Source organism: Podarcis melisellensis (assembly GCF_964234715.1).
Source record: "Podarcis melisellensis genome assembly, chromosome: 3".
Classification (NCBI taxonomy): Eukaryota; Metazoa; Chordata; class Lepidosauria; order Squamata; family Lacertidae; genus Podarcis; species Podarcis melisellensis.
This window is the reverse complement of record NC_138530.1, coordinates 80,251,946-80,324,034: the sequence shown is the minus strand read 5'-3', so window position 1 is coordinate 80,324,034 and position 72,089 is coordinate 80,251,946. Positions and strand designations below refer to the sequence as shown.

General features: G+C 42.3%; 1 protein-coding gene and 1 long non-coding RNA gene across 2 annotated transcripts; one reads left to right on the top strand and one right to left on the bottom strand.

Annotated features, from left to right (window-relative positions):
- Positions 1 to 19,707: 19,707 nt before the first annotated feature.
- On the top strand, positions 19,708 to 27,209 carry LOC309366451. Its single transcript, XR_014166711.1, has 3 exons — positions 19,708 to 19,882; positions 23,732 to 23,898; positions 26,010 to 27,209. It is a non-coding gene; the product is annotated as an uncharacterized lncRNA (long non-coding RNA).
- Positions 27,210 to 30,770: 3,561 nt separating this feature from the next.
- Positions 30,771 to 66,152, bottom strand: TBX18 (T-box transcription factor 18). The gene is made up of 8 exons (XM_081905021.1): positions 65,424 to 66,152; positions 62,780 to 62,975; positions 59,510 to 59,611; positions 54,791 to 54,962; positions 43,680 to 43,847; positions 42,973 to 43,037; positions 40,831 to 40,925; positions 30,771 to 34,882 (listed from the first exon to the last, which is right to left on the bottom strand). The coding sequence occupies exons 1-8, from the start codon at positions 65,710 to 65,712 to the stop codon at positions 34,158 to 34,160; spliced, it is 1,812 nt and encodes a 603-aa protein (XP_081761147.1). The 5' UTR covers positions 65,713 to 66,152; the 3' UTR covers positions 30,771 to 34,157.
- Between the last annotated feature and the right edge of the window lie 5,937 nt (positions 66,153 to 72,089).

The following is a 72,089-nucleotide window of genomic DNA, read 5'->3' as shown; positions in this document are numbered from 1 at the left end:
CTAAGTGGCAACTTTGCTTCTAAAGGGAGGTTGGTTCCCCCTCTCTACCACCAATTAAAATATATAAAGCCAAATCACTGCGCTTAGCGTGGAAAAACTGTAGTCTTTCATGACATACTTTTTCAATTCCCTGAGCAGAGGAAATGATAGCATGCTTTTCATTTTCTTAATTTCATTTTAATACGTTGTTACATTAAATCCCAAAGAGATAGACAAGCTTACCCACTAAAGCCATAAATTACCTTTGTGAGAGCCCTTATCGTTTGAAGTTATAGTTTATGTAAGAATTTCAGCTGTAAATAGGGATTTGTAATCTAAGCAGAGAGTGTGAGGTGCCCTTCCAATATTTTTTTTAAAAATAATTAAAAAAACACCCTGCAGCATTTGTTCGCAACTGCACAGCTGAGTGAATAGTCAAGAGTGGTGTAAAATATCTTTGCTCTGTTTACTAATTACTACACAGCTGCCAAAGAGACAAGCTCAGAGAGATATGACTTCAAGGGATGTGCTAGTGGTAGACTGCAGAGTCCTCTTTTGAAATAAGTGAACATGAAAGGAATGTGTTGTTGTGAGCACCTATCTCCTGTTTATCTCTAAGAACCAAGCAGATAGTGAGCTTGACAGTGAGATTCGAGCCCCCAAACTGACGAAAAGCCAATGTTTCCTTAGCCCCTGGGACCACACGGTGTATCTTCCCTTGCTTCAGAAGGGAGTGACTGGTATTTGAATGCTGATAAGAACAATCTTTCTGGTGGTGCCAAGTTAGGAAAAGACATTCCACAAAAACAAACAGCCTGCATAAAATGGGAGAGGGAGACCGCAACCTATGAATGGCATTCTCTCTCTCTCTCTCTCTCTCTCTCTCTCTCTCTCTCTCTCTCTCTCTCTCTTTCTCCCTCCCTCCCTCCCTGGAGCTTAATAAAATGTGTCAGTCTTTCGAAACAGAATGCATCAAATTGACATCTCCAAGCAAGCTGCTAAAGGGAAGTCAGTCAAGCAAGCCCATCTTTCACTGTCAGGACATTCTTTGGATGCAACATATGAACTGCTGTACCCATGCAGCGTCATAAGCCATGATGCTACGTTGACACTGCAGGCATATGCAGTGGTTCGAATGCTTAGGGTCAGGGTGTTTATGTGCTTGAAGCCTGAACTGCTTATATTGAAGAAACAGCTCAATAAGCAGCAGGGAGACTATGAGACTACCAACATCAAGCTGCTAGCTTGCCATTCATTCATAAATACTGGAGAGCAGGGTAACCAGTGACGTTTCTGGACTTCACATCAGCCCCTGCCAGCATGGTCAATGGCCAGGGATGATGGGTGTTATAGTCTAGCAACAACTGAAGCATATTGCCCATTACTGAAGATCAGCTGCCTCAGATGTTTTTGTATTCATTGAGATTTGGTAACCTTCAGAGTAAGGTTTTGCCTTTTATATATTATGCATTTATTGTCTTCTTTATATGGTGCCTTTTAGGGTACAAAAAGCCTCCAAGGTAGTGTATAAAATACAACATCAGCACCCTCATCATTATCATTGCAGTGAAAGCACGTTACACCCCTGAAACCTGAACAGTTAAAGCATCAGAAGCAATTACTAAAAAGCTCACAGAAATAAACATGTTTTAATAATAATAATAATAATAATAATAATAATAATAATAATAATAATTTATTATTTGTACCCCGCCCATCTGGCTGGGTTTCCCCAGCCACTCTGGGTGGCTTCCATAGAAACCAAAAATACACTAAAATATCACACATTAAAAACTTCCCTGAACAGGGCTGCCTTAAGATGTCTTCTGAATGTCAGGTAGCTATTTATTGCTTTGACATCTGATGGGAGCACGTTCCACAGGGCGGGCGCCACTACAGAGAAGGCCCTCTGCCTGGTTCCCTGTAGCTTTGCTTCCCGCAATGAGGGAACTGCCAGAAGGCCCTCGGTGCTGGACCTCAGCGTCCGGGCAGAACAATGGGGGTGGAGACGCTCCTTCAGGTATACTGGGCCGAGGTCGTTTAGGGCTTTAATGGTCAACACCAGCACTTTGAATTGTGCTCGGAAACGTACTGGGAGCCAATGTAGGTCTTTCAAGACCGGTGTTATGTGGTCTTGGCGGCCGCCCCCAGTCACCAGTCTAGCTGCCACATTCTGGATTAGTTGTAGTTTCCGAGTCACCTTCAAAGGTAGCCCCACGTAGAGCTCATTGCAGTAGTCCAAGCGGGAGATAACTAGAGCATGCACCACTCTGGCGAGACAGTCTGCAGGCGGGTAGGGTCTCAGCCTGCATACCAGGTGGAGTTGGTACACAGCTGCCCTGGATACAGAATTGACTTGCGCCTCCATGGACAGCTATGTGTCCAAAATGACTCCCAGGCTGCGCACCTGGTCCTTCAGGGGCACAGTTACCCTATTCAGGACCAGGGAGTCCTCCACACCAGCCCGCCCCCTGTACCCCAAAAACAGTACTTCTGTCTTGTCAGGATTCATCTTCAACTTTACTATTGTTACTTACAATTCCAAAGATTTTTTCCTAGGGGAGGGGGGTGTTCCATAGCTGTGGGGACACCACTGAAAAAACCCTGTCCCTGGAGTCTTTCAGTTCAATGGGCTGAAAGTTCTACAAGGGCCAGAGATCAGGGTGTCAGTAGCTGACTATAAAACTGAGGCAGGCTCTAATGAGAGCAGGCAGTCCCTCCGATAACCTGGTCCCAAACATGTTAAGGGCTATTGAGGTCAAATCCAGCACTTCAAATTGGGCCTGGAAACTAACCCACAGCCAGCCTAACTATTAGAGGAATGATGTGAAATGTTCTGTTCTGAATGTTTGGCCTCTACCAGCATTTTTGCTGCCATATGCTGTACAAACTGTAATTTTCAAAATATATTTATAGGCAGTCCTGCATGAAATACATTACAGTAATCCAGCCTGGATGCAACCAGAGCATGTATAATGGAAGTGAGGCCAGTAGCAATGTGTGTGTGTGTGTGTGTGTGTGTGTGTGTGTGTGTCAGTCTAGCAGAATTACCCTCCCGCCACTGGTGTTACTACTACATACCAATATACCAGGCTTAAAAGGACTCCAGAGTAAGTGCATGGATGCCTCTAAGAGTCAGAGTAAAAATGTTCTTTGCTGCAGCATGGTAATTAATGCCTGATATCAGAAGAACAAAAGAACCTAAGAGAAGCCAAAAACTGAGAAGAAGTTAGTCAAAGGCCCTTCCAATCTCCTAGCCCCAGTGCATTCGGCGATGTGCTCTGTTCCATTTGGAACAGTTTCATGTGTTTCATCATTGTGATGATTTTATCTGTGTTTCTTTTGTTGTTGTAACCCACCCTGGGAACTTATGGTGAAAGGCGACAGAGAAATATTGTAAATAAATAAATAAATAAATAAATAAATAAATAAATAAATAAATAAGTTTAATACTGATTTCCTACACAGTCTTGAAAGTGGAGTTGCAGAATGACTGCAGCAGAAAATGTGAAGCTTATAACCTAGGAACTGACCCAAAGCCCAGTTCATTCCTTCATTTTAACATCATTAAACAGAGAATGCTAGTTGGTGCAGGACATCAGGAAGGAGGTGGGTGTCTGCAGTAAATTTCACTTAACCATCAATCAGTCCTTTAAAAGCTAAGTCTCAATGGGCAACAAGGGAAGCGTTTTACAGCATCAGGCGTGATATGTGAGGTAACACAGGAAAAGTAGTCAATATCTACAGAATAAAACAATCCGGCTATAGTGTCTTGTACACAACTAAGAGGCGAGATATAACTTAAAAAACCAAGAAGGGAAGGTGTTGGGTTTTTTGCCCTGGTGTCTTTAATTTCTGCCAACTAAAATTCATTTGAACTCATTAAAATGGATCTCAGAAGTCAGAAGTGCTTGAATAATTAGGGGACAGCCGTTGAAAGCTTAGACACTGTTCTGCAGTCTGTCAGTGTCCGACACTGGTCTCTTAATGAGAAAACTCCCAGGAGCTTGGCAATTATGGCATAAGGAAGGAAGTGTTCAAACTGCCAGCCATAATAAAGAATTTGCAGAGCAGGTATGGGAAACCACAGCTGAGTGGTATTCATTGGTAATAATATAAACAAAAACTGATAAGCAGGGTATTGATTAACGCTCCTGTCTCCTGGCCATTTTGTTTTGTTTTGTGGAACACCTTCATGGTTTCTTTTAAAATGTGCACGTTTCCCCTTGCATACCAACCTGATCACCGTAATCTGCAGAGAATGCCTTGTTAACTGTATGTACCATAGCCCACAAATGTCCACCTCTACATTGTTCAGAGAAGGGCTTTTTCTACCTTGTAGAAAGATCTCCCCACCAAGATCATGTGGGCACTGACAATTAAAAATTGACCTCTTTATTCAAGCTTTTCTTGATGGTTAATACCAGTTCCTTGCATTTCTGACTACTGGTGTTTTATTATTATGCCTTTTATTGCTATATTTTGTTGTATGCTGTTTGTTCTGTACACCTCCTCAGTGTTTCTTTGAAACAAAATATACAGCCCTTGCATTCATTCACTAATTTCCTATAGGATGTTTGTACAGCTCTGATCTTTTTGGAAATGTCTCTTGACCAGACCAATCCTAGCTCTATTTACTACTGCAGCTGCCAATATTTGTCAGATCCTTGAATATACACATGCATTACTGAAAGGTAAAATTAACTGGGTTAAAGCATCTTTAACAAAGAAAAATTAAATAAACCAAAAAATAAATCACTCATTTTCCTTTTCTTTCTTTTAGTTTGGAAACATCAGTATGTAAGTCATATGGGCTTCTTAGTGGAAAAGGGCTCTTGTATTGAAAAGTTAAGGAAAGCAATCTCCCTGGATCCTGTCCAATGTTTCATTCTGAATCAGACACAAACTATCACATCTGGCGCAATAGAAAAGCTTTAGAGATTCTCTGCCTCATAAAACTGTGTAGCCCCTTAAGAAATTGAAGGGTGTGTGTTCTCCTCTATGCCCTCAGTGTGTCCAGAATAATTTTTTCCATTTTGTTCGAAACACAGTTGCTGCTTTCTTACCACATGCACCTCTGTGGAAATAGGAACGTTCAACCCTTTTGCACTTCTGAGACCAACTGTCCATGTACAGTTTCCAGAAATTTGCTAAGGGCTACATAGCAGTGGGTGGAATCTGTGGTCCATTAAAATGTCTGTGATTCCTGAAGCACTCTAAAGGCCCCCAATGCACCTTGATTTATGTATATTACATATGTATATTACATGCATAGTCTCCTAAACCTGTAGTGTCAGTGTAACAGCCCTGAAGGAGCTACCAAACTCAGTCTGCCCTCCTCTGGGTAGTATTAACAGTCACAGCACATAAAGTACACCAAAAATAGATGTTGACAACCTGTGTCTTTGTGTTCTCTGAGGGTTATTTCTCAGGTCTTTTCTAAGGTCCTACTCAAAGGGAATTCTACTCCTGCTTCTCGATAAAAACAGGTTCCTCGATTTCCTTATTACACTCTTGTTAAAGTGTACAGGTGCAAAACACAAACGGCAACATCGAGCAACAGTTAATCAGGACCTTCTGAACTGAAAGCATTTGAATGGCTGCAATTAAAATCCAATGGATTTCAGTGGGATTTCGCTTCACTGTGGCTAGCCTCTGCTGGATGGTGGCCAATAGATGGGGGAGGGGGGACAACAACACCAGTGTAAGATGTGCTCACAGGCAGGCAAATACCCTTAACTGCCTGGAAATACAACAGAACAGCCAAAGTTCCATAGCAAAGCACACACTTGGAATGCAAGATGTTCCTGGTTCAGTCCCTGCCTAGGGGTGGAGTGTTCTGAAAACAAACACTTTAAGGTACATTAATACTGAGAGATTATAACCAGCCCAAGATCACTCAGAGCACATTGTGTCTGAGCAGGGATTTGACCAGCTCCATTAGGTTCCTCCCTCAACTAGCACCAGGTAGCAGCCATTCCATCAGGCTGCAGCAGATTTGGGAAGCAGGACTTCATAGATCTTCTGAGACATTGGGCTTCTCATCTCCCTGAACTCTTTCCATTCAGTATGGTTGCTATAATAATTTTGTATTTTTAGGAAGTGGTGTCTGAGTTTGCTTTCTTCCTCCTCCTTCCACATCACTTTTTTCTGTCGTGTCATGTCTTTTAAATGGTAAACTTGTTGACAGAGGTGGTCTTCTTTCTATAGATAATATGTAGGCTCTTCTGAGAGCCTTTTCAGCTAAACAATTCATTAAAAGGATTGGTTACATTCTACTGATTACAACTCCGTGACTTCTGAAGTCTTCCCCAGTGAATCTAGGAATGACCATGGATTCAAACCCGTTTTCCACTGGCTCTGATATGGTGATGGTATAATATTGCTACTATTGTTCTTCTCTTCATTACATCTCACTGCTGTTCTCTTTCACACACTTGCCCTGACTCGATAACTCCCAAATACTTACATGTCACATCCCTAGATAAACGAGCTTCACTTTTAACATAATTGTTCTTCATGTCAAAAACAGACTTCCAATAATGATGAATTTTGACTGCTGTCACCCAGCTATCTCAGTGGTTGGGTTGAAATCAGTCCTTGGATAAGAAAATGCTACTTCTCGATAAGCTTATTTCAGTCTGGATTTGCAAGGATTAGCATACGGAAGGTGTCGAATATGCTACCAACTACCTTTGGCAAAAGTGAGTTGTGAAAGGAAGCAAATTTATTATTTTTAAAGGTGTAAACAGGCATAAACAAAAAAAAATCTTTAATTTTTGAAGAGGTTTTTCTATGCACTGTAACTTAGCCTCCACCTTGCATCTTTCTGCTATTTGCTGCATTCACATGAACATAAGCAAGCAATGTTAGACAATCTGTGTGGGTTATTTCTGCACTTTTCGCACACATTTTAAAATCGGGATCACATTGTGATTTGAGGACCCGATCCCCGCTTGGGGAATGAAGACACGTGGACACAGTGTATTAGGTTAATGGGCAAGAAAAGGCCACAACTTTATTGATTACAGCATGTGAGAAGGCATTGGCTTAGGCATTGGACCACAGCAAGTTTGACTCCACCCACTCAGAGAGGGGTGAGCCTAAAGGGGGTTTATTCACCAGTAGGTGGAGCCTGTTGATGCTAATACAACTATAAGCTCTTCCCTGATGTCACTGAGGGTCGTCCCATGGCCCTCCGCCACACAGGGCATCAGACAGGATACAAGACCGCCGGATTCCTTTAACGGAATACCCATAAGTGAAGGGGTAGGCGATGGCCGCATCTTGCCCTTCCGTACACCAACAACACATTCCAATGCCTAACCGCCAAATACCAAGAAAGCTGTGACGATTGCTACGAGGTAGGCGAAAAAAACCAAGAGGCCGGTGCCAATTTGCCTACTGGAAAAAACTCCTACCAAGCCCCCTGGGCAACCAGGGCGACCAACCATGGGTCCATAGCAAGGCTGGGCAAGAAGGTACGCCCTAAAGGGCGTGGTGGGTGGGTGACTCATGGAAAATCTGAAGCGCAATGGCGGGGACAGCTGGCGCGGCCGTATTTGAGCGGCTAAACCACACCCCCATGGTGGCACCCAATTGGGTGCCCAACTGGGAGGCGTGGCACGCCAGCGATGATGAGAGGGCAGGGGGCAAAATGCCCCCTGCATGACGCAGGAATCATCTCCCGCTCACAATCCCTCTCCTCCATAAGGAGGAGAGGCTTTGGCACACAAACTTCCATTGGGTGGGTGGGTGTCATACTGAGCAAAGATTTTATGAACAGAAGTATACTTCTCTCTTAAGCAAGTTATATTCAGAGAAGGAACTGGGGAATATCTGCTTCATACAATGCAATTATATTTTCAATGGCAGGTGGAACCACTTGGAAAAGGACAGACTTCCTGCTTGAAACCCCAGAGAGCCACTGCGGCTAGACAACACTGAATCTGATGGACCAATGGTCTGACTTGGCCTAAGGTAGCTTCCTGTGTTCTTATTAGACAGGATGTGTTACAGAATGAGGCAGCCATTGCAGGAGGGGAAGCAGTGTTGGGAGAAGTGGCCATGAGGAAAGTGTTGTGTGTGTCACACAGCCTGCTCTTCACCCCTAAGCTAGTCTGTGACCCTTAGTTGCTGTCAAGAAAGTCATATTGGCCCCAATGAGGGAGTGGGATCCAACTGCCAGTTGTGCCAGCTTCTGTACATACTGTAAGAGGATGCCACCTTGTCCTTTGCCTCAGACAGCCAAGTGCCTTAGGCCTCCCCGTTCCAGCTAAAACAGCACCTAAGTACATACATCATGATTGGTTCATATCCATCCCTATTTGCCTTCCTTTGCTATCTTCCTCATTGCCAAAAGTGAAAGCTCACTGGGGCTGACAGCTGTCATTTTAGAAATGTCCTTACTTGTAAAATGACTGAACAAACAGAAACAATTATAATTGTTCCTGCTCTTATGATTACAGCCCCATTCCCTGAGCAATCTCTCCCCCCCCATGCAATATAGCTATAATTTAAACATGGTACAAAGAAAATCAGGGTTTGAAATATGCAGCATTTTGTGCTATGGGAAAAGCATGCATTTCAAAGTGCAAAGTATGCAACAATTGTTAGCACACTAGAAGAGGAACTTTTTTCCAGCACATCTACAAGAGACTGTTTTTGTTTCCATTAAAGGAAAGAAAATGGGATGCTTGTTTTTCCACCTTCTATTACTGACTTGTTAATTGCTAAGATAGCCTCAAAGGTGCCATCAATTAATTGAACCCCTGGCCTTCCACCATTTGATTGATAGGCAGGTGACTGAAATACTGGCTTACTTTCATTACTCTTTACCCTGCCTGAAATGCTGTCATTTACTCAGCAACTCAGAAGAATAACCAGAGACGATAAAAGAGTGAGTCTGCTGTTTGGTAGTGTTTGTGTGAACCTCTTTTATCTTTGAGACTATGGTTTTAAGAAGAAGTAGGGTGGTCATAAATCCACTTCTTCGGGGGGGGCGGGGAATGCATTTCTTTCCTCTCAACATGGATTTCTACAGCATTAGTTTTGCTGGAAACAAATCTTGGGTCCTCTTATAGCTCTCTGAACATCTATGAATGCTCAAGATGTGACAGGTAAAATTCATCCTGTACATTTCCCCATCTCTGCTAGTGGCTGCCATCCGAGTGGACCAGGGATGGCAAAACTCATGTTGCGCACTAATTATCTCCACTTAAGAGGAGAAAGAGAACTGCAGATAGATAGTGCTTCAGATTAAGAACTTTGCTTCAGGATGAGAACAGAAATCGTGCTCTGGCGGTGCGGCGGCAGCAGGAGGCCCCATTAGCTAAAGTTGTGCTTCAGGTTAAGAACGGTTTCAGGTTAAGTACGGACCTCCGGAACGAATTAAGTACTTAACCTGAGGTACCACTGTACACAGTTAACTCTGCCCCCTTGGGTTCCCATTGGTTAGTCATTTTACAATAAGTTAACCCTTTCCTTATGAACCCAGTATGATGTTACACACCTAAGAAGGCAAACGCCACAGCTACCAAGGGCTTTTCGGTATGGAGCTAGATTGTCTAATAAGCAAACCAGTTGCACTGGGCCTTGTACCTCATACATCTCCACCAAAGGATTTTTGAAGTACCAAGCATAGGTTGTATTCTGCAAGCACACATACATTCCTGGCTGCTACTGTCAGCAGATGAATGTATTATAGCTGTGGAAATGGAGAAATAATGGGGATCAGTGATGTGGTCATTGCTACACAGGAAATATTCAGTAGAACAAAGCCATAACATTTAAAGCCAAGCAGTAATTTAACTCGCATTCTTCTACAAAATGTGTCTTCCCTTTCCTAAGCTGTAATTTCACTTCTATATATAACTTAAATGAATGTGTTATTTATTAATCATATCTCTAGTATTTATTATGTCTGTCCTCACAGTAATTCTGCCAGATAGGTCACTAGGATTCCCATTTCACGGATGGGAAACATGGAGGAAGAATCTTGCCAAACGTAACCGATAGTCTACATCTACAGGGGTACTTGAAATCATAATTTCCAACTGTATATTTGATAGGCCAGTGTGCTAGCCAGAGATCTTAGGAAAGTTTTGGCTGTAACTATAGATGATACCATCCAAGGTTTTGCTAGCGGTGGGGTGTGGGAAGAGTCATGGAATACATAATTCCAATAAGCAAAGACCCCCTGAGACACTGTGCAGAAATCAGGAGCAACTGAGCCACTGTAAAAAATCATCGGATGCAGTGGCAGAACTGAGCTGTGCACACAAGGAGCCACCACCGATTCCTTTTGCAAGATCCTAAGTGTTCACTTTAGCCCCCAAACATATGAGCAAATTTTGCCAGCTATGCAAGACTAATCAGGTCCAGGGTCTTCCCTCTGCAAATGAATGTGCAGCCAAACCTTATGCATGCTCACTTGGAAAAATACTTCAGGAAGGTGTGCATATGATTGCCACCTTAATTTATTTAATTTATCAAACCCTTTGTATACAACTTTTACATCCAAATAAATGTTTATTTTGGAATTGATGCTTCTCATGCATGCAGTGAGGTTTTCACAACATCCACACAATGTCATTGCCATCAAAATGCCTGTCCACCATTTCCCCCCATTTAACCCTGATGTACCTTTGCTGAAGGAGAGCCTGTAAGTTAAAAACAAAACCTGTTGCCAATGACTCATTTGCAATTTCTCAATTAACGGTTCCCATTTATAATATTAAGCCTCTGACTGGAAACATCCTAAGTTTTCCCAGAGTAGATCCAGGAACTTAGTGGATTCCCAACTAATATAGCTCTCTTACATTTTCTCAAATGCTTTAGAAAGTATTTAGGGATGAAACACCCAATGCACGCATCCCATAACCTCCATACTGTGTATTTATTACCCGGGTCAAAGGTGAAATCATAAACCTCTCCAAAGGCCTTGTATGCAGCAAAAATGGTGAGTGAGAGATGACTGCTGACCTCTCATTCACATTAAACACACACTCCCTCATCTCATCAAATGTTGGCAGGAGAACATAACTCAAAATGGCGGCACAAACTGAATGGAGCCCCCTGTGCTAAGAATGTAAAGGGGCTCAGCACAAGCAAGCACAGCTTCTGGAAAGCCTCTGTTTCATTTAATGAAAGGGAGAAGCAACCACAGCAGAGAGTTCTTGGTAGTTTGTACTGTACAGCTGTTGTGGCCAGTCATAAAGATCTGCTTTAGCTGTAGGGTAGAAAATGGCTTATACTGCAGTTGTTGAAGAAGTGTCCTATTTCTGGCAAGTAGGGCAGTCCTATGCAGTGATGCCCTGTTTTCTGTTTTAAAGTCACTCGTGTCATGATCCAAAGTTCCACACAAAAAACCTGATGTATAACTGGACCTACGTAAGAACCATCTCCTTTCTCATGGGTGTTTTGGGAAGCTATGTCACTATGGTGGACATGAAGCATATCTTCCTTCTTCCTTCCATTTGGAGATGGGTTTCCTGCCCACCTCAAACCATTCCCACTGGCTCTCTTCACACCCCCACAGCTCTTTCTGACTCTGAAAATATAACCAATTGGGGAATTGGGAATGGGGGTCAGGCTACATCAAAGAGTTGCAGGGGGGCGGCAGTGGAATGACAGGTAGGGGAAGTTTTCATTGCCATCCCTCACTGGTAATACTCTCCCACAAATATCCCTTGGTCCACATTACTGTTACCTTTTTGTGAAACAGATATTTGCCAGTCTAATGCATAATTCCAGCCTTGAAGCATCAAACCTTCCAAATTTTGCCTTTTAATGAATTTTTCAACCTAAATTTCCTTCGGGATATTCTCAGTGCTAATGAAAGAAGATGGTGGATTTTTACATACATAGAAGTGACCCTTCCTTCAACGACTGTAAGCAATGAAAAGCCAAAAGCCAGATCTATCTAAACACTTCTTTCCAGAGGACAAAAGCAAGATTATTACAAATATGAAAAGGTGCATTGTTTAGCTTAGGTGGCTCTTTAAAGGAGGATTAGATAAATTCATGGAGGATGGTGCTATCAGTGGCAACCAAGCTTGATGGATAAGCTTCTGGAGACTGTATGCTTCTGACTACTGGTTGCTGGAAACTGCAGGAGGGAAGAGTGTTTTTATGCCCAGATCCTGCTTTTGGGCTTTCCATAGGCATCTGGCTATTTTTTGGATCCTCATACAGCAGGCTCTATTTGTTGTCTTATGATATTTCCAGTGGCTCAACAGCAATTTATTCTCAACCTGAGGATTTGGTTCTGGACATATTTTTCTCATCTTTGAAGAGTTCTGAAACCAGTTTTGATGCACACTAAAAAGGCACTTTGATATTTGCTAAGTGTTCACTCCTAGGCCTGTCAGCATGCTCATTGGAAGTACATTCCCTTTCCCCCATCGGGTTACTGTTTCACGCTACAGAGAGACAAACATATTGCTGTGGTCATGCGCAGCTTGCAAAAGATCATGGGAACTGTGACTGTCAAACATATTTAAGATACCAGCCCGTGCAAAGGCTGTTTAAGTGTAGCCTCCTGTCCTGAAGTTGATGGTTTGCATTAGATTGATTACATGCAGACCAAGAAATGTATCATATGTATCCACTATGCACTGTGCTGAAAGATTAAAAAATCCCATTTGCTGGCTTTGTATTGGTGGACTTTGACACTGGTAATGCAGATCTGTATGTTCCTTGTAAATCACAGATATAATGACTGCCAGAGAGCATCTTTCTTATCTATGGAAAAATGTGGTTCTTTGGTGCTCAAAATTTGCAACCTTACCATATATGCTATCAAAGATCAAGGATGTAGCAAGCACAACATTAGGAGCAATGCCTGGATTTCCAAAGCACTATCTATGCTCCAACCTAAAAATAAAGCCTGGGTGGCATTTTCTCCCCCACTTTGGGCCAGGACTCCATGGCCTACCAGCGAGCGGCCATTTTTTTCTCAGGGATCTCTGTGAGTGCAGAGCCTGAGCATTTCCATTATATTCTGTGATGGAAACATGGGATGCCCAGGATCAGACTGCAGCTCATTGCCAGAAGGGCATAAACAGTCCCCAAATCTGATCTTTAAATGTACTGTATGTGCTCCCATGGACTGGCCCCACTCAACAGTGGGTGGAGCCAGAGCTAATGACAGGCAGAATCAGAGCTAATGATGGGCAGTATCACTCTCTGGACTGGTCATAAGGGGAAAGGTACGCAGGTGAAGTAAAGATGAATTTGGTGGGGCAATACCTCTTTCACCCTAAAGGACCAGCCTCTGCTGGCCTCCAGCAGACATCTTCATGTTCTCCTTTACACTCTGATTTGCTTTTTACAGCAATGAAAGCCAAGCTAGTTTCTGTGCTCTGTGAGGAGTACCCATGCATTGTGTGATATCTCAAATGTGCCTTTTAGGGGTCTGTAATGGAACCGTCTGAGGGACGCGGGTGGCGCTGTGGGTTAAACCACAGAGCCTAGGACTTGCTGATCAGAAGGTCGGCAGTTCGAATCCCTGCGACAGGGTGAGCTCCCATTGCTCAGTCCCTGTTCCTGCCAACCTAGCAGTTCAAAAGCCCATCAAAGTGCAAGTAGAAGTGCAAGTCCGGCGGGAAGGTAAATGGCGTTTCCGTGCGCTGCTCTGGTTTCGCCAGAAGTGGCTTAGTCATGCTGGCCACATGGCCTGGAAGCTGTATGCTGGCTCCCTCGGCCAATAAAGTGACATGAGCGCCGCAACCCCAGAGTCGGCCACAACTGGACCTAATGGTCAGGGGTCCCTTTACCTTTAATGGAACTGTCTAGTTACGCATCTTAGTCCGACTGAGTGAGTGTGGCTTTTATTTGGCCTTCCTTTGTGTGCATATGAGAGTGAAGGGATCGCCGTATGTGTTGCTCTGTTCCTGCAGCAAGACTCTGGATTGTTTCTAATGCAAAGGAAAGTATTTTATGAACCTACCGATCTCTGCTGAGTGCAGACCTGGGAGCAGACCTATGAGCACATGGAAGCCTGAGTCAGCGCTTCATCCCTGGGACCCAGCCACAGACAAAGAGGAAATATGTGCAGGGTATAGGCTCTGCCCAGCATAATTTTAAGAGTGCTCTTTCTTTACCTCCAGAGGGCTGCCTGTTGAAAACGGTAATACATTTTTGTTCCACTTTGCTATAATCACACTCAAGAGCTTACTCTTTCCCAGTCACAGATTGAACCCAGGTTTCCTGCTGTGCAGGGAATTGACGCACACTATTTCTAGCACACCCAGAAGCCTTTTTGGAATGATTCCCTTGGATGATAGAAATTACAGCCCCTTTCTGTTTGCAACTCTTTTCACTCCTTCCCTCACCATATCACAAATTTTTCTCGTGACCTTTTTCATTGGGGTTCTTGTATGTCTCAAAACTACAACATCTCCACCCCAAACAGATGAACTGCTTAGATTTATATACCAGGTGAACTTGGGGAATTCTTGAATTTAAAGAACATTTTTTTGGCCCCTTGAGGCAAGCTTAAACTGATACCAATAGAATCAGTTGGACGTGCCTGCAATAGATGAAGTAACATAGTCATTCAGTTGCTAGTTTCTAAATTAACAGCTTTGCGTCAAATGTCAATGAGCTGTGAGCAAGCTGGAATTCTGGTCACTAAGATCCAAGACAGTACTTAGGGATCACAGAGCAGGGATACATCTTGTTTCTTCCTTCTTTCCTTAGGCTTCTGGACTATAACAGTGAGTTGGGAAGAGATCCAAATAACCAGAGCAAGTAAGCTGAAATTGATTTCTTTGTATGTCTCCATCTGCTGCCAGTATTGCATGAAATGAAAGCAAGCACTTAAACCTGTAATCTTTCATAAAGGAATTGTCAAACAAAAACATCCATTGTGCTGATTTTAGGCCCACTTCCCAAATTTCATGCATGTCAAATATGACTGACAAGTAGAAAGGCGGGGAGCCTGTTGAGAGCTCTAAATAATTGTTGGATTCCATACTTTTTCTGCCCAGCACATGAACCGAAGTAACAAAAGTTTATCAGGATTAGATCTTGTACAAGCAAGACAGTGATGCGTGAATCAGCTGTTATTCTATCTTGACTGGTGTGTAGGGGAACTGGCAGCGCAAGGAGTTAAGCACAGCAGGCTTCCTGACCCACATCAGGGGGCATGTGGACACTTGGCTTATGGAGACAGGCTGCCATGTTTCGATGACAGCCCAGGAGAATGATGGCATTCCTTTCACCACCCTTGTGAGTGACACATAAATTGCCTCAGTATTTGGGTGCTTTAATATATCTCATGAAACCACCCTTCCTTGACCTTGGTTGGTTAGTATTTGGCCAGTATACTCAGCCCAGACTTTTTCATTTTGGGGGGGAGGGAGTTATCAATTGCCTCAGTATTCGGGTGTTTTGATACAGCTCATGAAACCATCCTCCACCTTGGCTGGTCATCCAGGATTTTTCATTCCTTTTCAGGTGTGAGGGGGGAAGTGCTTGAGTATTTGAAAACTTTAATATATCCCATGAAACCACTCTCCATGCCATTGGTCATTAAGCATTGAGGATTGGACCAAAGCATTTAACCCAGACTTGTCATTTCTTTTCAGTGTTGAATGAAAATATCCTCCAAGGTTGAATTCATTTTGGGAGGTAGACTTATCTTGAAGACAACACAGCTTTCTTAACAAAATGCTTTGTTACTTGCTGAGCCTCAGGAGCTGCACAGTGGAATGACCCGTGGGAACGATGCTGAAGTAGACTCTGCTTCTGCCTAGTTTCAAATCTGCCATTTAAGAGCAGAGTGCTGGAGCAGGTGGTAGCTTCCCTCAGCTTTGGGTGGTTTGGGGTGATGGAAATTGTTTGAATTCATTACAGTTGAGATTTCTACTCTACGTCTCATTTTCATTCTCTGAGCTAAGGTAGGGTGGTTCTGGAGTGGATGAGGGTGAAAAAACTGAATTCAGAGTGCTGTGAGTTGGGAAAGCAAATGGTGATTTACTTGTGGTCTTATACAGAACTGCACCCCCACTTGAAAGATGAAGTCCACAGTTCAGCAGTTCTTCTGTACTCTGCCTTACCACATTGGTAAACAGAGATGGATAGATATCAACCTACAACAGCTGTATGTGACAGCCCAGGGATCTTGTTCCTCTGGGTCACTAGGTTTGCTGTGTCTTAATTCTAAGAATGGGATGCCTTATTTAAACTGGATATCTGTTCCAAAATACAGAGAAGTTTCTTCCTTGGGTGCTTTAATGCCTTATCCTTAAACCTTTAAGAGGGCAGATATAATGAAGTTCCTGTAAACAATAGGTACCGTGCTTGGAATAATGAAGAGGTAGAGTCCATTTTAGTGCTATTTTAAAATGCAGTTTTTACTAAGGACTGGAGAACCTTGAACATGACCCATTAATTGCCATCTTGATCTTCAGCAGTGCTATTTTTCTAGGGGGAAATGGTGCTGGAGCTCACAATGCACTTCTCCCTTGTTTTCTTTGAATGGCAATTGTGCCCACCTGAGAGGTGCCAGAGTTGAGCTCCAATGAGCTCTGGCAAAAAATAAAAATAAAGCCTTGATCTTCAGAGTCTCGGTTGATTATTTTATAGGAAGGCTCTAATTTTTTAATCGCAGAGCAATTTGCAATATTTCCAAATGTAGCCATTTCACTTGGAAAATAAGAACATAAAAAGGGCTTGCTGGATCAGGCATGTCCCATCTAGTGCAGGATCCAGCACTAGCTGCATTGAACATATTTTACTAAAATAATAGTAACCCTGCAAAAAGTAACGGCCATATCCTCTTCATGTTGATGCTGAAAAAGAGGTGCTTGTAAAAATCACTCCAGACATGGAAGCAACCGACAGTAAGCACCACATTTCAATAGTCTTAGACCAAAGAGCTGGAAAAATAAAGAGAGAGAGAGGAGGTAACGTCTTGCTTCAGATAATTTGTGGTAACTCTTCCCACAGCCGTGGCCCATCTCATATTTATGCAGTTGTTGGTCATCATGCTGCCACAACCCTTGCTGTGCTTTGGACAAGTGCCTGGCCCAATCATTCTTCATATCATCCCAAGGCTAAAATTAGTTGTCTCTACACAACCTGCAAAGGATTTCTATCCTGTTCTGGCTCAGATTTTATGTCTCTGATTGACAGCCAAACATGGTAGCTGCCTACATGGGTGGCCCTTTGGATATTTAAAAAGGATATGGGGGGAGGTAGAGGGGGGGGATTGATTATTCTTTTCCAAAAGGAGAAGGTGGTGCTGCAGCAGCTCTGGAATCGCTGCTGCTGCATAGCTTGACAAGACAAAGTCATCCAGAGCTCTGACATCTATGAGTGTAAAATACCCACAATCTACTGTATTCAGGTTTTTTAATGTCAATTTTTTCCCATAAGAAAAGAGTAAGCTAAGAATAAGAAAGAAAGAAAGAAAGAAAGAAAGAAAGAAAGAAAGAAAGAAAGAAAGAAAGAAAGAAAGAAAGAAAGAGTTGATTCAAAAAAGAAACTCCACTGGCTTGTAGACCGCCCCCACCCTGTTCTGCTAACCTAATTAAGAGTTTTATCACCTTAACTGGCAACTCTTTCTTTCTGACAGAGCTCTTGTGTGTTCTGCAACCCTTAAAAGGAAATGGCATTCACAAGTGTAAAAGGCTTAGACTCTACCATTTTGGTCTTTAGGGTTTTCTTAGCTTATGCACCATTTTATCATACAATCCTAGCTCCACTTCTCTGGGAGCAAGGCTCACTGATCTCTTAATTTCAGAATAGTAGGCATTGTGCTGTCAGTAATTCATTAGGCAACCAGAACTAACTTCAGGGCCACTTCAATATGCCATCTGGGATTTCATGTATCTTGCGTGGACACTTTGCCAAAGCTGCAATGGAAAAAGCAGGAGTGATGTGCTGCTTCTGGAGCTCCTTCAAGGAAGCACAGCCCTGCAGGAAAATGCCTATCTGTCCATGCTTTGGATAATCTCCCCATATAATGCTACATAGTGTGCTACATTATACCAAGTCAGGCTAATGGTCCATCTAAGGTCAGCCTTGTCCACAAACACTGAGTGGCAGTGGTTCTCTAGGGTTTTCTCCCAGCTCTGTGCTGGGACCTGGATGCAGGTGGCGCTGTGGTCTAAACCACTGAGCCTCTTGAGCTTGCCAATCAGAAGGTCGGCAGTTCAAACTCCCGCAACGGGGTGAGCTCCTGTTGCTCAGTCCCAGCTCCTGCCAACCTAGTAATGCGAAAGCATGCCAGTGCAAGCAGATAAATAGGTAAGGTAAATGGCGTTTCCATGCGCTCTGGCTTCCATCACGGTGTTCCATTGCGCCAGAAGCGGTTTAGTCAGGCTGGCCACATGTCCTGGAAAGCTGTCTGTGGACAAACACCAGCTCCCTTGGCCTGACAGTGAGATAGTGCCACAACCCCATAGTAGCCTTTGACTGGACTTAACTGTCCGGGGTCCTTTATCTTTTACCTTATGCTAGGACTTTTGCATGCCAACACAGGCTTCAGGATTGAGCTAAAAGCTCTTTTCCAGAGCTACAACCACCCTCTCCGGACACCTTTTTATTGTGGGTTCATGATTGCAGTGGTACCTTGGGTTAAGAACTTAATTCGTTCTGGAGGTCCGTTCTTAACCTGAAACTGTTCTTAACCTGAGTTACGACTTTAGCTAATGGGGCCTCCCACTGCCACCACGCGATTTCTGTTCTCATCCTGAAGCGATGTTCTTAACCCGAGGTACTATTTCTCGGATAGCGGAGTCTGTAACCTGAAGCATCTGTAACCTGAGGTACCACTGTATTTGTACTCATAATGGTAGTTATATCTTTAGAAAGGTTAAACACTACCCTACTTTCAATAGTTTGTGCTTGCAAAAGTTGGAGGGTGGATATGCTACATTCCCTATGTTCCTGCTGAAATCCTGTAACTGTTTATACCACAAGCATTCTGGATTTTTAGTTTCTCTCTCTGCGTTTGTTGACCGTCCTGGTTCCAATAATGTGGCAAAGCTGGGGGAGCATCGCTAATGCAACTAATAAAGCATAATGACATTTGAATGATCCAGTATAAATCCACCACAATTGCACTGTTGTATCTGTGCCCTGTTGCAGAATGCACCCACCAAAACACCAGTCTGCAGGGGTCCCTAGATGCTCCAAAAAACTCAAAAGTTGTTTGAGCAAGGAAATGGACACCTCTCTTGAGATATGCTTCTTAACAATACATGCTGTTAACAAGCAATACTGGGTGTCACTCTGAAACAAATTGCCGAAAGATAGTGTCAAAATGGAATCTTTTAACTGAATCATGAAATCTTCACTGTATCTTTACACATTCGTCTTACACCAAGTGAGTTGTGCTGAAGTCAAAAGGCAAGGGAACTGCAGCAAGATGAGTGGGCTGTCTGCAGAAGTTTCTATTTCTGGTGGCGACAAATCTCTCCACATTAGTGTATTCTGCTGCTCAGCTTGCTAAGAAGCACATCGCAAATCATGCCAGTTATCCACAGAGTCATCAGCAAATGTCGAAGTGCTTGAAGCAGGGCAGGGAAGAGCATTGCTGGAACCTATCAAGTGACATTCCAGGCAGGGACAGCGCATCCTAATCTCAGTATGAACATGATCTCTCTCCAAATGTTGATGAGATGTTGTCAAATACATATGCAGACACAAGTTATATGAGAGAGACAGAGACATTATCTGCACAGGAACATTTAGAGTTCTGAAATGAACCAATGTACCAGGAAGCCAGAGCCACTTTCAGTGCCTCTTGTTCCATGTAGATGTGTTAAGCATAATTGGCTTAGATTGTAAGAAAGCATGCTCCTAAGAATCTACTGTGGCTCCTAGAAGTTGTTAGCATGCAACAGCGGCTGCACCCTGGGAGATGACTCCGACTGGCCAACTGTACCAGGTGAGGGAGCCAATGGGTCTCAAACGCTTGCATTTCCCTGCATGCAAAGATAGGCTCTGGCAGATTGAGCAGATGAGACCAATAGTGAGTCCAATGGTCATTAAGGCAGTTTCTCTACATGCTGTAGAGGGAAGTGAGGGGCAGATGGGGTTCATCAACCTGGAAAGGTAGCCCATCTAGGAGAAGGAAAATCCTGACCTTAACCTTCACTGCCTTGTGGGCTATCTTTGGTAGAAGAAAAGGCTAAGGAATAAACCCTACACAAATCCATAGTGGAGTTTCTAAGGCGGTTGGATGGCACCTTGTACTCCTATCCAGCAGCTCCTGCAAGCCAAGCTTGTGCCAGACATATTTTTCTACTGTCCTTTGTACCATATCAGCAAGGCCGAAAGAGGAGTCTTGTTTGGGTAGCCAGGACCTCCATACACATTACCCAGGCTTGCACCGCAGAGAGGTCACTTTGGCGCTGCCAACGCAACAGTTTGGCTTCACCCCCAGAGGCACACTCCATTGTCTTTCAATACAGACAGATGCCAGCAGCAGCAATCTTTCTCCCACATCTTTTGATGGTTAAAATGTCTGACAGTTTTTGAAAGACTGTGGCCTTAAGAATTCGCCCATTCATGAAATAAATGTGCTCTCAATGAAGGCAAACAAACCCCTTGTGATACTTGTGGAGATCTTTGGATTCCTGTGACTGCATCGGTGTAATAAGGTAGCAAGAAGGATGGTGCAAATGTGCACACCTTTTGCACATCCTATGCACACAGCCATCATCTTATGTGTATCTATGAAGCCACACATAACATTTACTTCAGTATAACCAAGATACAGAAGAACATGCAGCTATAGCAAACATGCTTTGTACTATGACGTGAACTGTATTTATGGGGGGAAACATTCATGTCCCTTCTGTGTTGTATTTTAAATTGCTGTAATCCACCCTAGGCCCTTAAGGTGAAGGGTGGGCAATAAATTAAAATAAGAAAACAGGTTCTCCTTAGGTTTTCTTTATTTTCTATTCATGTAATGTGGCATTGATTGCTGACTGGTGCCTGGATTCTGTCTAATTATCCGCCTGCTGAGAAATTCTTTATCACAGCCAAAGATCCTTTTGTGTCTAACAGCTGCTCTGGGTTTCTTTCTTTTCTCTCTCTCTCTCCTCACCCTCCTTCTCATGTGGAAGTGTTGTTATCTCTTTAGCAGACTTTAGCAATCATGTCTGTCATTTCAACAGCTCTGCTTTCTTACTTCTGTCAGACAGCATAGCGTGTTGCTGTTCACTTTTGTTGCAAACTCTGGAGCACGGCCAGGCTATTCTTACTTAAGTGTCAGTCTCTCCAAAACCCCAAGTCTTTCAGGCACTCCACTTTCACAAGCAGCTCATAGGACTGGGTGGGAGAATCCCCCTTGTGTCGTAAGTGGAATCCAATTCAGCTCTAGTTAGTAACCCAGGAACAGCCAGAGGCACATGCCTTTCACCCTCTGTTCATCACATCTATGACATATGAGGTCTTTTGCCACTCTGAAGTGGGACATAGTCAATTCTGTGCTTCATATGTAATACTCAAGGCTCATATGTGCTTCATATGTAATACTCATATGCTCAACTCAAGGTTGAGCAAGGGTGTCCATTGCTGCAGACTATGGCCCTTAATTTTTAACAATAAATGGTATGAGGTGGTGTTCTGGCATACGGCATATAACTATACAACTCTGTCCAGCCCTTCCCAACTCATTAAAGGTTCAAATTTAGCCTCAGTGTCTCAAATTTAGAGCAACTCTTGCTGTTCCATTATTACTAGAACCATTTATAAGTCTGCACATCTATTTTATACCACAACCACATGGACAATCAAGTTGCGTTATTGTAAACAGTGGAACAATTGCCAGCAAGCTAACACCAAAAAGTAGCTTTGTGCTTATTCTCCAGCATGGAACTCTGCCATGAAGTGTTGCGGTCATTGAGTGTGAGTGACTTCCATGTACATAGTAAATTTCAATGATTTTGCAGTGCTATCAAAGTGCACCGTTTTCAGTTTGGTGGCTTGCTTAGAACACATACAGGCTGAGTACACATTCCTATTTACTCCAGTGTGCTCCTGATACTGATTTAGGAAGTGGTGTACATACACAATGTTAGTCACAATTCATTTCTTCACTTTATCTGTCCAGGTGTTTTATATGAAATACCATGTTTTGATGCACTCCCTCTCGAACCTGTTCTGATCCAAGTTGATAGAAAGAATGCCCTAGCTGAATTTTAAGTCAGTAATATGTACACAATCATTGGTAGGTGAGCTGTGTAGACATTTTCAGGATTGTCCTGCCGAAGCTTAATTAACAAAAAGGTCAACTCTGATATTTCCTTTCAGTGAAGTATGTTAAGGGTGTAACTAGATAAGACAGTGGGAGTTCACACATTTTTTTTCAAAAGGGCAAGGTGCGATTTGGATCAGGGTTGTGCTGCTGGGGGAAGGTTAATATGTTTCTCCTTCTAGTTGTCCAGATCCAAATCAACCCCCACACCCTGTGAGTACTATCTGCCCTAGTGGGAGGCATGATAATAGATCTCCTGTCATTTTCTCTCTTTTGGCCCTAAGATGTAAATTGCCCTTTACATGCATGCATGTATTAAAGTCCCATCAGTTTGGGTTGTTTTTTTTTACATCAAAAAGCACACTCAGAAGACTATGGATTTCAGTTGAAGTGCAGTAGTGGGAAAGTGTCTTAACCTTTTTCCTGCTGGTAATCCCCCCCAATCCCCCCCCCGAAAATCGCACCTGACACTGCAAACAAACATCTGGAACCCTTGCAGGATGATTTTGAGAAGAAATCAGAAGAGTGGTTAATTGGTATTCGGTTTTACATAATTTTGACCCTGGGACAGTAATAGAATTTTTACAGAGGTCCTGTTGGACTTCCGAGTGTCTGCTTCAGGAAACAATGCAAGAATCAAGTGCAATGGTGCAAGGGCAAATTAGATAGATGCACCTCTAAAAGTGAAATGAATTGAATTAGTCTCCTATCCCAAGTCATTGGACACAGAAGCATGAGAACAGAATAGCATCCCAGAATGGTGCAATTTTTTAAAGCAGATAGTCAAGCAGTCACAGAAATTGCACAGGCCAATGTCAAACAACACAGAGGAACAAGCACCCACAAGATGTGAACCAAAGCCATTGCTTTGCAGCTGCCACAAAATATTGCCTTGAAACAATGCTGGCATTGGCCAAACCAGTGCTGGTGAATGGTTGGTGGCTTTCTGATGGAGCTTAATGGCCAGAAATGATAAGATCTCTCTGGAAAGTTCTGAGTGCAAAAATATCTTTCAAATGATGCTGCTACAATGGTGTGTGTGTGCCCTTGTGTGTTGCCACTAGACCACTTTAAAGAAGAAGGCCATGGTTCACCATAAAAAGAACTATGCTGGAACAGAGGAAACACCCATCTAATCCAGCTTCTTTTTCCCCACAGTGGCCAGCCGTTGCCTATTGGAAGACCACAAGCAGAATATGAGGGCAATAGCATTCTCCCCCACTATCTTACTTTTAGAAGACATCTGAAGGCAGCCCAGTTTAGGGAGGTTTTTGATGTTTTTGATGTTTTATTGCATTTTTAATATTTTGTTGGAAGCCGCCCAGAGTGGCTGAGGAAACCCAGCCTGATGGGCGGGGTATAAATAATAAATTACTACTACTACTACTACTACTACTACTACTCTTGTTCCCCATCAATTTGTATTCATGGGCATACCATATCTGATTCTGGAGGTTTACATACAGCCATTGTGACTAGAAGCCATTGATAGCTTTATCCTCCATGAATTTTTCTAACCATCTTATAAAGCCATTGCTACATTGAGTGGCAGAATGCCAGCCATGCCCTGCAACATCCTGTATTTCCTCCTTGAAGTGACAGAATCGTCTGCTGACCCAGAATCCAGAGGTCCGGACATTGACGTTTCCTCCTTTCCTCCCCCTGCATTTACTGAAGCCAGCCACAAAAAGCTCCAGGTCAGTACAACTGTGCTGCATGATTTCTGTATTCATAGTTAGCTCATCACTGATTTTAATTTAGCAAGATAGACTACAACAGAAAGTGGACGTCAGTGCATCAGCCACAGCTGTGACAGATGTTGCACAAAACCTGCTTATGCAAAACATAACGTTGGGCCACGTCTTTGAAAGCACCTCCCCTCCCCTCCCCTCCCCTCCCCTACCATCGCCCCCCAAGCCCCAAATACACAAGACTTCAAAGAAATAAATTCTGGCATCTGTAGCAATGACCAAAGATTGTCAGTCAAAGCCAACGCAGAACAGGCTACACTGGAGCGCAGTGTAAGTCATACAGTTACAGGGGTTTGTAGTTCCAGTTGATGGAGGAACATATGGTTGACAGCATTGGGGCCAGGATGTCTTAAAGAGCTCCAGCCGGGTTTCAAACTTTGATTGTACAGAGGTGTCAGAAAAGAAAAAGGCTGTGTTCATGCCGTGCATATGTTGTCATTTTGGTGATTGAAGAGGCACCTGCGGCACACACACCACTTACAGGCACCAATGAGTGCAATTAATTTACCCTTCGCTGAGGTCACTGGAGAAAATCTGTGGGTTTGATTGGTCCTGGACCAAATGGATTGAGTTTCAGATATGTGGGGAAAGTCACAGGAAGCCTCTTTTTGCCAGAACTTCCATTCTTTTTGCCAGACAAGGTTAAACTGTAACATAACAATTTACTTGCAACAAAGAAAATATCCTGTAAAGCCGCATGCACCTTTCTTCTAAATTAAAGTCACCCTGCTACGTAAAATGTTTGAGGGTTTTCTGTTCTGTTTTGGGCTATATTGCTGTAGGTTGCTTTAAGGTACTTTTCTTTCTTTTTTTAAAGACTGACTTATAAGTTTAAATAGTAATGATACAAAAGCTATGCTCAAAGAAAAAAACAGAATAGACAATGGTAAAATATTAAGTCACATTCAGTCAAAGAAAAAGGTGAATCGGACTTCTGCACCTTTGGTGAACTTGTTGACTGGGAGAGGAGGCTTCTCAGTAATTTGTATTACTTATGGTACCTGTAATTTCATCCTTCTCTTGTCAGATGGACACTGTCCAGATAATGTTATAGAGTAAATAAATGGATGGCGTGAGGCCCCACGTAATTAGCAATCTGGGTGACCTTAGGCCAGTTGCTATGTGACTTCAGTCATACATATATGGAGCAGTGAATCTTATTTCAGAACAGGGGCTGCATTCCTCATGGCCAGTCAGTCTTCTGAGGGCTGCATGCCAATATTGTGTGGAGCCAAAGACGAAAGTGGGTGGAGAAACAGATGTGACTCTTACCTTTCTACAGTAAGGCCATGCAAAAGTTGTAGGTTTTTTAAAAAAAATCCCATATACACACCTCTACATCCAGGCAAACAAAAGGCATTGACAAAGGTCAATGAGACACATCCCAGCCAGCCAGAGGCACTCAAGGACAATGCAGAACAGACCAGTAGAATCTGTAGCCTGGGAGAGGGGCATGTGGCCAAGAGAGAGTCCTGAAGTTCAGATATGGAGGTCTGGAGGGCTGCATTTGGCCCCAGGTCTGAGGTATACACACTCCCTGGAAGTAAGCCCAGTTGAACACAGTGGGATTTGCATCCAACTAAACATGCAGATGTGGGTGGCACTGTGGGTTAAACCACAGAGCCTAGGACTTGCCAATAGGAAGGTTGTCAGTTCGAATCCCCTCGATGGGGTGAGCTCCCATTGCTCAGTCCCTGCTCCTGCCAACCTAGCAGTTTGAAAACACGTCAAAGTGCAAGTAGATAAATAGGTACCGCTCTGGCGGGAAGGTAAACGGTGTTTCCGTGCGCTGCTCTGGTTCGCCAGAAGCAGCTTAGTCATGCTGGCCACATGACCTGGAAGCTGTACGCTGGCTCCCTCGGCTAATAAAGCGAGATGAGCGCCGCAACCCCAGAGTCGGTGACGACTGGACCTAATGGTCAGGGGTCCCTTTACCTTTAAACATGCAGAGGATTCCATGGGAATGTAGTATTTTTGCATTATGCATTTTATTGTATGATCTTATTGTGCATTTTTGGATCTTATGCATATTTCACTTTTATGTATTTTTTTTTCAGTGTCTTTGGGTGTGCTCCTGATTTGCTGTGTTCCTTTTTCTCTCTCCATGGTGGTGGAGGAGGAAGCAACTCAGAGTCTAGAATAATTATAGTGGAGTTGAAGATAAAATAGCAAGCATCTTAATATGGTTAATAAATCCAGAGCATGCCCTTTTGTTGTCTTCTTAAAGAAGGGAGCCAGTTAGGAACATACACTTTAATTAATTATTAAATGTTAAAAGGAGGGGGGGAATGGGAGAGCCTAGTATTTTATATGGGTGGACTATGCTTCCTGATAGCCAAGCCAGATGCATTTGTTTGCTGCTGTGCATATCTGTGTGGGGAGCTACAACGGGCAGCCGCAGAGTGCAGTAGTGCAGGCAGCCACCACATGGAGTTGTGCATTCGAGATGCTGTTGTAGATGTGTGCATGGGCAACTGCTGTGCCTGCTTGTGCAGGCAACTACTGTAGGTGGGTAGATGCTTGTGGGTCACTGTGTGCATGTTTCTGAGCTGCTGCTGCACACCTTGGGGTAGGGCAGCTGCTGTGTGCATCTGTCCAGCTGGCTGCCAAGCATGTTTGTGCAGCTGTCTGTCAAGGACGCTGTGCTGAGCAGCACGCTGTGGTTGGTTGAAATAGGTGTGGGCATCTTGTGTGCACATATATGCAGTCTGCTTCTGTGCACACCTCTGCATGTAGGTGCTGTATGCATGTCGGTGCTTGCGTCTCTGTGCAAAAGTGTGTTGTGCAGGTTCCAGGCTGGTGAGCGGTTGCAGTGTGTGACCGACAAAATGGTTCATTTCTGTGGGCCTCTCTTTTGCATTGTCGAGTGGGCAGCTGCTCTGAATAGTTGCCGTATTTGCAAGGCCACCCCTGTGAGCAGCCATTTTGTAGCTTGGTGGTGGATGCATTTGTACATTTGTCCCAGCCACAGTTCTGCTTTCTGTGGGTAGCTACTGTGTGTCAGTCAGGGAAAGGGAAATGGTTTGTGGAAAAGCCTGCCCAAGAGCTGGGATCATTGAATTAAACTAATGTCAGCTTGGGTTAAAAAGCCTGAGCCTTTAACTGAGCTTTGGGTGCTGTATAAACCAACAGAGCCAATTTCAAGCCAACTCTGGCCTTGGGAAATTCCTTTTTGTGATGCTTCTGGTTGATATTATTGTTCTTAGGGAGCTTATCTACTATCTTGCTGGGAAGGACAGTCCACTTTAATAAAGTGCCTAAAATATCGTAATAAACACAGAGCTTATATCAATAGCATCGGATTTCTCCATGTTGTATTTGTGTGTGGTTTAATTAGAGGGAAGGATCACAGGAGACGTTTGTGTCATAATGATTCTTTAAAGTGAAACCATAGATCAAAGTTCATAGCTGCCAAATATACAACTTTCAAACTAGGCTCAAGTGCTGCTATTAATCATGGCTGCTGGAGGATTTGATGACAAAGATTAAACTGCTGTAAAGGATACTGCTGTGCATCGGATTCTTGCAACTGTCATCAAATACTCTGCCAACCATTAACAGGCCAGGAAAGCTGTCCAGAATCCGTTCCTGGTGCTCCACTGCTTCACTCACCTACTGTAAGCCTACGCGACAGTCAGCAGCATAGGAAAAGTAGCTGCAACCACCAACTCAGGGGTTCTCTGAGCATGAGGAAATCATCACATTGGAGTCCATTGGCTCAAAGCAAGCTTGCCAGAAGCACAGTCCATTGGAGCACGGTTGTGGAAAATTTAGACAATATGTTCTCTTCCCAGTTCTTCACTTCACAAGCACAAGAAACACAGCAAGGACTATGAGTGTAGCTGCCTCATGCAGTCCTACATGGATCACTTCATAAAGCTGGTGCAACACTCTAGGGTTCCTCCAGTTGCCCTTCTATTGCAGATGCTTTGGACTACGGTTCTCATCAGCCCCAGACAGCACGGCCAATGGTCAGGCAGTTGCAGTCCATGACATCAGGGGTGCACCAAGATGGTGAAACCTACTGAAGAGAACCATTTAGTGTGCTCTGCCCCCTCTGTTGTGACTGTGTAGATCTCCTGATTACCATAGTCTACAAGAACTACCACAATAATAGTGCAAAACATGATATGTCCACAAATCTGTTTATTTGTGCACCTCTTCCTCTTAAGCTGCTTTACCAAACCTGGGCAAAAATGTTAATGTTTGAAAGGGAAATAAAGTAATAGGCCAATTTGCTGAACTCTTAGAGTGGACTCTCCCCACACTGATGTCTCTTTTCCTATTGCATAGGCCAAAGCAACTTCAAGGAAACCTTCCATTTTCTGTGACACACTATCCATCCCATAAACTCGTGAAGCAGGGAATGAAGAGCTGCAGCATATGACACATAGTATATTAAGGACTTGGTGATACAGGGCAGACTCAGAACAGCTACCATGGATGATACAGGTAGGTAGTTTATTTCTACACCTGCCTTTTGACCAAAAGGCACTTTGGCCCCCAAGGTAGTGCACCTACACACATATATAATGATTATGGCAGAAACAGTGCTAAGCAATAAAAGATTTGAGGAAATTTTGTCAGAGCAAAGTGATCTCTGAGGAGATTTGCTAGTTGCCTTCTATGAGACACATGATCATGTGTAGAAATTCCTATCAGCATCAGGCCTATTTACCCAATGTAGAATATCTCTACATTATTTGATAAATTATTTAATTTTGTTAAATTATTTAGATACAACCTCCCCCCCAAAATGTGCAAAGCAGCTTACTATAAAAGAAAATACAATTTGAAATCTACAGTCTAATATTATAACTCAGGAGTAGCAGACACAAAAAACTAAATGGAAAGATGTGTCATCAAAAGACCAGAAGTTGTGTGCTGTATATTATTAAGATTCAACACTTTGGGAAATGGCTCACCTTGATCTTGAGTACTTTGGAGGCTGGAAAAATTGGGTTGGGGGCCAAGGCCAATGGGGGGGGGGAATGAAGTTTCATCCTCACTTTCAGTATTTGGTGGGGTTTTTTTTGCATAAGTAGATGAAATTTGCAAGTCAAGTAGATAGGATAAAGCCTACAAAATTACAAGCAAATAGGTCCAGGCTTTTTTTGTGCTGGCAATCTTTAAAGAAAAAGTTTGAGATTAGATACAGAGGAACAATCTACCTGTATACCTTTATTTTTGGCAGATCTGTTTGAAATTTTCAGGCATATTTGGCCTGCCTGATGGGGGGGCTGGGTGTTGAATCTTGCCAGATTTCAGGAGAGCTATATTTAGTGTGGGGGTTTATGCCTTAGCCTTTTCTTCTCCTGAAGATATTCCACATGACAACAGAAGTTTAGGATCAGAGCTTTCCTTCTCCAGGCTGACGAGCCCCACCTGCCCCTCACTTCCCTCTACAGCATGTAAAGAAACCACCTTCTGGAGTGTTGGGCCCACTATTGGTCTCATCTGCTCAATCCATAGGAACCTATCCTAAGTCCCTAAGTCACTGAGAATTTGAGACCCATTGGCTACCCCCACCTGGTTTAGCCAGGTGAAGCAATAGCTGTGTTTTCAAGGGGTTTACAAGGACCACGCATATTATAGCAGATATAGCTAATGTGGTTGCCACCATGCCATTTTCTACCTCCCCACCTCCTCGAGTGTGGTGCAATCATCCATTGCTTACATTTGCCAGTGAATCAATATTATGCAACATTTAAGTCAAGGGTAGCCAACATGGTGCCCTCCAGATGTTGAGGACAACTCCCATCACCATTGACCATGTTCTTGGCCTGTTGTGAGCTGTGGTCTAAAACATCTGGAGAGCAGAGTAATATCTTTCCATCCTTTTATCAGGCAGCAAAAACAGACCATATACTTGGGGGGTGCAGAGCGAGGGAGAAGCCAAGTGGAACATGCATGCGAATGTTAATTTTCTAGATCTGGCCGATAAACAGCTCTCATCCTATCGTCACATCTTTTGGAATGAGTTCAGGCATGTGGCAAAATAGCAAGGGTCTGTCAGGGGCTAGTTCAGCTCGGCAAGCCATTCATTCCTGTGTTCCAAAATAAAAACGTCGCTGGTTGGCTGCCTGCATTAGACTCTTCATGTGCTCAACATTTATCACAACCTTCACCTTCAAATGACAAGAGGGGACAGATAGCAACGGGTTTAAATTTAAGCACGTAAAAGAACTCCACATATATTTCTCGCTCCGCAAGCCTACCGACTGTGTGCCTAATGACATCCAAGTGGTACTTATTTCCTCAACTTTTACACCTGGGACAAGTGTTTTGAGGGAAATGGATCATGATGAGACCTTTAATAATGCAGCCATTACATATTCTACAGCAACATGGGGGTTTTCCTGTCTTGTGTGACTGCAAACCCCCATTCCTCTGCAGCTTGCAGCTGGTTGCATTTATACCCTAATTTTAGTAGCATATTGAGACAGGATTATGAAAAAAAATCTCTCCCATGGTTTGCTGCATGGTTTCTCTTTGCACCAGAATTTTCCACTGCCCATGCCTAGAAGGCTGTAGAGTCAGACCATGATTTCCTTGTACAGAATTTCTATTATGAGTTCTGATTGCCACCTCCGAAGGTAAGCTTGTACCAGGTGCTTAAGGTTTTCTTGTTTCACACTATGTTAAAGAAAGCTAAGGAGGCGGGCGTTTCCACTCCTGTATTACGTTTACCATATTAAAATGTTAACACCCTGCAGGGAGAAAGTGACAGGAATATATATCACACTGAGAGTTCCTCAAGAAGAAATGTAACACCCAGTCAAAATGCACGACACTTTTCTGAAGAGGATGGCTGTAGGTTTAGGGTTGTTGTTGGTTTTAAAGGATTTTTATTTTCAAAATTTAATAAAAAGTGTTTTTAGGTACACACTTTAATATCATTTCTGTGGCTTTAAAAAACAAAATACAGCTATATATAATTACAGATATACTGCATATTTGGCATTCATTATATTCCATGAAAAGCTGGACTTTGTAATCATACACCATTTACTATGTACAGAAGCAACTGCAATTTAAGAGAAAATGTGTTTCAATTATAATACAATGGCTTTATTAATATATGAGGGGGGAAATGTTGCAAAAAAGGCAGGATAATGGAAATCCAATAGAAATTACAAAGCAGATACTGTTATAATTGTGCATACATACCCAGGGGGTTCAGTTGTGCTGCATTTTTTTTGCTACAAAACAGCATGACCTTGACCTTCATGGTCCATTTTGCCCCATCACTTCTTAGCATAGTTTCCTTTAAGGTGGCAGCATATAATTCATTTGCGTTAAAAAATTAAATATAGCATTATGTCCATTTAAGATTTCGTGTAACATAAATATTAATGTTTTCAATTATAGCAGGATTCCTTGTAACTGTGTTGGAATCATGGAATTGTAGAGCTGGTCATCTAATCCAAGCCCCTGCAATGTAGGGGTCTTATTTAATATATTTTTGTTATTTGAAACTTGACTGCCTTTGTAACAGCATTCATGCAACAAGTAAAACATTTGTTCAGGATATCTGACAACCTTAGAATAGAAACGTGTAAGACACTGATATGAGACTTCCAAACTCAAGGAGAATCTCATCCAGAATCCTAAATTCAAATTTTGCAATTCAGATACATGTTTAACATCATTTGCGGTGCTGTATTTGCTTCCACTTATTGGCACAACCATTTTTGTCATGCCAACACTTTTAGACCTACGATCCTGCATCTTCAGTAGGAAATCCTACTTTGCTACTACAGTAAGAGGGTCCAGAACTATAAACCTAATGTGCTTTTATGACATTGTGCTTGCTGAGTGTTCACACAATATACTTCAAGATTTACAGTTATGCAGGTTAGCCGAGTAGACTTCTAATGCGTGAAACATAAACCTTCACAAGCAAGGTTGATGTTATGGGTTTAAGGAACCATACAATATTGGCCAGGATCCAAAGAGCCGTGCATAGAACACTGTGCATATTTCCTGCCCTTCCCACTGTAGCCACTCACAGCCTTCAGAAAGCCAGTCTTGGAAGCTGGTGGTCTCCCCAGAGTAGGGTCCAAAGTGGTGTGAAAAGATGCTGCTGAAAGGAAACTCTTGACACCAGCCCTATGCACCTGTGGAAACACTTCCTCTTCATTCACAAGGCTTTTTGGATCCCAACCTCTTATACTGGAATGTGGCTCAAGTTTAAAATTGGGCACTCAAATTCAAAATACCAGGTATAACGGATACAAGAACTTCTCAGAACTTATCTGACAAGAGCCGCTGCTTAAGTCTGAACAAATCCTACCTGTAATTGGAATAGCCAGACACAATATTTCTGGACCTGAATTCTTCTACTCTCATTTCACTGCTCTGCAGATGTAAGATTGCTAAAAGGATAACAAACAGTTTCTTCGGCAATTACGGTTCTAGTATTCTATATAGCACAGCGGTATAGTTATTTTAATTGTGTCTCGTGGGTGTTTTTCTTCCTTTTAAGGTCTACGGGCAAAACAAATACTCAGAAAATGATCAGGAGAAAAAAATTATAATCAAGTGTTTGTTGGGATGGGGGCAAGGAAATACTAAAGTTTTGTGTATTGAAGGGGAACAACTGTTGCCCGTGGTGGTGCAAGCAGAAAATGTGTATGGCTTAGGTTTCTTCACCCCCCAAGTAGAAACGTCATACTTGTAGGGTTTTGAAGAGGTTATAAGAAATGTACACTGCCGCTTCTGCACATCTACTGAAGCATGGCCATTTTTCCATTCTGACTGAAGCCCCTTGCATTACACTAGTTGCCAGTGTCACCACAAGATGTGGCAGAAGTCTGTCAACACACTGCAGGGCACTATCCGTGGAAAGAAGAGGGTTCAGATGACCCAAACCTATGCAATAGGTTCTTCTGCTCTTGGGAACACACTCAAAACAAGCTAGCAGTAAGGTTTACAGTGTGATATCATGCATGTCTACTCAGAGGTAAGCACCACTGTGCAGTTGAACTTCCTTGTAGAAAAGGGTGTACCATATAGGATTGCAACCTTAGCTATACTGTGACAAAGGTGTGTGAGCAAATGAAACTGAAAGGGTGATTTTCCACAGCACCCTACCCTGGGATGGATGGTGGGAAATAGTAGCGATGATTACTTGATGCCCCAGTAGGTAGATCATTGCTACAGAGGGGCAAGGCAGCAGGCAGGTCACTGGGCAAAGGCAATGGAGGAGCCAATATGGTGTTCCTGCTGATACAAATTGCAGAGTGCCAACCTGCTTAGCACCTTGCCCCTCCACTTCTCCTTCCTCTTAAGTAACAGTGACCCACCTACCAGCTCAGGCAAGTGCCACTGCCCCTCTCCACCATTCAGCTACCATTCCTAACACCATTCTTAAATAGAAAGTTTATGGAAATATGTAGAAGTCCTGCCTTGTCTTTTATATTTGGAAACATATATTTAATATTTTAAAATATAAAAATCTCTATCATCTTTATACTCTCTTCACATGGAGCAAGCCTCCTTTAAATTCATTCTGTACAGAAAAACAGGCCGTGTTGCCTGTTCCAATGCTTAATTTAGATCATTGTCTCTTCATAGTGCTCCTAGGTGTTCGCAAAGCAATGGTGTGCCAATGAAAAGCCAGATACACCACAAAGATTGAGAAGGGGGATCATCCTGTCCCTTTATTTAGAAAATCGGATAGACTTCTGAACTAAGCCTAATGCAAACCCACATATGTTTATTATCTCTCTTACAACAGAGAAGTAATGTGTGCATTGTGGCACCAGCACGTTGTGGTAAGAACGCTTTAAGGACAGCTGTTACAAAATGGTAGTTATATATATTTTAAAAGTGTTTTTTGTTTCATCTAAATCAGACCTGAGTGTTGTTTTGTCCTTTAAAGAGGGAAAGATGTGGGGGGGAAGAGTGCTGCAGGAAGCCCTTCTTAATTTGTTGCATATGGCCAAACGTGTTATAAAATGAAGTCTATTGCTACCAGGAAACTAAATGGGCTGCTCTGCAAACAAACTCAGCTTAACTCTGAACACGAGCACATATTCAAATATCTGCCAATAGGCGAGTCAAAAGATTAAGTCAAACTTCCCTTGATGACTTTTTTTTAAAGCATAAACACCTTACTAGGCACATTAATCACCTTAGCATAATCCCGAAAAGGAAATACATTGTAGAAACCAATGTACTTTTGTTTTAAAAAGGCTTTATCAAACCATATGTGCAGATACTTGAGATGATGACAGCGTTAAGCTTCCTAGGGTCCTGGAGTCAAAGAAATTCTGCTGCCCCCCGCTGCTAAGTAAGTGCACTCCTTCTACAGGGGGCAACATCTGCCGATCGGTCATGGTTCCACTTGGCGACGACCCCAAGAAACTTCCTTGGGAAGAAACGATTTTCTCAGGACTGGCAGCCAGTTTGGGGGATGTGGAGAAGTTGTATCCGTACAGAGCACAGGGGCTGTGCAGCCTGAAAGTGTTGTAGGAACTCTGGTGGGTTTGATTTGCAGCGAAGGCGTTGCCCGACGGCGAGGGCATGATATACTGCAGCTGCGGAGACATCCCTGAAATCTGCATCGATAAGCCTGTCTGAGGGCAGCCGAACGCATCGCCGTCGCTGCCTGCCACGGGCATGTTCACGGTCGAACTGCCCGACACACCGACATAGGAGGGAGTCCTTGGGGTTGCAAAGGTCTCGCTGGATTGGTTTGTAAGCCTGTTGTAGGTTTCGGCCAAGGAAGTGCTGTATCTGTTAAGGGCTAGACCGGAACGGGCACAAGCTGTGTAGTCAGCTGGAGCGAGGCTGCAGAGCTGGCTAGTGTTGGGAGCCAGGTGGAAGGCAGGAGAAGAACAAGGGGACCCCGGGAGCAGGTGGGGGTGAGTGGTTGGTACTCCATTTCCGGTTCCCTGGAGCAAAGTAGAAGAGCCAGCGTTTCCTAGAAGAAGAAAAATATCCAAGTATAAAATGGCATCCTAGGAAAAGAGAATTATTTATTACATACGTATTCGACCCTCAAGGTGGCTTAAATAGGATTACAGTGGACGCTCGGGTTGCGAACGTGATCCGTGCGGAATGCACGTTCACAACCTGCAGCGTTCGCAACCCGCAGCAGTGCATCTGCACACGCACGGGTTGTGATTCGGTGCTTCTGCACATGCGCAAAGCGCGATTTAGTGCTTCTGTGCATGCATGACCGCCAAAACACGGACATAATCGGTTCCGGTAATTCCGGGTTTCCGTGGTCCGCAACCCGAAAAAACACAACCTGAAGCGTCTGTAATCCGAGCTATGACTGTACACTCTATTCTTTTGGCAATACCCCTGTAAGGTAAGTTAGACTGATATAGATCTGTCGAAGTAACCCATCAAACTTCCTGGCTAAGGATGGATTTGAATCCAGATTTCCCCCCTTCAAATGGTACATCTACATTACAACTATACTTTAGCACATAAGTATTAGTTACCGGTACTTTTGTTGAAAACAACCCATTCCCCCCCCCCCCACCATCCCCGCAGACCCAGATATTTCTACAATGCAAATCTCAAAGAGCAATACTGAAGCTCCAAGCAAGATGACTGATAATAAACAACGGAAGAAGGGTCCTGCTGGATCACACCAATCTACTTCAGCATCTTCTTCTCACAGTGGCCAACCAGAGGTCTCCGAAAAGGCCGCAAGGAGGATAACCTCTGGGTCCCAGAAATTGGTATTCAGAGGCATAGTGCCTCTGACTTTTCTCAAAGATATGGTTAGCCTTATCCATATCTAACTCCCTCTGAACGTCATCCAAGATGATGGCCATTGCTACATCTTGTAGGAGCAAATTTCATAGTTTAAAAATGGGAAAAGTTCTGTGTGCCCCGAACCTTCCAGGATTCAGCATCTCTGGGTGGCTCAGGTACTATGAGAGGGGGAGAAAACCTCTCTGTTCATACGATACATAATTTTATACACCGCTTTAAGTCCACTAAAGGCAAGGTGGCCAGTGGACTGCAGTAAGTTTTTGTTTAGTAGAAGCTTTCCCCCCAGGGGTAGCATGCATTTAAAAAATATATACATATAGAAGTATCCATTAATCCAAATAGCAAATCCAGCAGATTTTTATAATTATTACTATTCAGGTACACCACTTAGAAATTCCAATGATTAAGTGGTACACAAATGTCATAAATCAATCAATCCTGAGGCTGGAGTGTTTGTCTAGTACGGTCACGCAGCTGCCCAACTCTTGCTAGTCACACCATTTCACACTGCTGCAACTATGATGCATTTATAGGGTTGGGTTGTTTTCATGGTGCTTCTCAGCACAATCCTACACACACACACACACACACACACACACACACACACACGTGTGTGATTGGACTGGGGGAAGGGGAAGCTTCCACTAAACAGAAACTGACTCCAGGCCACTGGCCACATTGCCTTTAGATTGGTATACAAGTCATTAGCAAGCTGTTGTCAGTCTCCTCCCCTTGTGCAGTACTGCTGGCCAGTTTTGGAGCTCTGTGCTGACCCCAATCTGTAGCAACTCTGATATCTATTTTTAGTTCACACATGTAATTCATACCAAGGTGTGTTTGCATGGGTTCTGCTAGGTAACCTGCCCTTGAGCAAACTTTCTGAGTCTTCTTCCAGCCCAATCAGCTCAATTTTACCTGGCCTCAGCTGGTGAATTTCGAAGTTCAACACGGAGTGCCCATTCACAGGCGACACATTTATTGTTACTAAGGACAGTACTTTTTGGGAGAGGGGAATCCAGTGGTTTTGGGAGGTGGCAGAAATTATTCAGAGGGGGATACTTCCTACGGCAGTGGCGGGTACTTTTTTGTTTTAATTTACTTTTTAAAAGCCTTAACTCCACTTGCATCTGTCCACACCTGCCTTAGGCTACACTTTGTATCAGCTATGCAAAGTCACATGAAGCACTTAGAACTAATTACATGAACATGTTTTTCTCATTAATTTTGGAATCCGGATCAGTGCATCTCATAAGGAGGAGTCAAAGGTCCTTTCCCAAGTCCCAATGCCTGGGCAATTAGAATCCCCCCCCCCTATTTCTTTTAAAGACCACAGGACACCGGTACACTCTCTAAAGGGGATGTCAAGCCAAGAAGATGGGGAAGTGTATCATATGGAAGAGTTTTCTTGGGCTCTCTTTCTAATGCTAAACACCTGCAAACACCAGCTTGTGTGGCCCTAAGCAAGAGGAGAAAATACAGAGAAGATTCTTTTTCACAAAGCCATACATAGTTAGTAGGAAACTTATTAAAATGGTATCTCTCTTCTAACTCTGCTCCTTTCGGTATTTAGGAGGGGTATTTATTTTACATCACCATAATCCCTGGCAATTAATATGGAATGAAAAACACCAAGCAAAGTCCTAAGGGACGTCTACATCAGTATCTCTATGATGCAGATTTCAGATCCAAAACTAACTTCCTATCAAAAAAATACTTCTGGCACACTCATTCCCCCCACATAGTTTTCACAAAATTGAATCACCCTGGAGTTTTTGCCTATGCTTATATTCTAGTGCAGGATTTTTATGGAAATTCTGAAGCAAATGATTTTAGAAGAAGAAAATAACTTCTTGCTTTATTGTCTATTATTTTGCTGTTGTTGAAAATAACTCTGAAATGACTTAGCATGGAAAACAGAAGATTGGAGTTCTGGTTATGTTAAAGACTAGAGTCTTTAAAAGGTGTTGGGAGGGTTATTACAGGGCTAAAGAGTATATGTATCTATGTATATATGTGGGTGTGGGTGTGTATACCACAAATTATCTTGGTATGCTCTGGGACTGACATGTTATCAACAAAAATGTCTGGTGCCAAAACAGCTATCAACAAAAATGTCCAGCCAAAGTTACCATTTTCAAGTCACATTAATTTTGATGAGGATGTATGAATGTATGCTAGGTTAATGCAACATTTGTTGCATGTGGGGTTGGGTGAATATGCCAATTTTGGTTTCTCTCTGTTTCACGTTTCCCCATCTTCAGTTTTTAACAAATTGTGGCTCTTTTATATGAAATAAAATCCACATGAATATTTATCAGCATTATAGTACTAATTCTGCCCAATAGTCACATTTTTGCCAGGTAGGTACCCTTAAAATATTGCATTCTGGTATGTTATTTCACAAATAGGTACATTTTTATTGACACTTTACCCATGTATATACGTTTTTCTATGCATTACTTGACTGGAGAACTGCACTGCAAAATTCATAGAAAGGGCTTTATAAGATTTGCAATACATCAGTTTTTGCAGTTTACTGAAGACACATTTACTAAAGTTGAACTTTCAGCTCAGACCCGTTTTTTAAGTCAATGTGTAATATCTGAATTACGTAGCAATTCAGGCTTGGAATTGGCAAAGTTTCATAATTTGTTCCACTAGCCAGCAAGCTAAGCAGGACATACTAAATTGAGAATGTTAAAACCAGAGTGAAATAATACTGACTCTGACACCTAATCATAAATGTAACAATAAAAATTAAAATATCAATCAGGAATTGTTTTGTTTGCATCTTGAGTCAACTGCTGGCAAAATAAAGGTAACCTTATATCTTCCCCTTCTTGTGGGAGGTAAGTTGCTCAATATGACTAAAGGCTGACACCCATGACAAAAAAACTAACCCAAAGCACATGGAAAACTCCAGGCACGGTACAAGTTACCAGTGCAGTGAAGCAGTGCTCTGACTGCTCCCAGATCAATTTTCAGCATTTGGTATGGACAGCAATTTTTCCTGCTCATCTCATCATGTTCTGAACATTAATCCGGGGGTGCCTCTAATGAACTCTGAACATACCATTTGCTTAGGGCCAGTTTAGCTTTTTCACTGTTTTGTTTAACTGAAGAGGCTCTCAAAATATACAAATGGAGATTGGAAATCCATGGTTGATTTATTTGTGTTTTTATTCTACCCTTCCATCTAAGAAAGCTCAGACTGCTAAATATGTCTCTCCCCACCCCCACTGCCGCCTTTTAGTACTTACAAAAACCCTGAGGACAGTTGACAGAGGTTAGGGTAAAAGAATGCGAGCAACTGGCCAGGCTCACCCCATAAGGAGAGGTTTGAACCTGCGTCTCCCCAAGTTCAGCACTAGCCTAGCATCACAAATTGGGTGAACCACATCTGTATATAACTGGTCCCAATTACCTACTGTCCCTTTTCCCTTCTTTCTGTTTAGTTTCAGATTAAAAACCGCTTTTGGGCAGAGACCTGAATTATTTCTTGTAGAGTACTAGTATATATGGGACATGGGTGGCACTGTGGGTTAAACCACAGAGCCTAGGACTTGCCGATCAGAAGGTCGGCGGTTTGAATCCCTGCAACAGGGTGAGCTCCCGTTGCTTGGTCCCTGCTCCTGCCAACCTAGCAGTTTGAAAGCACATCAAAGTGCAAGTAGATAAATAGGTACCGCTCCAGTGGGAAGGTAAACGGCGTTTCCGTGTGCTGCTTTGGTTCACCAGAAGCGGTTTAGTCATGCTGGCCACATGACCTGGAAGCTGTACGCCGGCTCCCTCGGCCAATATAGCGAGATGAGCGCCGCAACCCCAGAGTCGGCCACGACTGGACCTAATGGTCAGGGGTCCCTTTATCTTACTAGTATATAAGTAAGTAAAAGTATAGATCCCAGCCCCCCAAAAGTGTGAGGTGCTTAGCATTTTACAATGGAGCAACGAAGCCTGGGATTAAGTTGCATATACCTGGCTTTCTTGTACCACCACAGCTGTAGCTGTAGCTGCAAGTATCAATTGAAGAGGCAATTGCAAGACAGAGGTGGAAGAAACCCTGACATACTAGATCCATGGTGCAGGGCAGAGAGAGACTTCTTGCATCAGGTGTAAATAAGTCCACAAGGCTTCAGTGGCTAGCTTTCCGGGCTGTTTTGAATGACTTGCACCAACTTTTCCATGCCTGGCATCATATGCTGTCAGGCCCAGGAAAATTTGTTACTTGCAAAAGAAGAATCAGGAGTGCAGCTGAAGTGCGCTCCCAATTCTTCCTTTGCAACTGCAGCTTGAATTTTAAATCTCGTAATATCATATGTCAGGTGACTGACATGTGGATGAGGACACCCAACTGCCAAAGTGGCCCATGGAGGGTTGGCTACTTCTGGTACCCTACCCCTGAAGTAGATGGGACACACTGCAAGTCATGCTGTTTCTGATTATCGCCATAACTGTAGCCTTACATTTATTTGACTTACAGCTAAGCTAGCCATGGCTTGAGATGAGGTTATGTGGAAAATGCAGTTGGCATGGACCATTTTTTGGTGGCTTAAATAGCCGCTAAGGAAAAGCATGCAAACCTCAGGGATGTATGAGGTGGCCAGGAAAGGGAGAAGTTCTCTTCCTGCCACAGTCTAGAGAAAAGTCCGCTCCTAGAAGGTACTATTTGCATTTCAAGAAACATTTTCACCAGCTGCCGCTTACAGAATGTGACTGGTTGACTCTAGTTCGGCCCACATGTCAAGAGTGATGCACGAGCATATCAGTTAGTAAGCCCCGCAACATGGATTAATTTCTGAAATTAAATTATAAGAGTACAAGCTATATTTATGCCCATAACAGTGTTATTATATTTAGGCTGGAGTCCTATACACACTTGCCTAAGAGTAAACCCCATTACACTCTATGGAGTTTACTTCCGAGGATGCACAGAATTGTGTTGTTAATAAGAATCACAGATTTTTTTTCATGTATGAAATTGCTGGAATTGCTGAGTACTGTATTATTGTGCCATTGTGCGATTAAAGGTGAAATCCGTTCAAATCAATGTAATTTTTTCCAGTGACCAAAATGGGAGGAAGACTGCACCCTCAGTGAGTAATCGTTAGCATTCTTCAGGTTCCCAAGTGAGATTCATACCTTGTTTTGCGATCCCAGGTATATCTTCAAATGTAAGTGTCCTCAGTGAAGGTCTCCAGAATGCATAAGACTCTACTAAAGCTTCTAATCCCATCCTAAACAACATAACAAAATCATGAGTTGAATAATAATTTCTTATTATATTTCACAGTACTTTATGATTGCTCTCTGTCTCTGTCTCTCTCACACACACACATGTAGTAGAAGGATTACATGAAAACAATCTGGTTCCAAGACAATATTTTCAATCAAACAGCAGCCAAGCTGTGGTTGTTTGGACCTCACAGCCATTTGCAATAAACTTGCTTGTGACCCGCAAAGAATATGCCAAAGACACATGATTTTGGCTTTCTTCCTTGTTGCTGCTGCTAAATCAAATATTTTAAAAGCTAAAAATACATTAAATTCTTCCCTAATGTTGTGTCTTTATGTAAGCACTTGTTGAAATTGCCAGAATGTCCATCTGCTATCTTTTGCATAGAGGCAAACAACAACAACAACAACAACAACAGTTTCCCCAACTCAATAGATCAACATAGTCATAGAAAAGAATGGGACCTGGATATCTTTTGAGAACTATGGACAGGCATGCTGAGAGTTCTCAGACACATTCTTTATAAATTAGATACATTTTCTCTTGGCCAACATATGCTTCCCCAAACCCAAACATTTACAATTATTTAATAAATAAATTTATACCCTGCCTTTGAGGGAAACTTTCATTCCAAGTAGGCTCTCTTTGAAAACAGATTAATAATAATATAATAACCAATGTATTTAAAACCAGAAGCATAAAACCACAACACAAAACAACTACACCCAGCAATAAATAGCCTTTTTAACAGTGAAATCCATAAAACTATAAAATCATAAAAAGAGCAAAAACAGAATAACCGCAGCCCAATTAAAATACTTACCATTATTAAAAGGAGTAGTAATTAAATAATTTTTAAAGCCCACTTAAAAGCCTGCACAGATGGCACATGTGAGTTAAGTATACAAGTTTTAAACTATTTTTGAATTTTATAGAGCTGGGGAAGTCCAGAAAAGTGGCAACCAAAATGATAAATGGTTACTTGGAGCACATTTCCTATGAGAAGAAGTTAAATGAGTTTTAGTCTGATATAAAGATGATGGCAGGACAGGCACGATAGAGGTTTAGAAAATTATGTGTGATGTGATAACAGACATATTGTTCAATTTCTCTAATACACCTGCAGCTTGGGGCTCTCTCAATTAAACTGATTGGCAGTAGACACTGGACAGCCAAGACAAAACACAACACTTCTTCATACAATGCACAATTAACTTATGGGATTTGCTTTCTTTGGAAAGTTAAATCAAGATGGGAATTGCATTTCAGCACAGCAGTTGAAAGCAGTTCAATGATGCTGCTTCTCTAAGGTTTTGTTGCCAGAAACATTGAATAAATTTTGCAGGAAAGAGTTACAGAAGTATTAGCTAAATGTGGATTTAAAAAATAGTCTGCCCCCGCCCCATGCTAATGGAGGCTTTTCATTTGTAGTTAAAGTAGAGATAAAAGCCCACCTCCTGGAGGAGCGTAGCCAAGGTGATAATTTATACAAGATGCTTTCAATCATTTTCACATTTTCCCGCCATTCCAATTTATATTACCAAATGGCCAATTTTCTTTAACTAAAGCAATCGTATTTTTCTCCTGAAGTACTTAAGAAAGAGAAATGTTCATATCCCCCAAGTAAAGATTTTTATAGGATTGATTTCTATGACCTATGTGAAGAATCTAGAATATAAATTCTAACTTTGCAAGTGTTCAACAGGAAGAGAGAGCTTTTAAAGCACAAAGCCATCGTTTCTCTTACAAAACAATTTATTTTAAAGCCAGCATTTGCTTTGGGTTAGCAAACCTGTGATACAAAAGTGATTCAAATTTGCATTGTAGATTTTATGTTCCAAATCTCATAAAATCTCATGAAAGCAATGCAACAAAAGCACATGCAAAAAAAACCCTAATGCACACAGCACTCTCTCCAGTCATAAGCAAGGCACTATACAAAAGGAAGTGCGAAGTATTCGGTGAAACTTCTCGAAATCATTTAAAGCAGTCTAGCCCCATCATCAACAGCAAGAGATCTGTAAATTGCAAGGTGTTCCAAAGCTCACCTGTTGCGTCCAGAATCTCTAAATCCTTTGGCAAATGGATTCCTATCAATCTTGAGTCGGGTAATCTGTAAGGGCAACAGAATATGCTGATGACGAAGGTCCAGAGATATAAACAAGTACATCTTAGAAGCCACTCTGTTAATACTGAATGTCTGCTGCATTGCTAAATCACAACTATATTTCAAAGCACTAAGATGCCATTAAATAATTTGAAACAGGGGTTCCCACAGTCTGGCCCATAGGACCACCAAGGGTCCATGACATGTCTGCATTAAATACTCATATTGTTATTTAATCGTATTTGTATTGACTCTTGTATTTTTATAATTTATTTTTACATTACAATTTGCATTCTATGAAATGCTAATTGTAATACAATAAAAAGCAATATAAGAAATAAAAGAAGCAGCAAAAAAAACAACAATTAAAATAATACCATGCCTAATATGGCATGTTATAATTGCTACAACAGGCAGAAAAAAATCATCAAGTCATCTTGGCAAAATCATCTGCCAAGAACATCAGTAATTCTGAAGTGGTCTGTGAGGGGGAAATGGTTTGGGACCTACTAGCTTAATAGACATTAGATGGTTTTCTTTCTCACCTAGTGTCAAGACAGAGGTTCCTTCTTCCCCAGCCATTTGCTTGTAATTAAATTAAAATCCAGTAAATCAGGAGCATTAAAAAGGAAGGAGAGCAAAAGTTACCTGTTGGTTCTGGTATGCCGTGACAGTTGTGAAAACGGTTTCAGGAAAGGAAAATGCCTTCACTCCTTCTCCCGAAGGAATGGGTTTGACTGGGGAGAGGTCATCCCCACAGTCTTTCCGAATGACATGGACACGTGGCTGATATTTGTGCATAGAATGGAGGATAATCTACATCAAAAAGAAAGAGAGAAAGAATGGGTTTTGCAAGAAAAGACTCCCTGTTTCTTCTATGCCAATATTTTAAACACTTCCTGTTTTGTTCTGTCTGAGGACTAACTAAAGACAATGTAACACATCTCAAAACTGGTCTTATACCTGATATTCGTCAGCTACTCTTGGAGCCTTTTTCGGCAAAAGAGCAAGGGAAAAATGCTTTAAAGAAATAAATAAGCAACCTCAAAATTAGCCTGGCTTCAGTTCAACAAAGTGCCCATGAGAGATAGTTTTATAACTATGTTACCAGAGGCTAAAGGGGAACTTATGTGGCCAGATTGCAGATGGATTCCCTCCAGATCTGTCCAAAGCCTTTAAAAAGTACTCTGGAACTTTCTGTTTCTTGAATCATGAAGAAATATGAAAACTCAACCGCTGAATACGCCCAACATATAAATAGTTACAAAGAATATTAGTTACGTTTTGTTTTTCATGTATTGCATGTACAAAATATTTTAATTTTTCTATTTAAATCCTTACTACTGTTATTATTGAAATATGTAGCATGGATATATTTACAGAAGGACAGCCAAACACTGACCATGGACAGAGCAATTCTATACTGCAATTATACCAACTAGCAAGGGGCGACGGGGATACACCATCACTATGTAGGCCCAACAGCTGCTGTATCCAATATGAGCTCAGCCAAGAAGGGGAATGGGAAACATGATAGAAACATTTTAAAAGGCCTCAAAAATGCCAGTCACACCCCGGTGTCCTTGGCAACTCCACCAATGGCTGCCAGTTCCCAGGATGGGGCAGAGATAACACCCGCCAACTGCACAGAAATGAAAGGAACCGAGCCAACCCACGACTGGCCCCCAAACCACCACAGCATAGAAGCAAGTGCGCAGCTTTCCCTACAGGAAAAAGATTCAAGTCCCCAAACACAACGCTTGCCATGAGCTCAGGACTCTCTGCCCCCTTTCTTGTGATGCAGGGTTTTGAGAGAGCTAAAGAATGAATACTGCAAAGGCTGAGAGACACTGAGATGCAATCACAAGTGGCTGAGACCAACATCCATTAATCTAATAAATTGTATGCTCCTTTTATCCCATTATCCATGCCAAGATATCTGGTAGATTTACCAAATGCTAAAATGAGGATAGCCTTTACACAGGCAAGACTAAACGTCCTTTCATTAGCAGACTGGACAGGCTGACATAAAGAAGTTCCTAAGAAGGATAGAGTTTGCGGCTGCAACTCTATATCAATAGAAGACATATACTCCTTTCTATGTGCCCTTTCTATGACAATTTCAGAAAGAATTATATCCACCCATTGCTAAGATCACAGAAGGGAAGGTTGTCTCTTGTTTTTTGCTGTCCGATGTTGAGAGAGATATACCCTTTAGAACAGGGGTCAGCAACCTTTTTCAGCTGTGGGCCAGTCCACCGTCCCTCAGACCATGTGGTGGGCCAGACTATATTTTTTTTTGGGGGGGGGGGAAATGAACGAATTCCTATGCCCCACAAATAACCCAGAGATGCATTTTAAATAAAAGGACACATTCTACTCATGTAAATACATGATGATTCCCGGACCATCCGCAGGCTGGATTGAGAAGGTGATTACGGTAGGTTGCCTACCCCTGCTTTAGAACATCTAAATTTCTTGTTACACAAATCTGTAAAGCCTTAATAAAAGTTGAGGGGGTGGGGCGGGAAAGGATTTATCCACTAGGGGTCAGGGAGCAGAAATGTCAACTGTGATTAATAGCAGTATTCCTGTTAATATTTATTATTATTATTAATTATTATTATTATTATTATTATTATTATTATTATTATTATTATTATTATTATTAGTGTGTAATGGCTGCTTGCTAAACACAATAAACCAAAAGGAAAAGGAAAGGAAAACACAATGCTGTTGACCACAATCACCTCAGGACCCAAGTAGTTTCTCCCTAGGAACCCACAGGACCAATCTGCACCACCCAAGTTCACCTGATAGGCTAGGGCAGTGTAAGGTGTTGTGGCAAGTGATGTAACTGGTGCTTTTCTGGTGGAGTGGGGCTTCTGCCAAATCCTAAAGCTCCCCACCAAGTTCAGCTGCACTATAGGATCGCAGCCCTCAAATTCTACTCGGAAGAGTTGGGGGACCCACTTGAAAAGATTATGCAGGACAAGGGAGCTGATGGAGGAAATGAGAAGAAGGTGGCGTCCCATAGTGTAAGTAGAAGTACAGTGGTACCTCGGGTTACATATGCTTCAGGTTACATATGCTTCAGGTTACAGACTCCGCTAACCCAGAAATAGTACCTCAGGTTAAGAACTTTGCTTCAGGATGAGAACAGAAATCGTGCTCCAGCAGCGCAGCGGCAGCAGGAGGCCCCATTAGCTAAAGTGGTGCTTCAGGTTAAGAATAGTTTCAGGTTAAGTACAGACCTCCGGAATGAATTAAGTACTTAACCTGAGGTACCACTGTAGAAGGAACACTGTATTCCACCCAGAGAATGAAGAACGGCCATTGTTCATTTGTATATGTGGGTTCGTCTATATGTAGGCATATGGTGATAATCACTGAGGCTGAACAGAACAAAAGCTAGCTAAATGGCCCAAAAAATGCTTAGTTACCTTGTTTAAAACTGGAAGTAGAAAGAGCAAGAGAAGATTTCAAAGAGGATCAGAAACGTTTACACTGAAACTGTACAGAAGACAGTTTTGGTTAACCAGAGTCCTGAAAGAAATAATTAAAACTGGAAATGCTTTGGACTAAATAAAACATTTCCGGTGAATCTGTGAGGTCTCCTCTCTCGTTCCTGAATTAGCAACTTCCGCTCTTTCCTTCTCTGATTCAAAACGAGTCACATGCAAAGAAGCAAATGCCTAAATATTTTCATAATGCTGCATGAATCATGATTTTCAAACTCACTTGGAGAAAGCTTTGCGTTCATTCTGTGTTGCATATGAATTGACTGTGAATAGTTCAGAATCAAAAACATTAACTATTACTTTTGGAAGCCCATGGGGAGATTATATATAAACAGTTCCATGGGCACCAGGCGATAGAAAATCTAATTAAAAAGGAGGGAATTTTTTAATTTCCTGTTTCATTATTAGCCACAGAATACTAAATTCAGAAGCGTATGTCATCCTTCCCGCTGCCCTCCTTTTTTGGCATCACACTGGACGCCAAATACCATGAAACCTAATTACCCAAATAAAACGAAAAAAATGAGGTATTGTCTATCTGAGATGCTTTTTTTATATGAATTAATTCCTCACTGGGGAACACGACACTGTTTTGGATAAGCAACTTTCTGGATACTTGAACTTTTGCTAGACTGAAGTCAGACCATTACATCAGAAGAAAACCAAAAAGCATGCTTAGGTAAGATCTCCCAACTTCTGCCCTAATACAGAGCAAGATACAAGAAAGCTTTCTGCTGGGTTAAATATGACATTTCGAGAAAGGTTTTAATCTTTACGTTATGCTTTGTTAAAGGACCCTGAAAAGTGAGAAATTATGCTGCAATCCTGAACACACTGGCTTCGACCCAAAGTGCCTTTTTGTGTATAGTCACATTCACACCATGCATATTATTATTCTTATAATTATTATCATTTATACCCCACTTTTGCCACCCCCAAGAAGCTGAGTGAGAGACAGATGAATACAGTGGTACCTTGGTTTAAGAACAGCCCTGTTTATGAACTATTCGGTTTATGAACTCCGCAAAACTGGAAGTAGTGTCCCAGTTTGCAAACTTTACCTCGGTCTAAGAACGGAAGCTGAACGGTGGAAGGGCACCAGCGGCGGGAGGCCTCATTAGGGAAAGTGTGCCTCAGTTTAATAATGGTTTCAGTTTAAGAACAGACTTCCGGAACGGATTAAGTTCGTAAACTGAGGTACCACTGTACATTGTTTCGGGAGCTCTCTCTCTCTGGATAGCTTCTATGGGGCTGTGGGGCACTGTTGCTTTCTACCTCACCTACAATAAAGGACAGTGTGGTGCATCACTACCACTCCCCTGACCTCTCGCTGGTCATATCACTGCTGCTTGCCAGGAGATGGAAGGGCAAGGCAGCAGGGAGGTTGTTACGGTGCGAATGGACTGGCAGGAATGCCAAATTGACTTGGCCAGTGTGTTAGCACCATGCCAACCTCCTCAATGTGCTGTCCCTCCTTCTCCTGGGAAGCAGCAACAACATGACTGACCAAAGGTCCCATGGCTGGTGGCAGCACACCACCCTCCACCACCACCACTCACCGATGCATATTTGCAAATGAACTCAAATACTAAAAAACGTATATCAAATTATTTTGAAACAATGCCAAACCTAGGAAAACGTTGCATCTCTGGAATTTCTCACTGCTCAGGGAAGTGGAGAGCAGATAGCTTTTATCTTCACTATGAAATTCAGCAATGGGAGATGAATTCCCTGACTGAGGTTGCAACTCTATACACGTTTATGTGGAAATAATCCTTACCGAACGCAGCGTCTAAGTATAGCGTTGTGCTGTGAAACACACTGAATTTTTTCTTACACGGATACACGATATAAATGATATAATGCAAGATTAGAAAATCAGCTGTGCGTAGCCTGATGAATTCCAAATCCGAAATTACAAAGAGCTTCTATTAAAGCATACAACATTTTTAAAGTGTTTGTAAAGCACCTGTAAAGCTAGATTTCACCATCACTTTCATAGCATCAAGAACCAATTCCCCACACCTACAGTTTTACAGACAGGCAATCTTTAGTAAACTTCAGATTTGAGTACACAGAAATGTGCACACAGACACATGCACATGCGCGCGCGCACACACACACACAATAATTTTGGATTAGCAACAAAGACAAGAGAGAAATATATTGTGAATCTTTGTGTTCCCTCTTCTACTTCTCATTCCAGTGTTCCTGTCCTGTAGCATAGAGATGCACCCTTACTGTAAAGAAAGCTTTGAAATCAGTGGGTCTGCTAGTGCAAATCTGTATGTTCCCACTCAGAAGTAAGCTGCATTGAGTTCACCAATGGTGAACGAGAACAGGATTGTAACCTGAATCAGCTAAAACCTAGCCAATCCAGTGGTGTGGTTACAGATTACTATAGATATTCTGCAAAACGTACCCAAAATATCCATCACCCACAAACATTTAGCTTTGCAACAGTAGATGGTCAAAATTGCACTTTACAGCTCTATAATTTGTGGTCAAGATCGAGAGGATTACATGCAGAAAAATACTGCTCTCATTGCTCTGCTTCAGCTAAATTGTGGGTATGTCTTGTGCAAGATATATAGAAGGGGATCTCTGTTTATGTCTTGAAATAGAAAACAGTTAACTCCAGCTACAGTTGCCAGCTTTCCCATGCAGGAGTTACGGTAATCTTTTGATCCTGGCCATAATTTCACCCCCATGTTGTAGCCTCCGCACATGAAAAACCTGATGGATCATTAACAGTTAATCCACATTTAGAACCCCAGTTGCACCAGGAACATTCACCTATATATCCAACCAGCTGGAGTCAATGACAACCAACAGGTGTTGCTATCATCAAATGTTGTCAGTTTATATTTTTAGCCACTTAAAAGCTGAGGCAACAGATTAGTAAGCTTAGTCTGACTAGTTTTGTGCTGGATCACAGACTTAAGATATTGCAAGATTTTTAAAATGCAAATATGTTGGCAGGATTTTTTGTGTTCTATTTAGTGATGCTTTCATGCTTCCTAGCTGTAATTTCATAAGCATGACAAAAAGAGGCTATTTTAGAATACTGTTGAAATTCTTGGAACAAGTGCAGATACAATATATAAAAATGTTTTCTTTTGCAGTTCTCAAACTTTCTTTTATTAAACGACATGATAAAGTATACATACTATACGTACAGAGATAGTATCAATAAAGTTAACATAATTCCCTGTTTTTATTTATTATCTTATCCATAAAACTGTCTTAACAAGAAAAAGAAAACTAACAAATATAGCAACCAACCCTCCACCTAAATTCCAAATCTGTAAATAAAATATAGGCATACAAGCTTCCCATTCTGCCCTTGGTTTTAAATAACAAGAAAACACACAACAGGTAGTCAGCAACAGAAAATAATACCTAAGTAACAGTCTTAAGAGTGTGTAATGCTTGTGAAAATATTTGACCAATACATAGTGGAGTTTAATATTAGAGCAGGCATACCCAAACTCGGCTCTCCAGATGTCTTGGGACTACAATTCCCATCATCCCTGACCACTGGTCCTGTTAGCTAGGGGTGGTGGGAGTTGTAGTCCCAAAACAGCTGGAGGGCCGAGTTTGGGGGTGCCTGTATTAGAGCATCTGTGACCTTCAAATGTTGAATTTAAAGTCTTAAATCTAAATTTTAACTTTCCCTATTTCCCTTTTACAAAATAACCTCATCTTCCCTGTGTTCTGTGATGCTGCTAGATCATCTGTAAGTGGACGGACGTATATAATCGGTGGGCTTCTTCAGGCAACTTGCTGTTGATTTGTGTAAGCAATAAAGTTATACCAAACAGATATCTATGTGTTTCTTTTGAGTGGTTGCTAGTCAGCGCTTTTCTGTCAATTTTTCAAATAAGGCCAGATTAGAGTGTACTACTTTTCTTTGCTAAGCCCCTCTAAATTGTTCAGAGTCCGTGCTAGCATTGTTGCCTATTAACTGCTGTGAAGACAAACTAAACCTTTGTTTTGCAGAGCTTTATTTTCATCAGTGACTATATTAAGAAGGGCTAACTGCTGCATTATTTTGATTTTTTTTTATTCACTATTAATTGTATTCCCCTAAAAACCAGTTCAGAATTCCTGTAAGTTGGGCACGCCCACCACTCAGGCATATATGTTCCTACGCTATGTCTGGTTCAAAGAACAATACAGAGAAGAGTAATACTTAACAAATTGATTACTTATTTGAGGGACTGTTTGTGCCACAGATCTGCCTTTTTAAAAAAAAGCAAGAAGAAAAAATAATAATGAAAACTGGAGGCACCTTTTGTATCAAAAAGACTAAATTATCTGTATTCTGCATCTCTGGTTCTGTACTAAATTAGGGAAAGGAGCAACTGTAGTAATGAGTAAGGTAAGTATGGCGATATTCTTTGTCTCATCCAAATGTGAGCAAGCAGGGCGCCATCCACTCATCATTGGTTCAACTGGGAATAAGCACTGTGCTAAGAATGTTTCAGTAATTTATTTTTGCAAGAGTATAACAGTTCTGAATACCAGCTTGTATAACTCTACCTCCAACTTTCCTCCCTGCATTTATAGAAGAAATTTTTTTCCCTTGTGTGTTTCTACATGGGCAATCTTTCAGCCATCTCAAAACACTTTTTCATTCTGCTGTAAAGCAAAAGAATGAAAGTATACACGTTGGAACAGCCAGTTCTCTGGTTTATATTTCTGCATTTTCTGGTAACAATAAATGACATTCTTTGCAAACTTTCCAATTTTAGAAAGATGAATTTCTTATAAAATCTTTTGTCTCCAAAACCTATATTTTAATTTTCAAGGCACATTTCGGGACTGAATCAGTTCAATGTGTATTTTGAAATACTCTAGGAAAAAGCTACTTGACTTTCCTCCAAGCTGAAGTACTCATTAAAGTGGAGTGCTCAAATAATTCCAACCACGATAGAGTTTTCAATTCAGAGGGGAAAGAAGTTGAACCTCATTATCACACAATATGGAAACTTGCTCTTTCCATCCTGAGACTTTGTTTGTAGACTACCAGAGGTTTGTCTACCTGCTGCGTCCAATGAAAATAATGATTATAAGCAATCAATTCATGCATGGTCAGCTGCAGACTCCAGAACCTTTGCTGAATAAAACTCAATTTTATGAGTCTCCCATGTTTGGCTCTTAGAGGTTATTTAAAATGATGGGGCCTGATATACTGCACCCTATACCCTACTTTCTTTCTTTACAAGTGGCCTTATTATTTAATATCCAATCCTATTACAGTGGTACCTCAGGTTAAGTACTTAATTCGTTCCGGAGGTCCGTACTTAACCTGAAACTGTACTTAACCTGAAGCACCACTTTAGCTAATGGGGCCTCCTGCTACTGCCGCGCCGCCAGAGCACGATTTCTGTTCTCATCCTGAAGCAAAGTTCTTAACCCAAGGTACTATTTCTGGGTTAGCGGAGTCTGTAGCCTGAAGCGTCTGTAACCTGAGATACCACTGTAGTCCTATACATAGTAGCCGTAGGTATGCAAGTGCTCCTGAAATAGAGTTAATTCACCTGTATCTATTGTTCAGCTTTACATCTCTCTTTCTAATGATACCATTGAGGTTGTAGATGTTCTAGACCAGTGCTAGCTCAGATGTCAGTTATGGGCAGGATAAGGACTAAAACTAAATCTGGGCAAAACAGAGGTTCTTCAGTACAAAAGGTATCAGTTTCAGTATCCAACTGGTGCCATAAAAGAGGCTACACTCCCTCTGCTAACACAGCCTTGCAGCTTGAGAATGTGTTTGGACCCAGCTTTGGACCTGGGTTGTCAGGCTTCAGTCAGAAGCACCTTTGCAGAATTAAGATTGACATGCCAGCTGCATCTCTTTTCAAACTTGCTATGGTGATCTGTGTATTAGTCACCTCTCATATCTTGATTACTACACGACGCTCTGCCTTTGAACGCAGTTAAGAAATGTGAACTGGTTCAGAATGCAACAGCCAGACTTGATTTGGAGGTGAAATATAGGGTTCATGTTTTTCCCACTCCAAGCACCACTTTTGTACTAACTACCTTGGCTTCTTATTAATTTCTGGATACGATCTGAAGTGTGAGTTCTAAAAAGCTCTAAGTGGCTGGAAACCAGTTTGTCTGAATGTCTTTCTCTATATAATTCTGACCTAGAACTAAAGCATTCCAGACAGTTCCAGTCCCTACAGGTATTAAGGTGACCATGCAGAAAAAAGCAAACCTCACTTCTGAAACTCTCTCATCCCACCCCAAGGAAATTCATTCCGATCCTTGCTGAGTATATTCAGGAGAGAAATTAAAGCCTCTCTTTTTAATATGCTCTCTCAGATATTTTGGCTCGCTGAACTGAAACTGAAATAGTCTGCTGGGTTTTATATATATATATTGCCTGTTATATTTTACTGTTTTTACTTTACACTGTTCCAATCTCCGTAGTGAGGAAGCACAGGATACATATAATTTTTAAATAAATAAATATTCCTCTTCCATCTAATTCATCTGATGATTGCAGAATCAAACCCCAGCAATCTAGAGACAAACGAGTGCTCAAAGTTACAGAGACAAAAAGTTAAAATTAGCTTTCAGCTGGCTTACAAAAATGTATTATGGGATGCTTCGTTTATTTTCTAAAACATCATATTGACGTTTACAAAACAATTGGCTAGGCATTCCAATTTCCAACTCCTATCTCTGAACTGTTACTCATGGAATTCGGGAAGGGGGGGAGAGACGTAGGCAAAGTGCAAAACATAGTTATATGCGTCAAAATTCCCTACAGCCTTGACTGAACTAAAGTCAGCACTGCTGTATTCCCAGACATTCTAAAACAACTGACCATTTACCTTGAAATTTCATCCTTCCTTAGAACTCAAAAGAAGCTGATTTTGTACAAGTAATTCCCAACAATTTGGCTAACAACTTGCTCGTGGAAGAAGAACTAGCAGATTCATTCATAACTTCATTAAACAAAATTACAGACTCTAAAAGTGCTTAGAGTATTCAGTATGGATCAGGGCTACAAAACAGGCAGAGGTGGCCCTGAAGAAATCATAGCATGCAAATCCTTCCCTCATGCGCCCAAGAGGGAAGTGTTCTCACAAGTGTGGTCATGTCTGTAAGAATATTAGGATGGCCATCATATCCTTCAGTTTTTAGAAATCCACCTCAGTGTTCTCTTTAAAAGAGGTTAATTTATTCCTTTATTAACGAATTTTCAAAATGCTCAAAGAGTCCCGTCTCAAAACCATTTTATATAATTTTTTACCAAGGCAGGATATTTTAAGGATTAACTGAAAGGTATTAATTCGCCTGTCTATCTTCCATCTCATAAGCATTGAAGAGAAAATGAAATATTACCATAGTGTATTTTGTCATGTGAGGTGTTGTCATAGCTAAACAATCTGGAGCCTGCAAACAGAACACTTAGCTGCACAATTCCCTGCCCGTGTTGCAGAAGTAATGAGCTTCAGCTGTGAAAAGGTCTTGCTCCATAAGGTACGTAATAAATCACTATCAGAGGAAACGTAGCTCTCGTGTTGCTCCTTTTAAATACTGTTATTAACACCTCACGAGGCTTTCACACAAATGATTTTATTTCTAAAAAATCATTAATTGAATTTTATTTTGCCCAGTTAAGGCTGCTAGATATCGAAGATGTTCACATTAAGTACAGACATATTGTTTCACCTTACAGAGGGGGATCTGAAGACTATTTATACAATACCAATGTGTTCAGGTAGATCTGCACTTTCAGTGAAGTTAATTTAGGGCCTATCCATACTTCTGCTTGTAGGAAGCACAGATCCAAGCGGTTTTCTAGGCAAGAATCCAAGCAGTTTCTTCCTTGCCCTGTTCCTTTCCCAGGGAAAACCCGCTCTTTAGCTTTAAATCAGAACAAACAGAAATCCGCTGAAAACCCAATTTCATTTGTTCTGATTGAGCGCTAAAGGGGAAGGGCAGCTGGAAAAGCAGAAGTACAGATGAGCCCTTACTTAGGAAGCTCAGTTCTGCTTCTCCAACAGTCCAAATCATTTTACGAGGGGAAATGACACACAGTTACGGACGAATTGTTGTGGCGGGGAAGGGAAACATGTCTGTATCTAACCTGCCCTAAGCTTCACAAAATCAATCAGTTTTTGCTAATGTGAGAGTGTAGGCCAAAAAGAATTGTTGTTGTTTTTTAAATACAATTGATGGTTAAATGCACATTGTAGAAAATAATATACTCACATGTCCCTGGTCATCCAGTTCATTGTTTGTAAGTTTCAGTTTGTCAAAGCTAATCACTTGCCTCATCCAAGTCTCTCCTGAGGCGGGTGAATCTGGGTGGATGTACACACGGGGAGGAACCGGCGAATCAGCATTCCCAGCTACCATCCATTTGGAGCTGTGATAAACATACCTGTAGAAAGAAACCCAATGTGCATGAGATACAGAATGGAAATAATGTGGTGGCATTGCTTAATCGTTGTGGAGAAGCAAGAGGAGGGAGGAAAAACAGACGAGGGAAGAAGAAAGAGCAACTCACTTCTAGGCAACAGTATTTATTTATAAAGGAGAAAAACAGTTTGGTACCGACTATTTTTGTTTTATTTAGCCCTTTCCCCCAAATTAAACTAGTTGTTGAAAATCTTCAACTGGGGGTTGCACAAATCAGCTAAATATCAGGAGGAATTCAGGAAAAGCTGTAGCCTAATATTTAACATTACAAATGGATTGTTTCAACTGAAAACAAAATTCTAGGAAGATCTCTTTAAAGGGCCACAAAATTACAATAATTCTGAGCTTTATCTTATAACCAGAATAATATTTTCACTTATAGGTCAATCCATTTAAAATAATTTATTGAAAACTGAGCCAATCAATATATTTATGAAGTATTTTCAGCCGTTATAAAAAACCTCTGTAAGCTGAAACTTTTTATAGCATTCTAAAACAGCCTTAACTTCTTCGTGTGCATTTTAATTTTAGGACATTTAGTTCTAAAAGGGAGTAAGCATCATAAGTGCTATTTGCTCTCACACTGAAAATATAATTGTTTAATTGTAATTTGGCACAAGTAATCACAGCTGACACAATCAAGACAAAACGGACATTATGTCTTATAAAAGTATTTTTAAAATCTGAGGATGTCGGAGAATTCCAACAGAAATGGGAGAACTTGGCAGTGCTCCCTTATTCATCCCATGACTGGAACAAAAATCAATCCAGCAATAATTATCAGTATTCACTGTCGCTCTTGTTTTCAGTCTGAAAATGATACGTAATTGATAACTCCCCTCATCTCATTCGCACTGTGTTTCATTTGCACTGAAATGAACGGTGCAGAGTAATGTAAACATAATGCAATTATGAAATTAATTGCGTAATTATCTATGTAAAATTCTGCAACAGAAGAAAGCAAGACGAATAATGAAACTTTTGTCAGAAGCCGAACTGCAGCAGACTGGAAACAGCACTGCCCCCCAGCAAACACAGGTCGAAATGGAAATTGATGCCTTCTTACACCTATACACAAGCCAAAGGCCCATCTATATGCAACTGCAAACACAGAACTCTTGCAAGTAGGCTGGAATTGTGTGCTGGGCTGCAGTGAATATTAAAACACTTCAGGGCACTAGAACTGGGCACTGGAGCCTCACAATTACTGGAATGGGGAGATCTAATGCAGTGATGCGGTCATAACCTAATCTATTTTATTACAGAAACTTTTTTTAAAATCACTGTCATTTTTCTATTTGCAAACTATACTGTACTATGGTCCTAAGTATTATCTCAACATTTCATTTCTTATATTTACAACAGCATAAAACATTAACAGGGCTTCAATAATGAATTATTAAATATCAGAAATTTATTTTAAACTATTTATAGCCTTGACATCAAGAGAAGCAGAACTGGGATCATTGGCTTGAATTCCAAGTGTCCCTTCTTCAAATGGAAAGGCTCATACCGTTTGCTGAAACGTTGTGGCCCTAGCAAACACTCCTGCTGGCTGATTCATCAATTTCCCTTCCCTTTGCAGATCCAGCACCACCACTACCTATTCCAGATGGTCCCCTACCCACAGAGCAGATGTTCAGGAGGTGAAGGGATAGCAGGAAAAAGGGAGAAATCAGTGAAAAACACCTATCTGTCTCACCCACACCACAGACAGAGGAAATGTCCCATGTTCTGCTCAAAAGAACTCGGAATCTGATCCTAGGGACACAATCTACAAAGCACTGGTCCCATTTAAGCCATTTAAAATAATATTAGTCATTTTAATTTTAATTAAATCCATTATATGAAAAGCTTTCTACCTCAGTTCAAGAGGGAAGAGGGGGGGGGGGAATGAGTATGCCGTTGACATATAGAAAGACTGAAAATCATCTGCGTGTGTGAATCGCGGATATAAAATTCAGTCAAACCAATCTACTGGTGATTTAATTTCATTACTAATTTCAATCTTGAAATATGTTGTTGCTATCTTTAGAGATATGCCATTGCAAAAAGTATGCCAAATGTATGAGCGTTCATGAATACTTATCAAGTTCAATGGGATCTCCTCTGAAGAAAGCCTTATTTAGGTTTGTACACTTAGACTAACTCATCAAATGTTATCTGATTCCAATTCAGGACACTGATCTTTAAAAAACAATCTAATTTATGTTGCGCCAAAGGAAAGATTACAGACTACAATCCAGCCAGATATACAATTTTAAGACTAGCTAAACAGTGTATCCAGTGTTTTCCTTTTATATACAGGGACAAATATTTGATGGAAATTTAATAACAATGTGTCAAGGGCAAACAAATTCAACTATCCCACAAAGCAAGCGTAATTATGCCATGCTCCTGCTAGCGCAAGGCACAAGCTAGTTAAAATAAAGTAAAACCATAATGATCCTAATTTTTCTGACACAGTTAAATTAATCATTTAAATCCAGATATTCTGTCAAAACGTAGAAGTGAACCAGGCCATCTGAAAGCAGCAATATTCCATATATTAAGAAAGTATCAGAGAGCTGCGTAGATTCTTTCCCCAAATTAATGCTGGAGTCACAGCTTGGTATTACAACCATGAGAAAATTATGTTGGAAGCATGTCTCATGGGTACTTTCATGAAATGGCTGCAAGCAAAAAATGGTAACACTCTTCAATGGATATACAGTGGTACCTCGGGTTACATATGCTTCAGGTTACAGACTCCGCTAACCCAGAAATAGTACCTCGGGTTAAGAACTTTGCTTCAGGATGAGAACAGAAATCATGCTCCGGCAGCGTGGCAGCAGCAGGAGGCCCCATTAGCTAAAGTGGTGCTTCAGGTTAAGAACAGTTTCAGGTTAAGAACGGACCTCCGGAACGTATTAAGTACTTATCCCTAGGTACCACTGTACAGAGCTCTGTGTCAATGCAAAGGCTCACATAGCACCTTCATTTTGCATCTGTCACATGCTCAAGACACACTTCTTCATCTTGGCCTATGACACCTGAGATATTTTCAGTACCTCCCCTATTCATATAACAGTAATTTGCTTTAAACTGTTTTAATGTTACATTTTAAAATTGCCATAGCTCACTTATGTTGAAGGGCAGATAAGAAAGTCATCAACAACAAAAGAAATCACCCCAGTTTTCACAACACTTGTGGTAAATGCTCCATAAACCCATGAGGTATGAGCGTACACAACATTCTTTGCTAGGAAAAAAAATGGACACAGGCTTTGCTTATACAAAATTCCATGTCCATATCAGAGCCTGGACCAAAAAGCATTCTCTGTTCCTTAATATCATTCAGTCTATAACAGAACTGCAAGTTTGCCCTCATTTTTAAAATGTCAATTTGCTGAGAAACTTGTTAAATGTAAAACAGAAATAATAACGGCACATAATACGTAGTGTACAGTAAGATGACTGGTTTAAAAAAGGAGCAAAAACTTCAGACCATATACAAGGCATGACTGAACCTATTTATACAACAAGACTGAGAAGACTGGGAGTAGGAAAGTTAAGCATAAGGAAGCTATCTTCCTTAAGTTCGATAACTTGGGCTTCTTAACGAAAGAATTAAAAAAAACTGTTCTAATGATGGTATCGTTAAAAGTGCTAATAGGCAAGAACAGGGAGAACCATTTGGGCAACCCTTCTTTAATGCAACAGCAAATATACTTGGGATGCAGATCTGTCATCTCTTAAATTGCTAAAAGAAGTCACTGTGTTCCCATTCCTACAAATTCATGCCAGGAGTTCTAGAGGGAAATGATTACTTAGATGTGCATTGCCTTGGTCGAAGTCTACATGATCAAGACCTTATGTTAAAGCATTTAAGGAGTGATTACTGATAGCTACTAGCCAATTATTGCAAATGGCTGCACAGACAGAAATGCTGTTAAATAACTAAACAAAGAAAGCCACCGAAAGTGCTATTCTGCAGTTATACTCGAACCTGTGCCTCGTACAAACACTCTCTTGAAATAATTTGATAGTTCAAGTAAGTTATATGTTTAGCACAGAATTTAAGGTTTTTTTGCACTTACTTATTAATGTTTAATAACCTTATGCAGAGAACTGCTATCTGAATAGCCACTGAAAATACGCAATATTCTCTCATAGTGCTGTTCGTTAACTGGGTTTGAATGGTGGTTTATACAGGTTATGGACAATCCACCCCAGTCTTCCCAGCTTCAATAAGTATTTCCAAGTAAGGGGGCTCAAGGACAGCAGCTTGTGATGGGGGGGATATGATTTGGATAATGTAGAATGTGTTCAAAATATGAGCCAATGTACAAAGCAGTTCAATAAAACAAGCCTTGATTGTTCTCACGTGCTTGGCACAAGGCACTTATTTTTCATGCAGTGAGATGAAGATAGGAATTTGGGAGTTAAGCACAACCTTCTGTTAATTTCCAAACTAGCAATATTCTTTTGCAGTTCCTGATATCCCAAAGTCTTATATACTGCAATTACCTGTATCTTTTGTTATCCACGGGGACAATGTCCATGGCAATATAGTATTGCTGATGAGGGTCTAGGCCTGAAATTTTCACTCTCATTGCAGGAAACATCCGTCTGAACACAGAAAAAGAAGAGCATTTAATAAAAAACAGACATGGAATACAGAAACAGCAACATGTTTGTGGAATCTACCTCCAATTCTTTTTCATTTAAAGTTATTTGTCGGAAGCTTCTCTTTTTAAATAATTATACTCATTCACAAAATAGACTTACGGCACACGCCTCCATGGATTTAATTTTTTTTTTGCTGAACAACACTTGTGTTTTCCCCCTGAAATTTCTTCAAAGAGCAAACTACCAAATCATTCAGATGCAATTCTTAAGCATTCTTTAATGGAGATTTTCTTTTAGCAGTTTTTTTTAAAAAAAAGGTAATTCTAAGAAAACATGTGCTTAATTTGGAACTGTAATTCACAAAAGAACAGATTTTTCAGAGATTGAAGTTTGGATTCTAAGCAAATTGAAGTAATTTCTAAGCCACATAGATCATTGCATCCAGCACTGGCTTTGTATGCAATGAGCATCTTCCCCATGTACACAACTGTGTATTGAAATCATGAGCAGGACCACGGGTGATGCTTGTTTCCAGTGCAGGCTTGTACTGATTACCTAGATCACATCAAAAATATTTTTAAGAGAGTATTAACCATGAATCAGGGAGAGTGTCATTGTGACCATTGCCTGCTCAGGGGTTTCTCAATGGCATCTAGTTGCCTAGCGGGAAAACAGAATGCTGGACTAAATGGTCTATGGTCTGATCCAGCGGGACTTTCCTTATATGCTTAAAATGGCATTAGAAACAAGTCCCATTCAAATGAATGGGATTTACTTCTGCAGAAATGCAATCAGGATTGGGCTACAATTTAAGTCTAAGGTTGCAGTCCTATACAAACTTAACTAGGAGTAAATCCCATTAAACTCAACGGGGTTTACTTCTGTGTAGACATGAATAGGATTTCACTAGAAGGTGAATTAGTTACTTGAGGTGCAATCCTAACCTGTTTTCTCATAAGAAATCCCCACTAACCTCAAAGGAACTTACTCTCTAATAAATATACTCTGGTTTCTCTTCGGATTGCATAAATATGCTTGGGACTGCAGCCTTTTTATTATTTAACAATATCAAACAATTAGCAATTCTATAATGGAATTCTATGGAATGACAGTCTAAATATAGAATCATGACAATGCCATAGGATTTATTTTACTAGTATAGACAAAGTACAATCAAACAGCACAGCTCCCGTTCATTTCAATTGGGCTTGCAGAGGGATCGTTTAAGCCAAGGGATGTGTTCTATGAATTCAGAAGATATGTAAAATCTTCATTTTTAGATATTATAAAGTTCATTTTCTTAGGGACAGGAATTGATATCAAATCTACACTAATACAAAGGTGCACATGTGAAGCTTTGCTAGAATCACACTGAAGTGGTTATAGGTTGTAGAAGTTTGAAATACATTTTATTTTCAAATTAACATATACCCGATACCTGTCTCTATTCATCTGTTTTGAAGGATATTTTTCACAAAGGCATGCTATATTTTTCTTTCTATACAGATGAACGCGCAATGCTATTTTCTTGTATTACTGATGTTGTTGGAAATGCATGAAACCAAAGTTAGATTTTGGAAGGGGGGAAAGGAGTTATTGACATCATGGCTAACTAAAAAAGAGGGCAAAACTAGCTGCTGCTAACTAGTTCTTGCTGTTATTTCAGTGCACCTGTAAGATAAAAAAGAAAAATTTTGACAGGACAACTTTTAAGACAAATGTTGCCTTGTGCTGTTTAAGACTGAACTTCAATCATTAATAAAGCCCCTCTGAAAATGTAGAAGGTAACATATGGATTCAATAAAATATGTTTCTGTAATTTCTAATAAGTTCAGATACTTTTATACTGTGCAGGTTTTTACCATGTGTATCCTTTGGAAAGGGAAGAAAAAAAGTTCTTTTAAGAACCTAGCATTCATGCCCTTTAACATAATGAACAGGAAACCTAGAAGTCCACATATTTCTATATCATCTGAAATGACTGTGGCCAATCCAGCTTTATAAATCAATTTGCTTAATTCATTTTGACATATTGACAGATTTGGGATCGTATTCTCAACTTTAAGCATTACAGAAATTAAGAGGCAATTTAAACATCCAGCTTCTGCAGCATAAAGACTTTGTATTTAATTAAGATGGTGGAGAAAGCTATCTTGTGAAACAACATGCTGCAACATATAACATCTTAAGCCAGCCACATTGCAAAACCTAGAGAGATCAGTGGGTTCTCTTGTATATATGGATTTGACTTGATCTTCCGCAATAATCTACTCAGAAAACATCTAGTAGAATGTTAATCATGCTAAAAATGTCAGGCACTGTACAGTGGTACCTCAGGTTACATACGCTTCAGGTTACAGACTCTGCTAACCCAGAAATATTACCTCAGGATGAGAACAAAATCTTGCAGCGGCAGCAGGAGGCCCCATTAGCTAAAGTGGTGCTTGAGGTTAAGAACAGTTTCAGGTTAAGAACGGACCTCCAGAACAAATTAAGTTCTTAACCCGAGGTACCACTGTAATTATACACATATCTTATATATATTTCTACAGAGTCAATACAGACTTCTTAAGAGGCAGATGGCTCACTTCTAAAATGACCCCATCACTTGTAAACAATTCAATTTTAAATCAAGTGATTTTATTTCAAGTACTCCAGATCAGGCTGTTAGTTTGCAAAACCTTATTGCCACTTACTTTAAAATCAGTATCTCTAGGTCAGGGGCAGAATGACCTATCTAATAACCAAACCTTAAACAAACGACACAGAATTCAACAGTTTACAAAGACCTGCTCACAAGTAGTTTAGAGTAACAGAATGTCGCTTGGAAATAAAACACTTTTTAGGATTGTTAAGCAGATAAACTAAGGCTATTAAGAGATGAATGGTACTGTTTTGAGGCAACCCCCTCCGGCTGAATGGATGCATGGGATTCGCAACGAAATTTCGCGGGGAGGCAAATCCCTGCCAGGAGAGGAAACGCAAAACCTCGGCCCTTCTCCAAGCGGCGCAGCGCCGTTGGCGAAAGCGGGAAAGGCGCCTAAGGGCGCTGCGGGCCTGCCGCTCTTTCCAAAGTGTTTCGGCCACTCTTTCCTATGGCTGCCTGCCTGGCTGGCTGGGTCCGGGAGGCCTTGCTTTGCTCGTGTTGTTTCGCGTCTCGTTCCTTACCTCCCCGCCTTGGTGATGATCATCTCGGTGCCGATCTCGTGAAAGCGCTTCCAGAGCTCGGCGCCCTGCAGGTCGACGCGAGGCACCGGCGGGGCCAGCAAGGGAGAAGCAGGCCGGGAGGAGCCTTTGGCCTTGGCGGGGCCTCCGGGGGACAGCGGCGGCGACGTAGCGCTCAGGAAGCTGTCCTCGCAGCCACCTGCAGGAGGGGAAAAGCGGGCGACGGATTAGAGAGCGCGCCGGGCAAAGAAACGCGAGGCCCGGAGGCGCCAAACCTCGAGAGGCGCGGGGCGCAATGTGCCCTCATTGCTGCCTTAACGCGTCTTTGGCTACTCGGGAAAGGCCGGCGCCAAACCTCGAGAGGCGAGGGGCGCAACGTGCCCTCATTGCTGCCTTGCGCGCCTTCTCGGGAAAGGCCGGCGCTTCTAGGGATCACGGGCCAAGCCGAGAAAGGCCCAAGCCGGCGGCCCCTTCCTTCTCCCAGCAGCACGTGCGTCCTGCGCCTTCCCTCGCGCCGCGTTTTTGCTCGCTTCGGCGCAGCCTGGCGCGCTCCTCTGCGCGGGGCCACAACGCACAAGGAAGAGGGCTGGGGAAGGGATTCGCTTGCAGAAAGGCCGCCGGGCCCGGCCGAAGGCGGGAAGGGAAGAAGTGCCCGTTTCCCTCACCGCCACATCAGGGAGACGAGCCCCGGAAGGGGGCCGGGGCCGGAGGGGTGTCTTTCGGTAGTAGGCGCGCGCGTCCTTGCGAAAGACGTGGCCCTTCCTCCGAGCAGAAGGAAGCCCCGGTTCGGGTCAACGAGGGCGGCTTGGAGGAAGCCGGCCACCTCGGGCCCGTCTGCTGGGAGGTCGAGGGCCTTCGCTTCGAGGAAGGCCCGTCGGTGTCAGTGGAAGTCCCGAACCAGGATCAGGATCGAGCTGCCAAGCTAGGTTCATCTTTTCCTGCATTATAGCGCAACTCCGCGCAACAGCAGTTTTAAGATCCTGGGTTTTTCTGCATGTTTTAGAGTCTTGCAGCATCTTTATGATGGCATGCGTTTTCATAAACTACGGCTATTTTTCTTCGCTGAACGACGAACATTTTCGCTGAGGGACTTTTGGGCAGGTTCTGCAATTTTCGGGGATTGTGAGGTGCAAAACTGCGCAGGCCCAAATGCTATAATAGTATACATGATCGTAGCAATAAAATCGGCGTTTCAACTGTACTGTAGAGATTTCTGTGAGTTACACCCATGTTGCCCGGTGCGCCCCTAGACGCGACTCAGCAAGATCCACTGAATTCAATAGAATTTACGCCCAGATAAATGGGCATAGGATTGCAGTCTAAAATAGAAAGCCAAGCATTCCAATCCAAAACACATTTGAAAATAAACCCTAAGGATTTGAAATGGATTAAATATAAAATGGATTAAATATAAAAGGAACTGGTTTCTTTATTTTTATAAGGGATGTTAATCCATTTTCTCGCTAAATAAATCCCTAAGATAATATACTAGTCATTTTAGTTCCATTTTTTGTGGGAGGGCACCAAAATAATAAAAATGAATGACTAGAAACAAATTATATGGAATGTATTGTTCCATATAATTATTATTCGTATATGTTTATTTGATATTTAATAAAAGACACCCAACATCTTCTGACTCTGGGTGCACTTAAAACCTCTGTGTTTCTAATTAGTTAAAGCTGAAGCAGATATGAAAACAACAGTGTGGAAAAAAGACCAAGAATGTTATTAAGTATCTGTTCATTAGTTTGGCACCTAAACAGAACAATTAAGACATAAGTGGGTGTGCTTGAGCATTCCTATTAAGAATAAAAAAATATGTCAGCTAGAAATCGTTTAGACTGCATTTTGTATAAACTGGATGATTTATTAATGGATATTAGCTCAGCTCTAAAATAAAATAGGATGAGCTATATATGTCAGGCTAAATAAGGGTTAAAACCATCTGCAATTATCAGATAAAGTTAAGAACATCTAATACTGCTATCACAACCGGTAATTTAAAGATAAACCCTCATGTATATAATTCCTTTCGGTACCAGTAAGATTTACGCAGGCCTGATTTTGTGCCCACTGGCTGAAACCAAGTACTGTAACCCGGTTTGGTTTAGCGTCACAAGACTCTTGTGTTCGCATGCCTTTGGGCGCTTCCTTGGGATCAAGTCCCATTGAACTCAAGCAGATGAGGAAACCCATAGGGCTCCTATCAGAAGGGCTCTTCGCACAGATATTGCAATGTGCATAAAATTAATGCTGAATAATGAAAACGATCGTTAGAGGGGTGTGTGTTATTCTCACGCCATCGGAAGTATTCTTTAACAATAGCCGGTTGATCTTGCATTTTCCTCCCACTCGCCCACCCACTCAGACCTGGGAAAACTGGGGGGGGGGGGGGACGACACTTGGGCACAGTCAAGATCGCCTGGTTTTTAGCAGGGTACCCATGACAGCTGTCCCGGAGAGGCCACTCGGTTTGGGGGCAAGGAGAGTACGATCGCCCCCCGAGGTGGGGGGGGAGCCTTCGGAAGCGGGGCGCCTGGGGAGACGGGCTTTCACGGAAAGAAGGGGAGTCCGAGAGGGGCATTCCACCCACCCCACCCCACCCCGCAACAACACAGGCCGGGGCGCTACCTCGCTCACTCACCGGGAGGCAGAGCCCGGACCCCGCAGCTCCTCTCGGCCGCGGCCGGCCCCGTCTCGGCGCTGGGCGCCAAAGCGTCCGCGCCTTCGGCGGCGCCCTTCCCGCAGCTGCTCGCCCCTTCGGCGGCCGCCGGTGGCGCCTCTACCCCGGCCACTTTCCTCCGCTTGGGCGGCTGTTGCTGCTCCTGTTGTTGCTGCTGCTGCTTCTCGGCGCCGATGAGGGCTTCCACCGAGAAGGCGTGCGCCTTGAGGCTCAGCATGGCGCACGGGGACGCTCGCCTTTTCTCCGCCATGCCCGGGCCGGGCTGGGAGCCCTCCGCCACTCTCTCCCGGGCGCCTGATCGCCTCCTTCCAGGCCGCGCCGTCCGCCTTCGCCTCGCCTCCTTCTCTTTTACATCCGACTTCAGGCAGCCCAGAGAGGTTTGGGGTTCGTGTCCCCCCTCCTCCTCTTCTCCCTTTCCCTCCTCTTTTCTTTCCAAGCCCGATCTATTCCTTTTTGGAAAAGCAGCGCTTCTCTTCTTCTTCTTCTTCTTCTCCTCTCCCTCCTCCCCCTCCTCCTCCTCTTCTTCTTCCTGCAAGCTCTGCTTCGTCTGAGGGGCCAAACAGCTCTGACATGGGTAACAAACGCTCTGCGGACACAAATTAGGGCTTGTAATTGAAATTTGTTGCCTTGATCTGTCAGCACTTCCAGGCAGGAGACCGGTGGGAAGAACTTGCTCATTAGTGTCAATAAAGGGACGGCGACGGGGCGGAGCCCAAAGGACCGGAACGGCTGTCAATCAGGAGGTGCCCTCGGCCAATCAGAAATTACGGGTCCCCTCCCCCTCCCCCCCAAAAAACCGGTTGCGTCTTCCTTAGAAGGTTATGCAAGTGGATGGGGAGCGGGGGAGCAATCTAAGGGGTGCCTGCCACCCTCTCTTCCGTTCCTAGCACCCCAAAGCAACCCCGTCTCTTTCATATTCTTACAGCCCTTTGCTTTCTCCAAGCAAGGTACTGGATTTATCTAGCATTTAACCAAAATTCAACTAAATCTAGAAATTCAGATCTGGGTGGTATCAGGAGGAAAGGGGGGCTGGGTGCCACCTCCTTGGGGAGACCCGTTGGGTGGCTCTGGGAGAGTCCTGCTGTTTCAGCCTCAGTTCTCCATCCGTAAAATGGAAATAACCGCGACTGGGTAACGTGTGCTCAAGCAGTGTAAATGTTGCAGAAGGAGAAGTCTCAGAATGTTTTACAAAATTACAGACAGCTCAGGCTGGTATAGCGCAAGCCGTTTGCAATCGTTTTTCACTTTGCTCCCCAACCCCAAAATAAACAATAAATAAACTGAGATATAAACTTATTTAAAGTATGGCAATTTTTTTATTTAGAGGCGGAGAGAATAATTAATGCATTCTTATGGATATATTTCCTAAGGACAATTGTTTTGTTCCTTTCCAGCATAAACTGAGCAGTGAACGTTTAGTTTTTAAAAATATTAATAGTAAAAAAAAACACACCACATGTGTAGAATAAGAGCTACATATTTAATCCTCCATATAGAGGGATCTTTAGACATGTTTAAAACTGCACCCGAGCACTGAAGACGTGGCGCACCATTTACTGGGAAGTTCTCCTGCGCAAGAGCACAGACCGTTGTTCCTATATTCTTTCAAATGTGAATTGAACATAAGGATTTTTTTCCCTCGGTGAAAGCAGGATCCTTTTATTTCCATCAGTTATATTCCCAGGAGTCTGCGACTCCCATAAAGTCAATGCGGGTATAGTGCCACCCACTGTCTCCCTTCCCCTCATATTCCTTCTTAGAGTCTAACTAATGACCTAGGACTGAAAGCTTTAATCAAATAATAGATACAATTCATCGGATAATATACCGACTGCAAGGTTAAAATATAATTTTAATCTCATATGAATTTGTTTCTGATGGTGCCTGGTAAATAAATATTAATCCATGCACCACCTCTTCTGTTTTAAACTCCCCCCCTTTTTGCGATTCAATTAATAATTTCCCAAACGATTAGCATACAACCTGGGGCAGATTATACAAATTAACCACACTGTATACACTTTCCAAATCGAACTGTGGACCTCGTTATGCTTATTCAAAATTGTGTACGCTATCTTTGCGAACATTCTCAGAAGCGAAGATAAAATAAGTTTTTTTGTTATATTGTCATTAAAAAAGTTATTTGTTTATTGCCTCTGGAGAAAGCCAGTCGGGTGAACAGCCCTAGAATGTGTGTGTTTGTGTGTGTTTTCTTTTCCTGCTCTGGGTGTTTGTAGTACCAATTTAATTTTTTCACTAAAATTCTTAAATTATAAGCAACAAGCGGGCTTCATCCCAACACTGCGAGCAGGCTTCAAAACCATCTCTCTCCTCTCCTCTGCTCTCTTTGTGAACGTGTGTGCCTTTGATGGCGGGTAGTTCTACACCCCTATATGCATTTTCTTAGAAGGAAATACTGCTGATTTCAGCTGAGCCTTTTTCTAGGTACAATAATCACACCAGAGAAAGAGAGAGAGCTGTCCCTGACAGAGTTGGGGCATCGTTGTCTGATTTATTTCACCAGTAATCATTTTCAGATCCAAACTGTATTTATTAAATATTTATTGCTCCCCCGCCCCGCTGCCAGCTTGGCCTTACCTTGTTATTGACTATTGTGATTCCTTTATTCGATTTCTCTCCCTCCCTCCCCCCCCCCAAAGGAGACCGAGACAAGAGCAAATATCACCTCTCTCTTTTACAGATAAGGCTACCTTTGCAGTTGGGCGAACATCTTTGTTCTTTAACTAAGCAGGTTATAAAGCTGGTCGCCTGGAACTAGAGGCATTCAGACCCAGTGACTTGCCATTCGCATACTGTGATCATTCCGAAGGAGCCCCAGGGTTGTTAATGAGATTACTCTGGAGCAGGTAATCTCACAGCCTAAACACACTCAGTTGGAACCCACCGTGGAAATAATCTAGGTCCGTTTTGGGGTTGTTGTTTTTAACTCAATTTATTCTACAATGAATTATGAACTGCATAGTTTAATCTAGGAGGGATACGTGTTTCAGTTTTTGTCCCACTTTTAAGCCACAGCGGAGCAGCAATTTTCTTACACAGTGTGACGACGTAGTTATTTATTTTACTCTCTTTGGATGAGCAATCCTTTTCCCGAGCACATTTTTGAGAGTCTGAAGTTGAATGCGCGCGTGTGTTTCCCTCCTGTTCGTTTATAATATTGTTCTTATTGTTGCTCTTACTCCTCTTAAAACGATGCATCTCTGGAGCCCGAGCAATGGGAACGTTTGGAGGATGGAATTTAACGTGTCACAAAAAATGTAAATCCATCTGTCGCTTCCTTGGCGGCCGGGGCAGTTGGAGAGGTCAGCATTTACAAGAAGGGGACTCTGGAAGTTCAAAAGCTTCGGTGATCATTCGCTCCCCATCTATCCACATACACACATGCATATATAATCACTACTCTCCTGAGCAAACCTGGTTAAAAGTCAGCGCCACTGATTTTTAACGCGGAGCTTCCTCCAAGTTATGCTATGGATCGGGCTGTTGATACTGCTAGCCAAGCAACAAAGCTACGCTCCAAGCCCTGCCCCATTGATTTAAGCCCGTTTGGCCCTGACGCCCAAGGAGCGCTAAGCTTTAAAGCTCCTGCGAGAGTCTTAGAGAAAAGAGGTCGCTGGTGGGTCTCGGTGGGGCGGCTCTTTTCGACTGGGATCACCCGGGCAAGCAGTTGCCAATGGCGGTCTGCCCTTTCCACTGGAAGCTAAAGCAGCAACGGGTCTCCTGGGGGAAATACTTTTCCTCCTCGGTCTTGTCTTGTGTCCAGAGGGGTAAATCGGGAGGTTGATCATTATTAGTATTTTCTTGGAGAAATAAAGGGTCGTTGGGGGGGGGGGGAGAGCGGGGATCAGCAACAGAGTTTATCTGTAGAGGCTGCAGTTCTGTGCACGCTTCCTTGGAAGCAAGTCAAAGTGACTCTTAAGCAGACAGGCGAGTGCCAAGGAAACGCTTCGCTTTATGCAGGAAGAGAGAGACAGAATAGAAACAGGCTACAGATTACATCTTCTGAGCTTTCCTTCCTTCCTTCCTTCCTTCCTTCCTTCCTTCCTTCCTTCCTTCCTTCCTTCCTTGGTCTCTCTTGCTGGTGTTAAAGGGCATCTAAGAAATTCTCCACCCGTTTAACCATTCAGCTATCGACCCAAAGAGTAACAAACACATTCAATCGGCAGAAAGCAATCTCAATTGAACGCAACTTTCTCTCTCTCTCTCTCTCTCTCTCTCTCTCTCTCTCTCTCTATATATATATATATATATATATATATATACTGTATATATATAAAGTTGTTTGACTTAACAAGACCCCTTAACAGGAAAGGGAAGAGGAGAAGAAAGGGAAGTGGGAGATAAATAACTTTGAAACAAATGTATTCCCGTGTTTATATATATATATAGTTACAGTGGTACCTCGGGTTAAGTACTTAATTCGTTCCGGAGGTCCGTTCTTAACCTGAAACTGTTGTTAACCTGAAGCACCACTTTAGCTCACGGGGCCTCCCGCTGCCGCTGCACGATTTCTGTTCTCATCCTGAAGCAATGTTCTTAACCTGAAGCACTATTTCTGGGTTAGTGGAGTGTGTAACCTGAAGCATAGGTAACCTGAAGCGTATGTTACCTGAAGCGTATGTAACCCGAGGTACCACTGTGTGTGTGTGTGTGTGTGTGTGTGTGTGTAGTTACTAGGGGGGCAAAGCATTTGACAGGGCACGATTAAAGCGAATTTCCGTTCAACAACTAAGGCTGAACTGGCTTCTTCACCGACTTTGCCCTCCAGGGCTGAAGAGGCGCCTTGTTCCGAGATATGAGGCTTCGGGGTACCGTCCTCCCCCCCCCAAAAAAAATAGCAGGGCCCCCTGCACCTTGTACTCAGCGAGGCAAGTCAGTGTGTCCCGGCGTGTAATGCGGCGTGTTAGTGTGACAGAACTTAGAGAATCTCAAGGAAACTGCGCTGAGCAAAAAGGAAGGAGAAAAAGGCTTTAGAATAGACCATAGCATCTCACCACTGTGTTCCTGGACAGAAAAGGTGGCGCGGGGGGGGAGGGGGCAGGCAGTCCCACGCACACTTATTTGGGAGTCAGCCTCCGACACAGGGAGGCTTGCTTTCAAATCCACACTCACAGGATCCGGCTGCGCGGTGCTACGAAAGGCACCTTGGCTCATCTTTCGTCACCCAAAATAAAATGCTGGGATCTTTCAGTCACTTGCTCCCTCCCGGAGCCCAGATTTTCCACCCGGTGCTCCGCAGCTGTCTGTCAGTGTCCTGCTTGTCTTTAAAATAATAGATAATAGATGCTTGGATTCGCCGGGCTTTCTACAAGTGCAACGGAAGGTGAATTCTGCCTCCGCATCCCTTTGAGAAAAAAGCTGGGAGAGTGCGCCAAGCAATTTGTGCAGGTACCCGCAAGGTTGTCATTCATTCCTCCGGACTCTCCTCTTCATGGTTTCAGGCAGACGATCTGCCAAAAAAGAATGTTTCCAAAAAATCGTTTTAAAGGAGTCTTGCAAAGTCTGTTGCTATAGAGGATGGGGACGAGATATACCTTTAAGGACCCATCCGCTGGTCTCTTAAGGTGCTGATGCAGATCGAACCTGCAGAGACGCGCGTCGCTTTAAACTGCAGCGCGACGCCGATATGAGATGTTGTGAACGCTGCATCTGTTCCCCTAATGCGAGTGTCTTAACAACGGAGATGAAATGCTGAGATGGGAACTGCAATGAGTTCGATAAGAAGGCTAGTCATTTTTATCAACAGGATTCCATCACTAATACTATTTATCCGTTACGAGAAATCTCCTATTAAACGGGTTTAGCTTAGAATCGGTATAAGGGCATCGTGTAGCTCGCGATCCTACGGTTTTTACCAGTCCCACTTTATTCAGCTCGGGTCACGTCCCAAGTAAGGGGGCACAAGACTGTAGCCGAAGCCAGCCTGTTAGTAAAAAGAAATAAATCTCCCCCTCCGCAAAAAAATGGATGTTATGTTATTTCCCGTTCACGTGCCTTTTTCTGACATCCTAAATATACTGACTGGGAAGTAAATGTTGTTGAAATCCATCGACAGACATTACCTCTGTTATTTATACATCTTATACACGCGTAGATTTTTTTTTAATGGCTGGGGGGGGGGGAGAGGAGGAATCTGAGTTCCAAAACAAACCCCTTGTTTGCCTGCTGTGTTTACCCAGGTAAAGGGTCTGCTGATTGTTGAAGATCAATCAAAATATTTCCAGGGGCACTGTCTATTTTGTGTTGAGCAAAAAAAAAAAGGGGGGGGGAGAAAATGAGTTGCGCTATTATTTTATAGCTTGCTCTGGAATTATTGTCATGGGGAGCTAAATCTGGGTTGCAATCCTGTATGCAAGTGTCCAGGATGTGCGTCCAATGGAAGTCCGTGGCGCTAACGACCGAGTAGACCATGGCTAGCAAGCATTGCAGCGCGCAGACTGCTGCAAAACCGAGGACAGGAGACGTGGCGTGGCTCGTTGTGAAAACAGGACACTTTCTCCTTTTCGCCTTCCCGGGCCAAATCAGACTCTGGAACAAGGAGGAATCTTAAGCCTCCTCCTTCCCCTTTGCTTCTGTAGCGCTTCTCTCTCCTTCTCCACTCCCTCC

Coding starts and splice junctions, on each gene's coding strand:
- TBX18 (XM_081905021.1), bottom strand. CDS start 65,712: ATGGCGGAGAAAAGGCGAGCGTCCCCGTGCGCCATGCTGAGCCTCAAG. Junction 59,612..62,779: donor ATCATCACCAAGGCGGGGAG/GTAAGGAACGAG, acceptor TTCTGTGTTCAG/ACGGATGTTTCCTGCAATGA. Junction 43,038..43,679: donor CGGCATACCAGAACCAACAG/GTAACTTTTGCT, acceptor TTGCCCTTACAG/ATTACCCGACTCAAGATTGA.